This window comes from Cervus elaphus, chromosome 30, assembly GCF_910594005.1.
Source record: "Cervus elaphus chromosome 30, mCerEla1.1, whole genome shotgun sequence".
Lineage (NCBI taxonomy): Eukaryota > Metazoa > Chordata > Mammalia > Artiodactyla > Cervidae > Cervus > Cervus elaphus.
This window is the reverse complement of record NC_057844.1, coordinates 59209933-59282021: the sequence shown is the minus strand read 5'-3', so window position 1 is coordinate 59282021 and position 72089 is coordinate 59209933. Positions and strand designations below refer to the sequence as shown.

The 72089-nt window shown below is 34.8% G+C and overlaps 1 protein-coding gene and 1 pseudogene across 1 annotated transcript; both read left to right on the top strand.

Annotated features, from left to right (window-relative positions):
- Positions 1-42982: 42982 nt before the first annotated feature.
- Positions 42983-49630, top strand: SLITRK6 (SLIT and NTRK like family member 6). Its single transcript, XM_043892327.1, has 2 exons — positions 42983-43519; positions 45894-49630. Exon 2 carries the CDS (start codon positions 45917-45919, stop codon positions 48443-48445), a length of 2529 nt encoding a protein of 842 aa, XP_043748262.1. The 5' UTR covers positions 42983-43519; positions 45894-45916; the 3' UTR covers positions 48446-49630.
- Positions 49631-56282: 6652 nt separating this feature from the next.
- On the top strand, positions 56283-63327 carry LOC122686954 (annotated as a pseudogene).
- The last annotated feature ends 8762 nt before the right edge of the window (positions 63328-72089 follow it).

Genomic DNA, 72089 nt, shown 5'->3' with positions numbered 1-72089 from the left:
ACGGGTCTACTGAGTCTCATCTTACCTCTTATTTCCCATGGAAGGAAATATTCTGATATCACTGTTAAAAGTATTTGAACGTATTAGTAAACCAAATCAAAGTAAACATTCAAAAACATCCCAATCCTGTCCAATTAATGATCAGATTGATTCAGTTCCCTACTCAAGTAATCTGGCTCAAGAAAGGGTGTGCCATTTTAAAACGTTGACAATATTACCCTAGTTCCACAATACACAGGAATAAATAAGAATATATAACACATAGTCATAAGAAAAGCAGTCAGTAGAAGCAGAAACAGATTTCCTTGATACTGATGTTCTTAGAAGGTGACTTTAAAGTAATTAGAAATAAAACTACCAAAGTACATACTAAAAATTGCGAAAAAATGTATATTATGATACAGGGAAGTTATCAGAGACAAAGAAACTAATACAAAGAATAAAATGGAAAAAATGTTAAAAAAATCATGAATAAAGAATTCACTGATGAATTTTTAAAAATGTACTGAAAAGTAGAAAATTGAAATTGAACTAATAATTTTTAAAAATCTGTTACAAAAAAGTTTTTTTTTTTTAATGGCTAAAAAAGAAAATTGGAGATCTCTGATGGAATGTAATGCGGCTTAATATAAAACTGGGTTGCCAAACAGGAAAAGAGAGAGAAAATGGGACAGAAGAAATAAAGACATAACAACTGAGAGCCTTCAAAAACTGACAAAAGACATCTACACATTTGTTGAAGCTGAGGAAACTCAAACAGGATAAATAAAAACACTGCCCCTGTGATGGTTCATTTTATATGTCAACTTGACTAGGTGAAGGGATAACCAGACAAATAGTAAAACATTATTTTTGAGTGTGTCTTTGAGAGTGTTTCCAAAAGAGATTAGCATTTGAACCAACAGACTGATTAAAGGAAACTATTCTCCAAAGCGGGAGAATACACTGACAATACCTCCAATACACTGACAATCAGACAACAAAGAAACAGAGGAAGGGCGAATTTGCTCTCTGCTTGAACTGGAACACCCACCTTTTCCTGCCCATGGACATCAAGATTCTGGTGCCCTGGTTCTGGTGCCTTAGGATTCAGAAAGGTACTGAAACCATTGGCTCTTCTGGGTCTCAGTACTTTAGATTTGGACCAGAAATACACTGTTGACTTCTGGGGGTTTCCAGCTTGCAGTCAGCAAGTCATAATACTTCCCAGTTGCCATAATCTTAAATGCAAAACACTCATAATAAATCTCTTTCTATATATGTATCTTTATATCTCTCACCTATCTGTCTATATCTACCTTCTATCTCCGATTGTTTTTCTTCAACTGGAAATCCTGACTAACATACCCAGTAATAGTGGTACCTGCAGATGTATACTGTTGCCAAAAATCATTAAACTGATCAATTCAGATATTTGCACTTTATTTCATGAAAATGGTCGTTTTATTAAGCGGATGATAAACATGAAGGGTAAAATAACATATAAACTCATTAATATTATATGCTCCCATTAGTTGTTTTGTTTATTTGCCCAGTCATGCCCAAATCTTTATGACCCCATGGACTGCAGCACACCAGGCTTCCCTGTCCTTTACTATCTCCCTTGCTCAAACACATGCCCATTGAGTCGGCGATGCCATCAAACCATCTCGTCCTCTGTTGTCCCCTTCTCCTTCTGCCTTCAATCTTTCCAGCAGCAGGGTGTTTTCTAATGAGTCAGATCTTTGCACCAGGTGACCAAAGTATTGGAGCTTCAGCTTCAGCATCAGTCCTTCCAATGAATATTCATGATTAATTTCCTATAGGATGGACTGGTTTGATCTCTTCACAGGCCAAGGCACTCTCAAGAGTCTTCTTCAACACCACAGTTCAAAAGCATCAATTCTTTAACACTCAGCCTTCTTTATGGTCCAACTCTCATATCCATACATGACTACTGCAAAAACCATAGGTTTGACTACACAGGTTTTTGTCAGCAAAGTGATTCTCTGCTTTTTAATATACTGTCTAGGGTTGTCATAGCTTTTCTTCCAAGGAGCAAGCATCATTTAATTTCATGACTGCAGTTACCAGCTGCAGTGATTTGGGAGTCCAAGAAAATAAAGTCTCTCACTGTTTCCATTGTTTTCCCATCTATTTGCCATGAAGTGATGGGACTGGATGCCATGATCTTCATTTTTTGAATGCTGAGTTTTAAGCCAGCTTTTTCAATCTCCCCTTTCACTTTCATCAAAAGGCTCTTTAGTTCCTGTTTCTTTCTGTCATAAGGGTGGTATCATCTGCATACCTGAGGTTGTTGCTATTTCTCCCACTATCTTATCTTGATTCCACCTTGTGCTTCTTCCAGCCTGGCATTTTGCATGATGTACTCTGCATATAAGTTAAATAAGCAAGGTGACAACATATAGCCTTGACATACTCCCTTCTCAGTTTGGAACCAATCCATTGTTCCATGTCCGGTTCTAACTGTTATTTGTTGACCTGCACACAGATTTCTCAGGAGGCAGGTAATGTGGTCTGGTATTCACATCTCTTTCACAATTTTACAGTTTGTTGTGATCCACACAGTCAAAGGCTTTAGTATAGTCAATGAAGCAGAAGATGCTTTTCTGGAATTATCTTGCTTTTTCTATGATCCAATGGATGTTGGCAATTTGATCTCTGATTCCTCTGCCTTTTCTAAATTCAGCTCCAACGTCTGGAATTTATCTGTTCACTTATTGTTGAATCCTAGCTTGGAAATTTTTGAACATTACTTTGCTAGCCTATGACATGAGTGCAATTGTGTGTTAGTTTGAACATTCTTTGGCATTGCCTTTCTTTGGGACTGGAATGAAAACTGACCATACCCCCCTTACCATTATGTAATTTCTTAATTCTTAGAAGATAGTTAAGTTCTACAGAAAAATGACTCAGAAAATTTAAATGACACTGAAGGAAAGCAGAGACATTACTTTGCCAACAAAGGTCCGTCTACTCAAAGCTATATTTTCCAGTGGTCATGTATGTATGTGAGAGTTGAACTATAAAGAAAGCTGAGCACTGAAGAACTGATGCTTTTGAAATGTGGTGTTGGAGAAGACTCTTGAGAGTCCCTTAGACTGAAAGGAGATCCAACCAGTCCCTCCTAAAGGAGATCAGTCCTGAGTGTTCACTGGAAGGACTGATGTTGAAGCTGAAACTCCAATACTTTGGCCACCTGATGTGAAGAGCTGCCTCATTTGGAAAAGACCCTGATGCTGGGAAAGATTGAGGGTAGGAGGAGAAGGGGATGACAGAGGATGAGATGGTTGGATGGCATCACCGACTCAATGGACATGAGCTTGGGTAAACTCTGGAAGTTGGTGACGGGGTCGCAAAGAGTCAGACTCGACTGAGCGACTGAACTGAAGGAAAGGAAATTTAGAAGGAAATGTATAACAACAATAGTCAGTGAGAGGTGGAACACTGTGATGGGAGTTACTGGCACTCTGGAGTCAATGACAGGCAACACAGCGTTTATAAATAAATCCTCTAAGGGTGAAGCAGAGGGAAATGTGAATGAGACAGACACAACCAATCTATTAATATTTCTATTCTTTCACAGACATGCTCTGCCAATACACTGAGATATCTGCCCAGCTGAGTCTTTGATGAATTAATACAAAGATTTGTTTGTTTAGTTGGTTGCTTTTTCTTGAATATTAGTAGATGTCTATCTTCAGAATAAGCAAACATGCACCACTTTGGTGCATCCGGTTTTCCTGGATGTTTAGATTTGAAGGGCCTGTATGTAGAGTGGTTGCACTATTATAACCTTGATCTTATTTTCCAAACAACACTGTTGAATAAGGTATTTATGAATAGCATAATTTATGTTCTTTCAAAATTAGAAGAACTCAGGTGTTTTTGGAATGCACAACCAATGTACTATATACTTCAAAGTACACGAGTTAATTCCTTTTTTTTTTTTTTGCGAATATACAAAGTGGATATTTTTCTTGTACTTTAATGGAGGCTCAAAAAATCTACAAAGTAGTTATTTTTCTTGTATTTTCATGGAAGCTATTAACATATCATCATTGCACTATGAAATCAGATTAAAACAAGAACTTCATTGGATGATTATTTTATCCTAGCCTAATCACAAGTAACAAATAGATGCCAAATATCAGAAGGAATGGCTTGAGCAAAAACTATTGAGATATGTCTCTTTACACTGTCCTCCATCATAGCAAGTTTTAGATTATTTTGATTTTGAACAAACATAACTTAATTGATAATTTTTAATAAATGTAACTTACTTGAAAGGCATGGGAAAGAGTCTTCCCGTACCTTTTCAAACCAGATCATAATATACCAGTTTTAAGACCATTTTAGATAGCCACAGCCTGAACTGGAAAATACATATCACATCAGATCTGTGTATTGAAAAATACAATTTCATATTGTATTTTTTCCTCTTTTTTGAAAAATCTATGAGAAAATATCAGAATATTATAAAATTACTAGAGGTAAGAAGTGACTAAGTTATTATAATTATCTTAAATATACACATATATACTGTTTTACATAATACCTGGTTGTATATTATCAATTTGTTATAGATTTCTCCATACTTAGTATAAAAGAGATTTCAAATGTTTTTTTCTAGCAAATATCTAAAATAAAAGCTTTCAACAAGTTCTCTTATGTTATTTCAGCATCTCAGGTCCTGAAAATACTACTATTATTCCAATGAATATTTCAATGGAAATGAATTGCTAACCTCTAGAGTGAAAAGAGTCTGTAAAGGATATAAAATGAAAAAGGGAAATTACCAGCTTAGAAGAGAGCAGTTTCAGACAGTCTTATAGTGGTATTAGTAATTCTAGTGTCATTATAAAAGAAAATGCCAGCACAGTGATAATATTGTTTTTTTTTTTTTTAAAGACAGTGAGGACTGCAGTATTTCATCTGAAGCATGGCTCCTTGAAACTCAAGTTTAAAATGTAAGGTCACAGATACTATTAGGTACCTATTGGGTTAAAGACATTTTTGTATTCTATACTTGCTTTTAGTTCTAGATTTATAGAGAAGAAATAATCCACTTACTATTTTGCAAATAAACAGCTAAAAGAGAGCAACTATTTTGTTGCTTAGCCAATACATATAATCTTCATTGTCTATTATGCTACTTCTCATAGCCTTCTGGTTGCTTTTACTGAAAGTTCAAAAATCAAAAGAAAAATAAGAGACTGGAAAAATAAAAAAGGGTTCTGAAACTTGATCGCAATACTTTTTTTATTATTCTGCCAAAAACTAAAAAGTTTTAGCAGTCCTTTGAGGTAAGAATCTTAATGGGGAATATATCCATCACTTTTATCTGTGCAAATATACTATGCATTATGGCTATTCTAAGTTGCTGGAGGTTATAAAAAGCAATATGCAGGATAAAGTAAAACTGAGTTTTATTCTATTTCAATTTTGCTCTCTACCTTTTTAATGGTATGAATAACTTTTTCTTTTTCTTCAAGGTTTTTTTTTTTTCCTATCTAAGAGGATAAACAGCCTAGTAAGAATGCCTCAAAGGCTTTTTGTTTTAGAGATCATAAAGCAAAACATGAAGAAAAGATGTGAAGTAAAGATTAAGAACTTGTTTTACAATGTTTAACATGATGTTGGTTAAGGAATTTTGAAGATAACACTCTAATTCATCTAGAAATAACAGCAATGAGAAAATGGTTGTACATTTTTGTGATCTAGATGCAGTTAAACACATGATGGTTTATTACATACTTGAAGAGCGTGGTTTATAGAACTTGCTGGTGAGGAATTAATTTAAAAAGCACTGTAGAATAATAAAGTGACTATTGGCTTTTTATAACTAGTACAAGGAGAAAAGCAAACAAAGCAAAGCTTACAGCACTGTAACTAACTTTTCTTTCAAAAAAATAAAATCAAATTAATTGTATGTTAATGAGTAGTTCATCTCCATTTTATCTATATTAATTAAGCAATCACATAAATGTATTTTAGAAAAAGATAGTTTCTCTGACTTTTAGGAAAACAAAAATAACATAAGAGACTCTCATTTAAAATTTTTCAAAATATTCTACAGAAAGTTTTCAAGCTATTCTTATGTTACTACTTAATTTTAAGTCTGTTTTAAATAAACTGCTTCTACTGATCCTGGTTTTATTTTTCCTGGATTCAGTATAGTATTTTTCTTTCATAATGGTTCAGTTCAGTTCAGTTCAATCGCTCAACCCCACGAACCACAGCACGCCAGGCCTCCCTGTCCATCACCAACTCCTGGAGTCTACCCAAACCCATGTCCATCGAGTCGATGATGCCATCCAACCATTTCATCCTCCATCGTCCCCTTCTCCTCCTGCACCCAATCTTTACCAGCGATGGGGTCTTTTCCAATGAGACAGCTCTTTGCATCAGGTGGCCAAAGTATTGGAGTTTCAGCTTCAACATCAGTCCTTCCAATGAACACCCAAGACTGATCTCCTTTAGGATGTACTGGTTGGATCTCCATGCAGTACAAGGGACTCTTAAGAGTCTTCTCCAACATCACAGCTCAAAAGCATCAATTTTTTGGCACTCAACCCTCTTTATAGTCCAACTCTCACATCCATACATGACCACTGGAAAAACCATAGCCTTGACTAGACGGACCTTTGTTGGCAAAGTAATGTCTCTTCTTTTTAATATGCTGTTTAGGTTGGTCATAACTTTCAAGGAGTAAGCGTCTTTAAATTTCATTGCTGCAATCACCATCTGCAGTGATTTTAGAGCCCAGAAAAATAAAGTCAGCCATTGTTTCCACTGTTTTCCCATCTATCTGCCATGAAGTGATGGAACCAGATGCCATGATTTTAGTTTTCTGAATGTTGAGCTTTAAGCCAACTTTTTCACTCTCCTCTTTCACTTTCAAGAGGCTCTTTAGTTCTTCTTCACTTTCTGCCATAATGGTGGTGTCATCTGCATATCTGAGGTTATTGATATTTCTCCCGGCAATCTTGATTCCAGCTTGTGCTTCCTCCAGCCCAGCATTTCTCATGATGTACTCTGTATATAAGTTTCATATGCATAATGGTAACATAAGATAAATTATAATAAGTCAATCTATATCCTAGAGTTTGAGAAGTGTATGCATGTGAAGTGTGTGTGTGCCTGCTTGTATAATGTTTTGATAATTTCATTTGCTTTTTGAATGAGACAATTTCCCATATATTTTCTAACCAATTATTACATGTATGAGCTTACATAAGCATACACACACATCACTGTATACTTCTATATGTAATTATATAAGAATATAATAACAATATTAAAATTTTAGAAGATTTCTTATATTTTTAAAAAACTGCATTATGACTATGAAAACCTGGATTACAAAGAACTAAAAAAAATAATTCAAGAATTCTAAAACATATTGTTTGGCTTGTGCAATGCACTCATTCGTGAGTGTGTGTCTGTCTGTCTGTCTGTAGATGCATAAAGTAGCAAGAATTATAGGACCTTAAGGTCCACAAAGATTCAGTGGAATCTTCTTAGAATGGATTAAAGATTTAGATAAACTTTAAAGGCAAGTCCTTAATCTTCAGAGTATTCTAAAGAAATCTAATTGGTGCCTTATATGATTCCCCTTCTTCAGGTCTACTCTGAGAGTCTTCATACACAGTATTACGCCAACAGATGATACCAACTCAAATTTCAATTTCCCTTATAGAAGTTTAAATTTTAACTGCCACCAAAGCTATATCCTAAATGGATGCTACTGCATATAAGTTCTGTGTATGTGTGCATGATTGGTGGTGGTGGGGGGATGTCACAGGGCCTCCCTTATCCATAGCATCATTCTGAAAATAAAATTAACTTTTCCTTCTCTCATTTTTCCTAGTCATAATTAGATATACAGAATACTCTTCTGACAGACTCACTTGATTAGTTGAGATACCATCTGTTGTACCTTGCACAGACAAAATGTAATGTCTTAACCTGTGACCAAGTAATATCTCAATCTTATTCCTGATCCCCAGTATTATGTGCAGAGAGTCTTAAAAACAGTTTAAATACTATTGATATTCTTTTAGGATAAGGCATGAATAAGAGAAGATTACTTAGGAGGAAAAAGATGATAAATCTTCCCTTGGGAACATATGAGTAAAGTCATAAAACAACTATCCTATTTTATTCATCTATTTCATTCATTCAATCTTACTTTTGTTCAACAAATGAGTGTTAAGTACTGTATGCCAGGAATCTAAGTTACTGAGACTCTTACATGGTATGTCTTACTTAGAAAAGTCCTTATATATTTTAAGATTCAAAGATTATAAAATTATTAAATTTATCTTTTTAACCCATCTAAAGGTTATCAAGTACATGATATGAGGCAGAAATACAACACTAATTATTTATTAGAGTTTTAATTTTTGTCTATTTGATTTTTATTTTAGTAAAATGGATAAGAATGTTATTCCTAACCATTTGTTAAGTATCCTGTCATTTCTCCACGTATTAAGAAATGCAATATTTATGAAACACTAAAGGTGATATGTTATGGTAATGGGCTCAATTTCCAAAGCCAGATTTTCTAGGTTCAAATTTTGATAATATTTATAAGCTAATTTGCTCAGGTTATTTAATTTTTCTGTACTTTCATTATTTTAAAAATGATAAAAAATAGTTTTGCTATTTAGTTTTTTTTTATGTGGTTTACTTAGCATTTAAAATATAAGAGCAGAATCTAATATAAAAGAATCAATTAATTACTTTTATTCCTGGATTCACAAATATTCCTGGTTTATTTTATTGGGTTTATGCTTCTATATCTTTTATCTACTTGACTGTCTTGTATTCAACCCATGACAGTCTTGTATAAAAAGCACGAATATACTGTTTTTTATAGACAGGGCTTAGTTCCCCACCTCCTTCTGTTTCCCCCCTCCCAGGGGGCAAATTTATTTGCTATTTAGTCTATTTCCACCCCCAGTAAAACAATTATCAACTCAACTACCATTTTATATTTACATCAGAATTATGTACTAATTTTTAACAGAACTCACATTTCTCAACGTTAGTTTCTGAGATGTAATATGCTTCAAATTAGTCCAGACATGATCTTTTGTCTTTTAATAAAGTTTTGCTCTTTTAACAAATAATACACAATTATTTTACTAATTTTAGTTTAGGCATTTGATAATTTTATTTTCACATCAAATGAGATAATTTCCCACATATCTTCAAATTAACTATTATAAACATACTGGAAATTCCATGTTTTTGCTTATATGTATTTAAACATGTTATACCTTCTCTTTAGATTTACAGGTTTCCCCATTGATATCTTAAATCTGTGAGTACAGTGTTTCCTCTGAGCACTTTAGATAATTCAGTGTGTGGTAAAGCACTCTTGGAATTTGGGTAGGATTTTATTTATACATATCATTTCCTCCATTTCCCAATACAATACCTATTTTTTCCAGCTTTCTTTAACTTAGCTATGATTCAGTTTTCATATTTGCCTACTTAGAAAAAAAAGAATTGCACATGTGCCTCCTAAATCATTTTAAATGTGATGGACAATTCACATGTGTCTACACATGACACACAGCCTGGGTTCCACCATGATCCTCCAGGGAACTGACTACAGAGATATGGCATAGCAGTTTTCAAAGAAATGTTGTTGTTTAGGCACGAAGTTGTATCCAACTCTTCTGACCCCATGAACTATAGCCCACCAGGCCCCTTTGTCCATTGGATTTCCAAGGCAAGAAAACTAGAGTGGTTGCCATTTCCTTCTCCAGAGGATCTTACCAACCCAAGGATTGAATCTGCATCTCCGGCATCTCCTGCAGTGGCAGGCAGATTCTTTACCACTGAGCCACTAGGAAAGCCCACAAAGCAGCAATACCGGTAAAATGAATGAACTTAGACAATTTCAGAAGAAAGTTTATATTACATAAAATGAAATCTCTATGAGAGCTGTGTATTTCTATTGACATAAATTTATCTATAAAATGGAAACTCATTCATAATAATCAGGAATAAATTGTTCATAGAGACAGGATTTGCAACTTCACCTGGTTTATGAGATTTTTCCTTCCCTTTCAATACCATAAGATTTATAGTGTTAAGAAACTAAAATTAAATTCTTGTAGAATTACTGAAAGACTGAAAACATAAAAACTGCAGCTTATGAAGGTGTAAAAATGAGAAAAATAAAAACAATTAAATCATTATATGACCACTTTTGCTTTACCATAGTTTTATACCTATGGTGTGTATATATTTGGTTTCACTAGTTTTTGACAATGAGTATAACACTTAAGAGAACTGAATTCATTTGCTTCAAAATGTTAATTAGAGAGACAGATCATTTTGCTCAATAATTTTGTAACCAATCCGTATGTATTTGGAAAATATTACTTTATTTAATCCATAATTTTAAATAATAACTAATGCATTTTAAAATTTATACAGATGTAAATCATCTTACATTTAAACAAATGTTAATCATTAGAAAATCATCTGATTAATTCAGTGCTAAGCAAAGTCAAAACAGTAAAGAGTGCTTTGCTTTTTATATTAGAGTCATCCGTACATTAACTAACATGCTGATATCCTCCCAAAAATAGTATTTTAAAACCACAGCGGCTCATAAAGACAGAAGCAATTTTTATATCACATTTCTCCTGACAAATATCAGTTGTAGATGAATATCAGCCCTTTTAATATATACTCTAGATGGTGTGCTTAATAACAAAATCATGCTATAGAATTTACCATGATTAAAATCCACCAGACTAATCTCCTTAAGATCAAATCTCATAATAGAGAGTCAATGAATTGTGACTGCATTCAGGAGAGCAACTATTGCTATTTTGTGCTTCATATAAGCTAGAAATTAATACTAGACTTTCTAGGGCCCAAACATTCTCCGTTTTTAAATTATATGCATGAAGAAATTATGTGCCTTAACTATATCAAGAAGAAGGACTGAAAGTAATATACTAGATGTGTATAAGTGCTCTTTTTAAAAATTTCATTAATGAGAGAAATAAATTTCCCCCTTCACTTTACAAAATATCTGAACACAAAATCCTGAAAAATTTCCTTATTAAAGGACTTATCCAGTGAACTGAGAAGACCGACATAATTAAAAACTAAGAGAGAGAAGTGTCACAGATGTATAGGGACCACAAATACTCACACTGAACATCTTATGTAACTCATTTAATCTCCCTCATGATTCCTTTTTGGTCTCCCTAGTTGAATATGGTGCATAAAACACGGTAATATATGAATGAATTCTCAGTGTCTTTTAGCAGTTGGATAAACATTCAGGTTCTTTTGTTGTGTATTAAGATTGATGACCCCCCCCCAAAAAAAAACAGATTGATGGCCCTCCTGTGCTCACTCAGCCCCCAGTAGCTCTTACCAGAACTGTGGAAGCTTTTGCATCACTTTAACCTTCTCCTTCTGGCCCCTAGATACAGTCCTCATTATCTGTAATGCAGTCATCTTATCACTTGCCATTCAAGCGAAGATACCAAACTTTCAAGCTTTGGAAAATCACAGTTCAGAGAAAATAAAAATATCTCTAGCAAAGACCTCGATAGATGCTATTGTTACGGAAGGGTATGAAGGCATAACCAAGCCAAGAAAATATTCAGCACTGGAGCTTAGTAGTCAGTGCAGAGAAAGGTTTTGCATGTGAAATACAGTTCTGAGAGCGATAGAGGTGCTTCACAACAAGGGTCTCTCTACTGAAGACTAATATTTGCATTATTTGAATTTACAGGACTTAAAGTGGGTCAGTCAGAATTCTAATGTTTAGGAATGTTCCCTAAATCTGCTTATTTAACTTATATGTGGAGGACATCATGCAAAATACCAGGCTGGATGAATCACAAGCTGCAATCAAGATTGCTGGGAGAAATATCAATAACCTTAGATATGTAGATGATAAGACCCTAATGGCAGACAGTGAGGAAGAACTAAAGAATCTCTTGATGAAGGTGAAAGAAATAAGTGAAAAGATGGGCTTAAAACTCAACATTCAAAAAGCTGAGATCATGGCCTCTGGTCCCACCACTTCATGGCAAACAGATGGGGAAAAAATGGAAACAGTGCCACACTATTTTCTTGGCCTCCAAAATTGCTGCCGGTGGTGACTGCAGCCATGAAATTAAAACACACTTGCTCTTTGGAAGAAAAGCTATGACACACCTAGACAGCATATTAAAAAGCAGAGACATCACTTGGCTGACAAAGGTCTGTATAGTCAAAGCTATGGTTTTTCCAGTAGTCATGTATGGATGTTAGAGCTGGACCATAAAAATGGTGAGCGCCGAAGAATTGATGCTTTCTAACTGTGGCACTGGAGAAAACACTTGAGAGTACTTTGCATAGCAAGGAGATCCAACCAGTCAATACAAAAGGAAACCAACCCTGAATACTCAGTGAAAGGACTGATGCGAGAGCTGAAGCTCCAGTCCTCTGGCCACCTGATGCAAAGAGCCGACTCACTGGAAAAGACCCTGCTGCTGGGAAAGACTGAGGACAAGAGGAGAAGGGGGCAGCAGAGGATGAGATGGTTAGATGGCATCACACACTCAGTGGACATGAGGCTGAGTCAACTCCAGGAGATAGTGAAGGACAGGGAAGCCTGGCATGCTCTAGTCCCTGGGGTTGAAAGAGTTGGACAAAACTTAACAGTTGAACAACTCTTTTAAAATGTGGACAGAATTAGATATCCTAAATAAAAATATTTGAGTTTAATTTTTGTTTTTATCAATGATAATCCTGTGAATTATTTTGTTCAGTGAAATACATGTGTAATAGAGAACAAAAAATCTGAGCATACCACATACGAGATATGTCAAACTTAACATCTAAACATGGCCATGGAATTATAACTCTGATTCTAATTGTAACACATACTCTTTCATTGAGCTAGGCATTTGCTATGGCAGAAACAAATGACTGGAAACTTAAAGTATTCTTTAGTATATTTCAGGGCTGTACATACCACTGGTAAAAGAAAAGTGCTAAATTCAAATTTTTTTCTTTTTTTTTTTTCAAAATGGGAATGTAGGCAGGTAAATAATATCTAGCCCCATCATTTTTTAAAAATAACTCTATTGTGCTAAGAAGAATAATGCTCTAAAGTAGTTAAATATCTAGTAAGTATTATCAAACATCAGGCTCTATACTATGTCCTATAGTGCATCAACTTAAATTTAATCAAACATTCACAACAAATCAAAAGATAGGTATTTCATTATCCCAATTTGTAGATAAGGCAACTGAGTGAATAGTATTTCAAGGTTCCATAGTTTTGCCTGCATTCTAGTTCCTCTTTTAACCACTGCACGGTACTGCCTTGTATCTGTAGAGGACTAGTTACCTTAAAATTGATTCCAATGTCTGTAACTTACTTTTTCTCCACTTGCTGGAGACTTCCTTACTGGGAATAACTTCCTTACTGGGAATAATTTGTCTTGGGCAAATTTCAACCATAATTTATCCTCCAGGGGGCAATCTAACATGGCTGTTAAGAAAGTGCAAAAAAAAAAAAAAGAAAGTGCAGACCTGGAAATCAGACTGACTTGGATATGCCTCTTGACTCTTCAAAAATTTATTTAAACATTAGGAAAATCCTTTCCTTTAACCTTAGTATCCTCCTGAGTTGTCTCAGTGGTAACTAATCCACCTGCCAATGCAGGAGACACAGAAAACATGGGTTCAATTGCTGGGTCAGAAAGATCCCCTGGAGGAAGAAATGGCAACCCATTCCAGTATTCTTGCCTGGAGAATCCCATGACAGAGGAGCTTGGCAGGCTACAGTTCCTGGGGTCCCGAAGAGTCAGGCATGACTGAGTGACTGAGCAAACAGACATATTAAAAAAAAAAAAAAAGCTTAGGTATATGAAGTGAAATATCCACAATTACACAGATTGTAATTTTAAAAAGGAAAAGCCTATGTTAACTGGTTCTCAAGACAGTTTGATTTCAACTCAACAATGCTTTGGAAATAATCTGTAAATACTCCTAAATTTTCAAGTCCCTAAATAGTTTACTATTTTCAGCTACATATTCTTTTTGCCTAAAATGTCTTGAGGGGACAATTATCCCCCTTTTAATGAACTATATTATTAGAGTTCATATGTTTGAGGTCACTGGAGATGCTCCAAACATTGTTATTTATAAAATGCTGAAAAGTATGTTTCTGGCAATAAGAGAAGATGCAACTCTTGAGTAGTCTCATATTATTCTTGTGTGCAATTTTTTTCACGTCTTAGTGTTGCCGTAATTTTCAACTGAAACTCAGAGTAACCCTCAACATTAGCATTACAACTAGGTTCAGACCTCAATTGTCATTGCCACATTTATTCCATCAACCAAAATCCTTTCTTACTCTTTCTTCCTCTCTCACATTTCTGGGCTTCACTCAGCATCTCCTTCTATGAGCACCCTCAATCACAGATTATGAGAAAGTAAACCATACTCCTTTGCAGCTAGGATTCTGAATATAAAGTTGGTTCCAATGAGATACACTGAAAGGAGACTTGGATGATTAATTAACACAGAGGCCATATTCTCACTGCCCTTTTGGTGACTGAGTGAGGTTGAGACATTCATACTGTGAAGTGACAGAGACATCCTCCTAAATCTACTCACAGGTGCTGCAGCTCTGTGGTCACAGAACCAGAAGCACAACTGGAATATCTTCTCATTTTCTGTATTAAATTCTTTTCTGCTTTAAATATTTAATGATTTTTGTTCCATGCACTGAATTCATGCTGATACTTTCAGATAGTCTGTCCCCATAATCGCCTAAATACTTGTTCACACTTTCTAAAGAGACATGCAATTGACAGTTGACACGCAAATCCCCCTCACTCATGTCAGTGGTCATGTTTCTTCAATAGGTGGTTCTCCATCCATATATGCACTAACTCTGTGCTTACTCATGTACTTTTTCATAGTATTTACCCAGAAGAAGGCTGGAAAATGTTCATATTTTTCTCATCTCACAGTCTGTTTTCTTCTCTAATTTTTATCAAGGTAACTTTAGATATGCATAATAACAATGAATCTTCTTTACCATGTTTTATTTTTCCTCATTACAATTATCTTTTGTTAATGTCAACAAAACACAAACCTTCAAAATGAGCAAATGTAATAGATTTAAAGCTGTGATGAATTATGGATTTAATAATTTCCCTTGTCCCTCTACTTAAATTTCCCACCACTTTTTAAAGCAATGTATGTATGTATGTGTCAGTATCTCTTATCTGTTTTTGTATTCTATTACTATCAATCTAATTTAAAGTCTCGTTAACTTTACATTGAAATGTTGCCTATATCTCTAGTCTTTCTCCTTGTCTTCAACCTCTCTACTCCAAAACTGCTAGTAATGCCATATTCTGAAAAACTCTTAAGGCATTGCATTGTGAGATCCAACTCACATTGCCAATAATACTTCTAGCCATCTCCATTTACTCTAATCATATTTAATTTTATTTTTCTATATTGATTCTATACTTGTAATGTCTCACAGGAGTGTAATCATGTGCATTCCTCCATGGCAAATGTAATCTATACAATACACATATATTAAAACTATCTTAGACATTTACCATTCATATTTTATTGTCTTGTAACTCCTTTATGATATTTACCTCCTATTTTAGTATTGACTTTCTATTGATTCTCTAGGCTCATACAGACCAGGAAGTCTTCCATGGCTCTTCCACAATAATTCTAAATTTCATCTGAAATATATTAGAGGTTAATCCCTTCTCATGTTTTATATCATCTTGCCTCAATTATCACATTGTCCTATTAAATTCTAAAGTGTCTCAATAGATGAAACAAGTTATACTCATTTTGTGCTTTGCAAAATTCTCACTTCTTTCTGTAGCATTTTGTAGCATACATTCAATTCACAATTTTGCACTGGCTTTATGGTTTCAATGGCTCCATTTACTTAAAATAGTGTTTCTAAGACCCATTTATCTGTTAAATAAATTTGTCAACTGCTTATTCACAAGTTTAGCCTATGGTCCCTGTTCTATTTGAAAATTAGGTTCTGAGATAATTTATTATGAATTTGGTAAACCTTTTCTATTGTGTTACTTTGGTGTATTTTAAGAATTTTAAGAATTTTATGTCTCCTAAGTTGCTGATTAATTTCTACCTTTTATGATAGACAGCTTTACTGTAATATCATGTAAACATAAGCAAATAGATCGTTATTTAATAAACAATGAATTCAATTTTTAGCCATAAGATTCATCTGATGTATTTAATAAAGACTTCTGGTTAAATCTCTGGGAAATGAAAACCATATTTCCATCAACTAACTAAAGGAAAACATGCAGAAATTTATGTAATTTGTGCTAGTTTTTACTAATTAAAACACTACATTACTTCCTGATTTTTGTAATGACTATTTAAATACTTTTTAAGATATTCTAAGAGATTTTCAATGTTGCCATCTGCTGGAAAAGTATCATATGTGCTGTTATGATATATAGCTTTTAATTAGAATCTTTTTAAAGCATTATCTCAATTAATACTCTAAAACATTAAAATAAGAAGTTTATAAACTATTTCAGACATATTTCTATGAAATTATTATTATAGTGACTTTAAAAGTTAAGAAAAATTGTACATAGTCATAGGTCATTAGTAATCTCAATTTCTATTCTCCTAGATGTATTCGTTTCTCCAAATTTAAAAATACATACATTTCGGGACTTGTGTAACTCAGATAAATAAGATTTTTCTACCAGTAATCTAACTTCAAAATTATACTTGTAATCACCTATAGCCTGTGAAGCAAGCAAAACTGGTGATATCAGGCATAGTTAGACATCCATTTCTTGATCTGATGATGTAGAAAAACTGATCGCTCTATTTCCTCAGAAGGCACAGTACAATATATTGAAAGTTGTTAGGAAGTGACAGACTGTTTTTATAGTCAAAAGCTATTGGTGAATTGATATATTTTACAAATTAAATATGGAAGCTTTTAAAAAATATTCTATCTCAATGATTTATTTTCTAAATTTATATAAGGTTTGGGGTAACTTGGAATTCCTATACAGTATTCTCTTCAATTAAGTATAGAGCCATTACCACAGTTATCTCATGTCTATGATAGCTCTTTTACAGCAGATGGCAGTACTTGCAATATTATATTTTATTTTAAAAACTATTAGTATTCAAATAATTGAATTCAATAGATTTAAATATTTTAGCATTTGTTACCTGATATATTTATGAATTTAACATTATTAATACAATAATAATAACAGATAATACATCTTACTGAAATATTTAAGAAATATTTAAAGAAAAAAAAATGCTTATGTATTTAGTGCCTCAACAGACCTACCACTTGTTATGCAAAATGTCATGCTAAAACTAGCATTATGAATGGCATTATAAAATTATAGCTCTATAAGTATTTTAAATAAGATAATAATAATCAATAAATAATAATTAACATAATAGAACAAAACCTTGAAAATTTAATTTGGAATAATTCCACACAAATAAATTTCCATATGAATTAAATTTATCATGTTAAGAAACCACATTTTTTTCATATTTTGTTCACTTTAAAATAAGACGGTCTGTATACGTATACATCACCTCTAACTAGAATGCCCTATAGGACACTCATTCCAATTAGATAAAATGCAATACCAATAATTAGATGGTTGCAGTTAATAATTTAACTTGGGGCTTTTTAGTAATATATCAAATATCCAAACAAGAGCCATGATTAAACACACCTAAACTCCAAAGATACATCCTACTATTTAAATATTCCTAAATTTTACTAACCTGTAGATTAAAACAAGTCAGTTAGTTTTCCTTTTCAATCTAAGACCACTGTAATATCCCCCAGTGTTTCTACTGGTTTCTACAGCATCTCTCAGCATCAACATCTGACGCCCACAAGCCAATCTGATCATGGCAGTGTTACATGTACTTCTCCTTTTTGTAGCTTCTCATTTTTATCGCCTTCTCTGTTACTTTGAGGTAACCTCGTCATAATCAGGGGGGTGTTCTTCTCATGTTGAGTGTGCCTGTGCTATCTGAGCTCTAGAGGAGCTCTGTATTGTTTTTAGAAATGAGTACCTTTCTCTTCTGGCCCACACTTTGTCATATTTTAACAAACAAGCAAAAACAACAGTAAGACTTGTAAACTTTCCACCCAAAACTTTATCTGATGGAAATTTCCTTAAAGACAGCATCTTCTGATTTTGCCCATAATTCCTCCATGTGCATAAGCACAAATTTAGCACCCCCCAAAGTAAACTTAAAGGACTCATCAGGTTGAAAGTATTCAGTGCATCATAAGGAGTTTTCATTTTTATCACATCTTCTTTCCAGTCTTGGTATATATATTTATTTCATTCTGACATAGGCATATATTTTTGTCTACCAAAGACAAAACCTAAAGAGATCTTCAAGAGACATACTTCAATATACATAATTAGAAAACTTGAAATTCCCTTTATGTAAAACTGTAACTACAAGGGATTGAAGTAGTGGAATAAACTTCACCAAGTACGCATGCTCTTCATTCTCCATACTAACTTCTGATCTACACGTATTACAATGGCTATGATGGGAATGTTCCAATTAGACAAGACCAATCATTGAAGAAGTGCACTCGCAAGCAAGGCTCCTCAAATCAAACTGAATGGGATATTTATTTCCATTGACATTCAGAAAAGGCTTCCAAAAGACTTCAAATTTCCAAAACAGCTTAACTGAAAGATTCATCGTAAAAGATTAGTGCAAAATTAAAGACACAAGAGATACCAAAAATAAGAGACTATAACACTAACATGATTCCCACTACTCCCCTCTATCCTTCCATATTCTGTCTACAAATCTTCTACCTGAACGGCCTTTCCTCACTGAAGAAATCATACGCTGGAGACAGAAGTCTTACAACAGCAGCAGCTGCAAACCTGGACACCAAACCCTGTGCCTCCCCTACTTCACCCTCGCAGGGCTCCACCACCAAAACATTGGCAGAAAAATAGTGTCTTATTTTCAGTCAACTAGGACATTGGGAGAAAAAAAAAGACTGTCCTTGAAACTTTTGTCAAATACCAACTCGAACGTTCCCAATGTATCCTTGTACCCCATATGAACCATCTCCCAGGGTTAACAGAACTCAAAGGGATTCTCTGCTACCAGTATTTCCTTTAAATAATTAAGGAGAAGCTAAAATTAACACTGATGAAAAACCATGCCAAATTCTCTTAGTTAATGAGGCTACCTTCCTTACTTTAAACCCATCTTATTTTGGAGACCTTAAGATGGGATCTTAAGAAAACCAGAAGATGTCAGCAAAGAGTGAGAATTTTTACCAAAGTCAGCTCTCTTGAATCTCTGTAGTGTCCAGTTGAGGGACGAAGATAAAATTTCACATTGCCTGGTATTGGTTATTGATTCTTCTCTCTTCCAGGGATAAATATTCCATTCTAGGGAAGGCTAAAAAGATTTCTTGTTTGTTTCATTTTGTGTCCTGAGAAGGTGGCTTGGCTTTCTGCTAACCTGGGACACTCAGACTGTCAGTTCTTACAAATGCAGGCACCTCAACCTTCCGGCTGGGGATCCAAAGACATGCCAAGGAAAGAAATGTGGGTTTGGCACTAACTGTAATCAGGTATGGCCTGACAGGAATGTGAATTTGCTTTATTTGCAGTGTGGGTCCCATGGACTCCTGTCAGTTCTCAGGTTTAAGTCTTTTTGGCTCTTTGGAAGTGGCTGTACATCTTGGAAGGGTAGTATCTGTTGCATCCTCTCTAAGGACATCTCTCTCACTTATTGGGTCATTCAATACTTCCAGGAATATTTGTTGGCTGTTCCAGCTAAAGCTGGCCAAATTAGGAGCTGATACAAAAAGCTGATTTTTTTTTTAGGCCTCTTCTCTAAGAAAAAAATGAAACTATTAACCCAGAGGGAAACATTCCAATGGCAAGCAACTCTTAATCTAGAATGTAGGTATTATCTGATTTCTATCTTAGTTGAAGGACTTCTCTCTGATGTAAAGAAGCAAATTGAAGAAAATGCAATTCAGGTTGTAACCCAATTCTTTGAGGAGTTAAAAACATCTGTCCTACAAATTGCAGACAACTTAACTTGTATAACTTGTCTGAAAAACTGAGACTGGAAGAACAGAAAAAAACCTGCCTATTTTTTTCTCAATCCTAAAACCTCCCCTTGAATGTACTGTAAAAATTCTGTGCTCCAGAAACAAAGATCCTTCTTAGAGGAACTTTCATTCTTTCTTTGTGTCTCTGAGATGCAAGTCTTCTCTAGGAACTAAGAGATATTTCTTCAAAGAACAAACTTCAGAAGAAAAAAATCCAGACAGAAATCTATTCAGAAACTAAGCAAATGAAAAATCTTTGAAGTCTTCTCCATAAATATTAGAAAAAAAGTTTATATCATCTGAACAGGTAACCATTATTTATTCTACCTGACAGAAACTCAATTTAAATACAACTGTTCTTTTGTAACCTGGTGACTTTTGCATTATTGGTTTTTTTCCATGGCTAAAATATTAAAAGGAAAGCTGTAAGACCTCTGTTCGTGTCTGTGTGTTTACATATGTCTACATTCCTGTGTTATAGATGCATATTTCTCTACCTTCAGTTAGTATTACCAAAATGAATTTATAAAGAGCACCACTTCATTGGCTTAAAGAATATTAAGCATTGATTTAAATATATAATCAAAGTGTCCCTCTAAATGCTCTGCTTGATCAGAAGTATAGTATATCCAGGGTGCCAATCCCCAAACACCAAGCCAAATCTAGGCTTTCTCACTGCAAACAAGACTGACTGTGTACCCTCAGCCAATCAGGTATTTTCTATTTTCCCTTTCTTTGTCTTTATTCTTTGTTCTACAAAAATTTCCTGCCTTATGCCGAATTTTGCAGTTTCCCAAAAGAAGACTGTTCACATCAGGAAGTGTTAAATAAAATTGTATCACCTAAGTTTCTTTCTTTATTTATAACAGAGATAAAAGCTCAATCTTACAGATTTTCTCTACCTCTTCCTTTCCAAGAGGGCATCTATCTGTATAGGAAAAGGGTTATGCAATCTGTGCCAATGGGGAGAGTACGACTTAAATATATGATTAATCCACCAGATTCCCTTTGATTCTTGTCATGGATTATCTCACCTATTCCATTTCTACATTGACTTTTAATGACATAGTTGGTTCTATTTAGCTTTTTAGAAGGCATCATGCAGGAATTTACTGTCGCAGTCATGTGATTTTAATAGAAATATAAACTTTTCCTATAGCCCCCAACAGAGATGGAAGTAAAAGACCCTGGCCTTTGAATTTCCATTTAAATTTTCTAATACATCCCTCCATGCTCAGAAGAAGGTCATGACAGATTTGACTAGGACATGTCCTTCCCTATATTCTCTCTTTTTTTTTTTTTGGTTTTGTTTTGTTTTTTTCATTTATTTTTATTAGTTGGAGGCTAATTACTTTACAATATTGTAGTGGTTTTTGCCATACATTGACGTGAATCAGCCATGGATTTACACGTATTCCCCATCCTGATTCCCCTTCCCGCCTCCCTCCCCACCCGATCCCTCTGCGTCTTCCCAGTGCACCAGCCCTATATTCTCTTTTTTACTTGTCAGATATTATTTTTGTTTTAAGTCTTCTTTTTCCCCACTCTGTATCTCCTATACATTCTGTCATACTTATTTCTGCTGTAGAATTTCTTATATACCTTCTGGAGCTAAAATGACATAATAAATAACACAGACAAGTATTTACTTGACAACAGAGTGCACATCAAATCAAACTGATATTTAATTGGAGCTCAGGTGTAAAAATTGAGTTAAAGTTCTTAGCTGATATCACATTATCATTTAATTTTAATATTGTAACACACTGTTAAAATGTGACTTGCTCCAAATCACTTTTGACTGAGGTATCAGAACACCATGATAAGTAAATATGGCAAGGATCCCATTCCCAAAACAAGGTGGTACTTATCATACATAAGACAAACAATAAAGGTGCAGAAATCTGTTTTCAGACCACAGTCATCATAAGCCTTCAGGTATAAGCGTACATTCTGAAGGGAGAGATAACTTCTTTGGAAAATGTTGTAATTCTGTGACATTTTCTTAATTTCCATGGAAAACAATTTCTTAATTCCACAGAAAACAATTTACTTTTTTCTAATTTGTGCTGAGAAGGGGCTCAAGGAGACCACTCATAACACGTGCCCCCTGATTTTGAAGTGATGGACATGGACATGGGCCAAGCACAAACCTAGATGCAAGTTGAAGACTATAAAAAACAGATCTCTAATGACAGAGTAAGAGAAGATAACTACATGAACAATGATTAGAATGTCCACAGTCTTTCAAGGACATCTCTCCAAGAGTTGCCATGAACCAAATGTTTTGCTAAGAGGGAACAAGGAGGTCTGTAGCCATTTTAAAAGTTCTTTGCCCTTAAAAACTTCTTGGAAGCATAAGACCAGAAGAGACCTCAGAAAGAAACTGCAAGAGGAAGAAACAAAAGTATGAAGCTGGAGAAACACAATTTTCCATATCACAGAGAGTGTAGTAGAGCAGGAACATAAAATATGTCACAATTTGCACCTCAAGTTACAGGGTCAGCTTTAAGCATCTGAAAATGCCAGAGGAATAACAGATCACTTAACATCAATGAAGTTCTGCCTTTCCTACCAGTGAAAGTGAAAATGAAAATGCTAGTTGCTCAATTGTGTCCAACTCTTTGCGACCCTATGGACTGTAGCCCACCAGGCTCTTCTGTCCATGGGATTCTCCAGGCAAGAATCCTGGAGTGGGTTCCTCTTTCCTTCTCCAGGAGATCTTCGCAACCCAGGGATTGAACCCAGGTTTCCTGCATCATAGGCAGATTCTTTACCATCTGAGCCACCAGGGAAGTGACCTGTCTCTACTAGGCCGATCCCAACTGGCATGCATCCAAAAACAACATGGTCTCCGTGTGTGAATGGGGTGGTGCACAGACACACACAGAGACGCTGTTGTTTCTGGATGCATGCCAATGGTGGCCGAGTAAGTGGGGTTCTATAGAGGTATAAAGAAGCTCAACATCCTTTTTTCCAATTTGGGTTCCTAAACGTGAAGCAGTCCCAACTAAATAAGAATAAATAACTTTAAATAAAATTTAAGCTATTTAGTGACTCATCTAGAGAGAGAAGAGGTTTTATACACAGACAGAAGAGTGCCAGGAACCATAAAACCACCACCAGTAATCTTGTGTGGCCATTGCACAGGTCAACTTTTCTGGTATTGGAGGTACTGTCTACTCCCTGGGAGAAACAAGACGGGGAGTGCAGAGGGATGGATGACAGCTGGCCAGTCAATCTGTACTTTCAACAGCTTACCTGTTATCTGATGTCCACCCAGACCTAACACCCTCAGCTAAGGCTGCCAATTTCTGCATCTTGGGGAAATGAGCAGGCAAAACTCTTAAGTGAAAATGGAAATAAAGCAAGAACAAAATTTCAAAGCTTTCACTCAAATTAGTCTGCTATGCCCAAAATTTTCCATCCTAAGATGTCTTCTCCTGGACACAAATTGGGGAAACCCATGTTACCTTAGGCATTACTCAGGGTTTTGGGGGTTACAAGATCCACACTTACACACCATGTGCATAGTTTCTCCAGAGTCAACTTGGGAGTAGACAGCCTTCTCTATGTATTTCTATTGCTAAAATTCCTTTCATGTACCTCTAATTTTAAAACTTTACCATAAAGGAAAACACTAACCTGAGGGGTGGAAGGTCCTCAGGATCTTAAATCTCTTCTTGGATTGTGCAACACAGGCTAACCTTAAAAAAATTAGAAAAAGAAAAAGCCTACCATGCAGGTTTTGTAGCCTGATTCATTATGTGTTTTCAAGTACTTCAGCTCTAGAAGAAAACTGAAAAGAGATCTTCAGTTACATACACACCTGGCCATGGTGTTGTGAGGATATGGAATATACAAAAGCAGCTAATCTTCACTGGGTATAGATCACAAGCTTAGTTTCCTTCCAAATGTTTAGCAATGACAACTGCAATTATAAGACTCTCATATTTCATTTTTTTTTCACAAAAAGCACCCCATTATCACAAATACATACACACAATCAAGCCATATTATGACTCATTTTCTCATAAATGCCAGCACAAAAATCAATTCTATGTGGAGTATTAAATTCTCAAACAAAACTATGTCCCCAAATTACAAACCAACCATTTTTTAAATTTCTATTTTCTATAAATCATCTCCTAAAAGTACATGAGAACTTCATTATATCTTAAAAATCACAAGAAAGAGTGCAGACATGACTATTTACTTTAGGCTTACATCACCCTTCCACAGTTATAAATATAGTTACATAGATGGATGTGAGTCTTAAGGACTATGACTCCCTCCACATCATATCCAGAGAAAAGTATCACTAGTTGATTGATTTCATGTTCTATGTTATTTGGTATTTATTTAGATTATTGTATACGCCCTTCTTCAAAGGTTAAGCAATGAGTTGAGAAAAGAGGGGTAAAGCAGCAAAGATTTATGGTCCTAACGTTTTACCTTTTATATTTCTCATCATCCTTCATGGCAGACACAGTTTTCCATAGTTTATTTTTTTTTTCCTGGTCTCAAAGGGAATTTAATCATACAGTCTCCCAACTTGAGGTAAAATAGGAGCATGGCATGTTTCATCAGAAAAAAAAAAGTAACAACTGTTCTGTGACTATTAATCAAAGAGAATACAAGATAGTACCACTGTTATTTAAAAACTAAAGCTCCAATACTTTGGCCACCTGAAGCAAGGAGCCACCTCACTGGCAAAGAACCAGTTGTTGGGAAAGATTGAACACAAAAGAAGAGGGCAGCAGAGGATGAGATGGTTAGATAGCATCTTTAAGTCAATGGCCATGAATTTGAGCAAACTCTGGGAGATAGTGAAGGACAGGGAAGCCTGGTGTGCTGCAGTCCATGGGGTTGCAACAAGTCGGACATGACTTAGCGACTGAAGAACAACAACTTTCAAAAATCAATCAGTCAGGTGCAATAAGCAAAATGTACTAGTGACTGCTGTCGTTGTAAGCCACTCAGTGGTGGCCGACTCTGCGACCCCCATGGCCTGTAGCCCACCAGGCTCCTGTATGCATGGGATTCTCCAGGCAAGGATACTGGAGTGGGTTGTCGTTTTCTTCTCTAACTAGTGACATATAGTTTCTACCAAATATCTAGTTCATCCAGACCTCCAATGTAATGTAGTGAAAATGATATATACCACTTCTGGGTCTGCCTTATAGTGCTCTGGCAAATTTTCCCATTCTCTCTCTTTTTCCCTATTTCCATAACTAGAAGTGAGGGACTTGAAGGCTTTAAAATTTGTAACCACCACAGTGTACAGAGGTAGGACCTTTTAATCACTGTGAAGAGGACAGATTCCTGGCTAGAAATAACTGCACTGGAGTGCATGCAAGCAAGACATTTATTTTTATTATAGGAAATTAAGATAAACTGGACTATAAAAATTAACTAGAAATTCATATGGGGTTTAAAATAAGCTGTAATGGGAATATTTAAACAAACAGGGAGACTGGAATGCAGACTGTAGTCAGAGAGATTAGTTGTGTGCTGGAATTGGCTTGACTGTGTGATTCTGTGCTTCTTTTCATAACTCTACACCCAATAATTTCAAAATATTATCTTTTAATTAGATGGTCTGGGAATATTTATGCCAGACAATTTGGCAAACAGCATGTACCAAGTTTTTTCTCATTATTTTTGTTGTTGTTGGTTTTTTGTTTTCGTTTTTGTTTTGTTTTTTTTTTTTTTGGATTTGTATGGTTATTTCCCAGGATGCTGAATGTTAAACTATCAAATCACTAAAGAGTGTTTCATACTTAATTAAATTCATGTATTAAAGATGAGGCATTTGATGACTGTGACAAGGAACAGTATGTGACTGAGGAAGTGAATAGCTGAAGAAGAAATTAGAAAAATTTATTAGAGGTCTGCATGGTAGAATGATAGCTATACCATCACAATGAAGATTTAAGTGGAAAAGAAAATGGGGAGGCAGTTATTTCTTTCAAAGGAAGACATGATGAATCCCTGGCAGATAGTTAGATTGCTGGAAGGAGCTAAGGAAGAGTGGGTAAAGATTTTGACCCTTGGGCTCAAAGGAACAAAAACTGTTACAAAGAGGTCAAGGATTACATGACCAGATGTAAAATGGGAGCAAACAGGTATAGTTTAGCTTTCACTATGTTAAACCATTATATATTTCTCTACATATATTTCTATAAATAACATATTAATTTCATTATGAAATACATTTCATCAGATTACAAATACTTTTATGTATTTTTCCCCTACCTAGATTAATCTGGATTAATTTAATTGCTATATATCTCTGTCCTTTGATAAAAGTACTTAGATTTTCTACTTATTTAATCTTCAAATTTCTGGGTTTTTTGATTTGTCATAAACATAGAGAGTATTAAATGTTATCCATTCAAATACCTACCACAAACATAATTTTAGGAAATAGCTTATAAAACACTTAACAGAAAATAAAAAAAACATTATATTCCTTTTAATATCTATGTTATATTTTCAGAAAGAAAAATGCTTGTAATCATGTAATATATTTATATGATCTATGGTTTTTTGTTTGTGATTTTTATTCTTTATTATTAGGAAATTTTATTTAAATTGTATTTAGAGTCTGTCAATTTATTTATGTAGCTACTTAAAAATTATATGTTTAGTTACAGCAATTTCTTATCCTGTAAATCTTTGAAATTGGAAATTTTCCCCTAAATTTTAATTTTATAATGGAAGAAAATCAGTATTCCAATTCAAATTAGTATGGATGCAAACATTTATCATTTGGGATAACAGAAAAAGTTTGCATTCTTCTTTTTTTTGTAATACTTGCTAGATAGAATGAATACCTAAAACAATTTTATGATAGACATATAAACTTTCAGGAGAGCAAATTAATGATATAAATTATTAGTATTATCAGTTTAATGTCTAAGAGTTAGGAGTGGAATTTTTAATATAACAATCACAATTTCAACACAGAATAAAAGAAAGCTTATGAAAATTTTAATGTATTCTGATGTTTTAAGTGTATGCTGCTGCTGCTGCTAAGTCACTTCAGTCGTGTCCGATTCTGTGCAACCCATAGATGGCAGCCCACCGGGCTCCACCATCCCTGGGGTTCTCCAGGCAAGAACACTGGAGTGGGTTGCCATTTCCTTCTCCAATACATGAAAGTGAAAAGTGAAAGTGAAGTCGCTCGGTCGTGTCCGACTCTTTGAGACCCCATGGACTGCAGCCTACCAGGCTCCTCTGTCCATGGGGTTTTCCAGGCAAGAGTACTGGAGTGGGTTGCCATTGCCTTCTCCGTTTAAGTGTATAAAGACAGTCATACATCTAAGTAAACATATGCTTAAACAATTTTCATTAGTGTTTTCTAACAGCAGAGGGAGATATTGAACTACAAATTTAATGTTTTTCAATACACATCTTTTGCAGAATGATTTGTAGGCAATTAGACTCCTATTTTGAACTTAATTTTCCTGAGAAAATACAGTCTTTATTTTATTAATACGTCTTTTCCCCAGAATCTGTTTCAAAACCAACAAAGTCCTTTAGAAAACCTGAATATCCATTATGCCAATAGGAATATCACTGATGTTTTACTTAAGTAACTCACAGTAAAACATTAAATAATACCCATCTTAAGCATGTTATATGTTATCAGAACTGCTTGGTGCAGTAGAGAATGGCTTTTTTACCCTGAGCCAGACTGGAATGGCTGTCTCTGTTATTTACTAGCTGTGAGACCCTCAGCAAGTTATTTTTCTTTCTTAATATCATTTTCATTATCTTTAGAATGAGAATAAAAACATTTTCATTTATAGTGCTGCTGTGACAATTTTTTAAAATTTAAATACAGTAAGTGCCCAGTAGTAATCTCCCATTAAAAACTGTCAATATATATTTATTAAATTATTATCATTACTATTTTTAGAATTTGAGAAATATTTATTGAAGTAATGAATACATGAAAAACATGCAATTATGCAATCATCATATGAAACTAGATTACCTAAAACATTTCTGAAACTCTGCATTTATACTGTATAATAATTTGTATATGATAAACACAAATGTGTCTGATATGACTTGAATACTAAGCATGCAATTTACATGTTTGTGTCCTGTACAGTATAGTCATTCTAGTATAACATTTCTCTGTGTTTGGGGTTTTATTATAATAGCTAATTATTCATTTAAAGATTTCAGTAAGTGTGATCAAAATGAAACTATAATTTTAACTAATATATTGGCAAGTTATGTTGTATTAGCCTGGTCACTGTTAGGAAACAAAAGTCATGCTGCTGCTGCTGCTGCTGCTAAGTCACTTCAGTCGTGCCTGACTCTGTGCGACCCCGTAGACGGCAGCCCACCAGGCTCCGCTGTCCCTGGGATTCTCCAGGCAAGAACACTGGAGTGGGTTACCATTTCCTTCTCCAATGCATGAAAGTGAAAAGTGAAAGTTAAGAAGCTCAGTTGTGTCCAACTCTTAGCAACCCCATGGACTGTAGCCTACCAGGCTCCTCCATCCATGGGATTTTCCAGGCAAGAGTACTGGAGTGGGGTGCCATTGCCTTCTCCGACAAAAATCATAATAGACCTAAAACACACACACACATATTAACTAGCAAAATGCTCTTTTTTCCAAAATTCATGTTCCTTTATGCCAATAAGTAGGTATATAATAGCAGACTTCAAGAACTACCAGGTGTGTGACCTGATCGTCTACGGAAATATCCAGTGCATAAGAAGAAAATAAAATATTTTGGGAGGACTTCTAAAGTATGAGAGAATTATTTTTATAATAGGCTTTTTGGGCTTAGGAGTCTAAAGTATAATCCAATACGTTAAAATTCATATAATAAGGCATTACTCTGATATAAAGTCTTTTATTTTGTCTTCATGAAAGTTAACTGGAAATAGTTAACTGTTCAGTTCAGTCGCAAAGTTGTGTCCGACTCTTTGCAACGCCAAGAACTGCAGCACACCAGGCTTCCTTATCCATCACCAACTCTTGAAGCTTGCTCAAACTCATGTCCATCAAGTTGGTGATGATATACAACCATCTCTTTTCAACCCATGGACTGCAGCATGCCAGGCTTCCTTGTCCCTCACCATCTCCCCACGCTTGCTCAGACTCATGTCCATTGAGTCAGTGATGCCATCCAACCATCCCATCCTCTGTCGTTCCGTTCTCCTCCTACCTTCAATTTTTCCCAGCATCAAGGTCTTTTCAAATGCGTCAGTTCTTCACATAAGGTGGCCCAAGTATTGGAGCTTCAGCTTTAGCATCAGTCCTTCCAATGAATATTTAGGACTAATTTCCTTTAGGATTGACTGGTTTGAGCTACTTACTGTCCAAGGGACTCTCAAGAGTCTTCTCCAACACTGCCATTCGAAAGCATCAATTCTTTGGCACTCAGTTTCTTTATGGTCCACCTCTTGCATCCATACATGACTGTTGTTATAGTGGTATTTTAAGCGTATTTTCAACTCTTCATTAAAGCATATATTAGAGGAAAAAAATACCATCCCAATCACATACATTTCCTAAAAAGGATATTAAGAAATGAATGGTGGAGAATGAGATAATACTGGTACCACAAAGCTGTATCTTGGAGCAAAGTTACTTGAATGACCTCAAATGGAAGTATAAGATCGAATTTAATTATAATAAAATTAGTGGCTGCAGTTTTCCTTTGGGTTTATATCATTCTCAGGACGTCCCTGTAGCTCAGATGGTTAAGAATCTGCCTGCAATACAGGAGACTAGGGTTGGATCCCTGGGCTGGGAAGATCCTCTGGAGAAAGGAATGATAATCCACCCCAGTATTCTTGCTTGGAGAATCCCATGGACAGAGAAGCCTGGTGGGCTACAGTCCGTGGGGTTGCAAAGAGTTGGAGATGACTGAACGACTAATATGCACACACTATATCATTCTCATTGGAAAGATTGCTGTAGTTCTCATTTAGATGCAACATTATATAGAATGATTAAAACTTGACTCTTGTTAAGTACTTCATTTTCTGAACTGTTTTATTATGTTATTATACTTTACAAAGGATTTTTCTAATAAGCTCCCATTACAGAAGAATGTTTTCTCTACTAGCAGAACCAACAACTGTAATTTCTATTCATTAAATTCAAATGACAGAGTAAACAAGAATCAAATATTCCTCTAAATCCTGGATTCAAAATCAGTCTTAAGGGAGAAAAAGGACTTTGACAGGCAAGATGAGCAAAAGGAAGCAATACATATTTCAGTCAGAAGGAACAGCTTAAGTAAATAGTAAAGAGAAGAAATGAGGGAATCAACTCGCTAAGTATGATCTACTGCTAGATATACATGGAGGCATGTAAGAAGTGTGTAAGAATTTAGAAGTCAAATTATGTAGAATTTCTAATGTCAGGTTGAGTCCTTAGATTAATAAAATGGTAGAAATTACCTGGTGGCACAGACGGTAAACAATCTACCTGCAATGCAGGAGACCTGGGTTCAATCCCTGGGTCAAGAAGATCTCCTGGAGAAGGAAATGGCCACAAACTCCAGTATTCTTGCATGGAAAATTCCACGGAGAGAGAAGCCTGGTGGGCTACAGTCCATGGGGTCACAAAGAGTTGGACATGACTGAGCAACTAACACACAGAAAATCTTAATGACCTACTCGTGAATTTATTTGCCAGCCATTGCTCGTGAGTCTGAAGATGATAAGGGCAGGTCATTCCCTCTAGCCACTGACACTGTTCAAGGGTACTCTAGTCAGTTTATAACCCATATGCTTCTACTGCATGGTTTCAAGGAAGAAAAAGTAAAAAATGTAACTTTTACCAGTGATAGATCAATGTGATATATTTTAATAAAATAAGAATTAAAATTATGCTTTGAATGTTATTGAACATATATTAAAATTCATAAAACATTTTAATTATTTTTTGCCAGAAGCCTATTGGAAAATATAAATCTATTTTTATTTCTATGTGGGTACAAGTTTCCAACTGACACTCTAATTTTCCAACTAATAATCAATTATGTTAGATTAAAGTCACAAGGACATGTTGTGAATTCACTTGTACTGAAAGCATTTACTTAAAATAGTGTATACTCTTTTTAAGTCTTACTTTTTGTAGTGGTCTAACAGATTTCTTTTATATTTTTATATCTGAGGGAACTATAAAATATTTCAAATTCTGTTAGTACACAAGCAGGAAATGTTAAAAGAAAAATTTCTAAACAGCTTAGAAGTTAGTCACTGACTGACAGAAACAAATAAAAGACTCAAATAGTAAGCGTAAGTGTTTGGTAAAAGCTATAGGACAGAGGAGAAGGAGAAATTAATAGTTTTTGAGGTGCTAAAGAGGTATTCCCTAACTAAGGTCTTCACGTATGTAACTCTTAGGTATTGGAGGAGTATTTTTAATAGGTGAGAAAAGAGAAGATTGAAGGAAACAGAGTTAAGTGCCAAAAAGTCTATTTCTAAGCTATCAGAAAAGTCAAAGCTAACAACAACAACAACAAAAATCAATTATTTCATTGAAAATTTGTGAGCTGCAGGGAAACAGGCTTAGTAAATAAAAATTGTAGTGATGTGTAGCATCTATTAGTGGAAAGAAAAATTAGAACTAGAAAAATTATCCTAAGTGTATGCAAGAAGAAATATTAAGACTGCTGAATAAACAGTGTGGATAAAATACAAAACCAATGTGAGAAAGAATAAACATTTAGGGAGAAACAGCAGAATTTCAAAATAAATTGAATGCTGCAGTGGTAAAAATAGAGAGCTAGTAAAGTAATGCTCAAAATTCTCCAAGCCAGGCTTCAGCAACACATGAACCATGAACTTCCAGATGTTCAAGCTGGTTTCAGAAAAAGCAGAGGAACCAGAGATCAAATTGCCAACATCCACTGGATCATCGAAAAAGCAAGAGAGCTCCAGAAAAACATCAATTTCTGCTTTATTGACTATGCCAAAGTCTTTGACTGTGTGGATCACAATAAACTGAAAAATTCTGAAAGAGATGGGAATACCAGACCACCTGACCTGCCTCTTGAGAAACGTATATGCAGGTCAGGAAGCAACAGTTAGAACTGGACATGGAACAACAGACTGGTTCCAAACAGGAAAAGGAGTACGTCAAGGCTGTATATTGTCACCCTGCTTATTTAACTTATATGCAGAGTACATCATGTGAAACGCTGGGCTGGAGGAAGCACAAGCTGGAATTAAGATTTCTGGGAGAAATATCAATAACCTCAGATATGCAGATAACACCACCCCTGTGGCAGAAAATGAAGAGGAACTAAAAAGCCTCTTGATGAAAGCGAAGGAAGAGAGTGAAAAAGTTGGCTTAAAGCTCAACATTCAGAAAAATAAGTTCATGGCATCTGGTCCCATCACTTCATGGGAAATAGATGGGGAAACAGTGTCAGACTTTATTTTTCTGGGCTCGAAAATCACTGCAGATGGTGATTGCAGCCATGAAATTAAAAGATGCTTACCCCTTGGACGGAAAGTTATGACCAACCTGGATAGCATATTAAAAAGCAGAGATGTTACTTTGCCAACAAAGGTCTGTCTAGTCAAGGCTATGGTTTTTCCAGTAGTCATGTATGAATGTGAGAGTTGGATGGTGAGGAAAGCTGAGTGCCGAAGAATTGATGCTTTTGAACTGTGGTGTTGGAGAAGACTCTTGAGAGTCCCTTGGACTGCCAAGAAGATCCAACCAGTCAATCCTAAATGAGATCAGTCCTGGGTGCTCATTGGAAGGACTGATGTTGAAGCTGAAACTCCAATACTTTGGCCACCTCATGCGAAGAGTTGACTCACTGGAAAAGACCCTAATGCTGGGAAGGATTGGGGGCAGGAGGAGAAGGGGATGACAGAGGATGAGCTGGCTGGATGGCATCACTGACTCAGTGAACATGGTTTGGGTAGACTCTGGGATTTGGTGATGGACAGGGAGGGAGGGAGGGCTGGCGTGCTGCGATTCATGTGGTCGCAAAGAGTCGGACATGACTGAGTTACTGAATTGAACTGAAGGATTGACACTGAGGTCACTGGGAATATAAACTGATGTCAGTGATAACATCAGAACACAAGATAATGAGCAGCCCTTGGAAGATGGTGAATTACTTCCTGAAAATATGCTTCACTATATATTAGGGTGCATATTTTAATTACAAAGGAAAAGGCAATATTTCAGTTTTACACTTTTTTCATATCTCCTATATATTAAAACTTATAGCAAAAGGAAGATGTGTTTTCAAATATATTTACTAGAAATGTATTAGGTATCTGTAATCTTTCTAGTTAAGAGAATTCAGATCAATTTAAAACACTAAGCATTTGCATTCAGTGTATTGTTAAAATTACTATCACCTTATAATGCTATCTTTATATATATAAAGATAAGAAAGTCTATATGTATTTAAATAAATACAAATAAACTCTGTTCTACTTTGCTCATACAATATTAAGTTTAAACAAACAACTAGAATCTTTGCTTAATATTTATATAATAACTATCTGGATATAATATTTAAAGATTTTTAAAATAGGCATGATAATATAAGGGCTTCCCAGGTGGCGCTAGTGTTAAAGAACTTGTCTGCAGTGCACAAAACGTGCATTTGATCCCTGGGTTAGGAAGATCCCCTGGAGGAGAGCATGGCAACCCACTGTAAGATTCTTGCCTGGAGAATCCCATGGACAGAGGAGCCAGGGGTGCAGGAGGGGGGTGGGGTTACAGTCCATGGGGCTGCAAAGAGTTACACACAACTGAAGTGATTTAGCACAGCACATGACAATATACATTAATATATAATCCCTAATAATAATATATAACGCAATATACATCATACGTAAGTAATATACCTCTCTATATATTCCAGTCTACATGATCCTGCCTACTAAGTGATATAAACTACCATGTACAATGGTAATTGTTTAATTTTACATGGCTTAATATGTAAACTAATACATAAGTAAATTAAATATATCCCTCTCTCTCTAATTCATTAAAAAAAAACTAAAATCTACAAGTTATCCGAAGTTTTATTAAGTGTATTGGTCAAGATTCAACCAGAAACTCTAGTTAGCAGTATAGAGATCAATGAATTTGTCAAAAGGAGTGATCTTACACAATCGTGGGAGCTAGTCAAGTAGTCACCGTTATCACTGATGCTGTCTCTGCATCCAATGCTGCAGCTTAAAGTCCACAAAGCAGGCAGTCAGAAATGGAAGATCACAGGCTGGAAATCCAGACAACTGCAGCTGGAACCCCACCATAACAAATTAAGAGTTTAATATTTTAGGACTTAAACAAAGAACAGAATAGCCCAATTAATCCTCAGGACAATGAAAAGCAGTATTCAATAATAGCACTTCCCTGGTGGCCCAGTGGTTAAGAATCTGACTTGCAATACAGGAGACACTGGTTCAATCCCTGGTCTGAAAGATCCCACAGCCTACAGGGCACCTAAGCCCAGGTGCCACTACTACTGAGGCTCACGCATCCTACAGCCTGTGCTCTGTGACGAGAAGCCACTGCAATGAGAAGCCCACACACCGTAACGAGAGAAAGCCCACACAGAAACGAAGACCTAGAACACTCAAAACTTGTAAAAAAAAAAAAAGAAAGAAACTGATAGCACCTCAGCGCTCTCTCATGCCTGATGGGCTTGTTCCCGCAAATCTCAATCCTACCCGTGTTTGTTATTTCGAGAATCCAGGGGTCTTGTGGATGTCCACTGACATCATTAGCAGAAGCTCACCCTTTCAATTACTAAGATACACCTGTATCTATTATAGGTTGGGGTGGGTGGGATGGAGGGAGACATGAATATTATAAAGGAAATACTATGTATCTACCTGGGGAACTTTAAGAAATATATGAGGTCCACTCTAAGTCAGGAAGAGTACAGAGGTCCTGCGATGTAGGACATGAAACATGAGTCTGATCCAAAGACCTTCTAATTGTGTACTTCACAAGAGGCTCTTCCCTCAGGCATAGCTAGAGTAAGAAGAGAATACTTGATATAAACCAATTTCCTTTTAATACCAGTCTCTATACCTAATCTTAGTTCTCTTTGACATAGAGCTAGAAGTACAGTTAGCATAATGTAATATGCTGTAGAATCTGCTATTTATACACACATCTCATCACTCTTACAGTTTTTCAGATACATCTAAATATGTATGAGCCATATACATGTATGAATGTGTTAGTCGCTCAGTTGTTTTCAACTCTTGGCAACTCCATGGACTGAAGCCTTCCAGGCTTCCCTGTCCGTGGGATTTTCCAGTCAAGAATACTGGAGTGGGTACTCATGCCTTTCTCCAGGGTATCTTCCTACCCAGGGATCGAACCCAGGTCTCCAAAATTGCAGACAGATTATTTACTATCTGAGCCACCAGGGAAACCTCCATATACATGTATACACATGAATAAATATAAATAACTCATCTTTGTGTTTCCCATTTATGCAATGATTTGCCCACAACTGTTAATAAAGTTTACACATTGAATGACATGCTTTAGAAAACAATTTTTTATTCAAAAGGACAAACAAAAGTGTTCTTTTCAAATTTGTTTCTCTTATGTAGATGACTAACACTTGATCTCATTATAAGTTACGTCCACTTATTAAAATATTTGTGTTAAGTTGCAATGTTATCTGTTGAAAAAATGAATTCTGAAGACATAAATGAACTTGGTATATTAAAAATCTAGATTTTGCCCTTACCAGTTCCGTAACATTGTACAAATAATATTCCTGCTCCAATTTTCTACTGTAATAGTAATTGTGGAATTGGTTTGTTCAAAGAGTAAAGGTGTTACTATAATTAGAGTGATAACATTAGTTACAGACATGGGGAGTGCTCAAAATGGTATAAAATGTTACTTGTTATTAATATTAAATAACTAAGGTTAAAAAAAACTGCATGTTTAGAGAGTAAAATTTGAACAAGTTAGCATACTTGCCCATTTTTCAGTTGTTAAAATTTTTTTAAGGTACCCACTAGAGGGTGCTGAAAGAGAGAAAAAGCTTTAAACCAAGGGACGTGTTAGAAATGAGTCTCCTAATTCTTATCAATATTATACCAATATTCAAGATTACTTTTAGATTGAAAATCCTTATTTTCATCCCTCCCCTCATATCGAGGATTTCTACTAATTTCAATGATTTTAATGTTTTGCTGAAAGCATGTGTTTCTGTGTATAGGAAGAAAGAGCAGGTAAGTGCTATTTTGAATTTCTTCTGTTATTAAGCTAGATAAACTGTGTTTTTAACACTGCTTTAAGGCTTAAAAAATGTTTAAAGCTGTGAAATTTCTAAAATTTAATGCTCTTAAGTTTGAATATGTTACAGGTACAAATAAAACTACTTTTTAGAAATGCCTCTCTGACTATAATTAGCAAAAAAAAAAACTATAAAATATTTCAAGGAGTATTTGCTTTTCTATAGTCATGTGACTTCAAATTTAATACTATTTGATGCTAAAGGAACTGAAAGTCCTTCTCAGTTCAAATGAGTGTTTTGTGAAGATTAGATTTTATTTCCCCTAGAAATCTGGTATGATATATCTAAAATTAACTTGATTCTTCCCTCTGTCCTTCCCTTCTAAAAAAAAAAAAAAAAGGTTGTCTGTCAATTTAGACAAGTTATAACTTATTATGGGTTGTCTGATTCTTAGGTCTTCATTTTTATTAGAATCTCTTAAGTGCTAATATTTTTTGGTATTTGTTACTTACTATGTATCAAATTATCCATGTCCTGTTTCAATACAGGAATACATAAAAATTTTAAGTAATACTTCACTTATTTTCCTGAACATAAAGTAAACATAGAAATGTTATATGGGATAAGTATACTTTCAAAATATGTCATAAGAAAGCTGCACTTATTCCAGAAGATATACCAGATATATAAGAAAAAGTATATGGTAAAAGCATTGAAAGGATAATTTATAAAAAATTTATGTTTATTTTCATGTAGGTGTGTAGGTAAATGATCAATGCATTTTTTACATGTATATAGATTGATTCTGAAGGAATAGCTTTCCCTGGGTATTTGAGCAAATTATTTACAACTCAAAAGTTAATTCTCTTAAGTTCTGTAACACTTTGAAAAATATTACATAGCAAAATGCAAAATTTCATATTTTGTTTTGGAGTTATTCAGCATGATTTCCATTAACAAAATAAGCCAACGATATTCAGTGGAATCTGTCACTAATAATTCATTCACTTTCTTGGTTAATATTAATATTTCAGTCATGACATTAATAGTTCAGGGTCTTTTTATATTAACAGTACTGTTACTGAGTTAAAATGCAAAATAAAAAATGAATCATCTCTTGAACTATATACTTAGAGTTTTCAACAAACATGTATACCTTGTCAATTATTTTTTCTTTATAGAACATAGATCCAATTGCAACACAAAATTATTTCTCTCTCTCTCTCTCTCTCTATATATATATATACATTATATTCAAGGTTATGATAGTCATAGCTTTATCTTACTGAAGTAAAATGAACTAAATGAGACTGACATATTTTATAAAAATGCTTGAATATCACAATTACAAGATTAAAAGTATTAAATTAAGTTTGCATCCTTCAGTGACATAGCAATATGTGTTAGTAAGAGACAGTGAGGTCCAAATGGTGACTGGCAATAGGAAGACACCCAGGAATTTAAAATTCCCTGTAGATACTCCACTAACCCTATCATGCATATTCAATTCAGCGATATTTACCTACCATTACTGTTAATCATTGAATCCAAAGTAGTCATACAGGTTGTGTTAAAATACCTGTAAGACAACCTTTGGGAGGATCCATGGGGATCAATCTTTATTTATTTATTTTTTTTCAATTTTTATTTTTAGCATTAGATTTCGTTATATGGACAAAAATTTTAAAATAAATCTGTATATGTTCCTGAGAACAAGGAGGTAAATGTCCTAAGACTCCAGGATAGTGAGAACATACAAAGAAATTATTTGACTTGAGTAACTGCTCATTTGACTGTTTTCTAAGTGCAACTCTGATACTTGGGGAAAACTATGAAGCAGATACTAGTGTTCCCTCAATGAGTCTTTACCATCAATCTAATAACACAGTGTCTACCATTATCCCACTGGACCTCTTCAATATTCATCATGGAAACATCCATCAACAATTTTTAGCTGTTTTTTGTAAACTTTTTTTTTTTTTAAAGTCTTCTTAGTCATCCATTTGAAGTAGGGAATTTTTTTGTTGTTGTTGTTATGAAGAGAAGACAACTTTTCAGCCCAAGCTTCCAGGAGAAAGTGTTTACTTTGTTTTTAGTTTTGCCAGGTTAAGCAATGGTATCAAAGAGTTCCTTTGTGCCAACAGATTTCAAATCAAAACAGGAAGTTTTATTGTAAAGCCTGTCTTAGAATAAGGCAATTTCATTATTAGTTTATACCTTTTCTCTCAGATCAAATTGAGCATGAAGGAAACAAGATTTAAATAGCAAATGAACCTTTTAATTAAAGGTTCAATGCAAAAGGCAAGTTTCTTAAACACTCCTTCATGTGTCAATTTATAAAGTATATCTATCATACTAATTTTTCTAAGATGTATAGACTTTTCACTGAAAAGACATCATTCTGCATGAATGTGTGCAAATGTCCTCAAATACCAAGATGTTACTGCTAAAACGTGAGAAAATCTATTCTCCCTCATACAAAGGTCATATTCCTTTTGCTAAATTGCATGTTATTGTCAGAAGTGAAAGTATCCATAATCATTATGTTCTGACTCTAACAGAACCAAAAAAGTAAGTAATTACAGTAAAGAGTTTGGGGCCTCTCTTCCAGTGAAATGTGAAAGAGAATCTTTTTTTTTTTTTTTGTGAAAGAGAATCTTAAGTTCAATAATTGGGAATCAAATTCAGAGTTTACTGTATAACATGGCATTGCATAAGATAGACAACATTCTTTTATCATTATTTTCTATGAATGAGATTTGTATATATAAGTAAAATTTTTTCAAGTAGACTTTACCTCATTATTATTTTAAATAAATCTTAATTTGAAATAAGAAAAATGTGTGTTTATAAAATTTATATAATTAGTGCACAAGATCTCTATATATCTATACATTTAGATATCATTTGCAAATATTTGTAATATCCAATCTCAACAGTATTATCATGAATTTGATTGTAATTCCCTGAGAATACAGAGCAGATAGAGCCCACAATAATATGTTTCTCAAGGATGTGTATTGCGTTTTTCTTTTACGATAATGATATAGGTACTTTAAAAATGTTTGCTTAGAATAATTTCTTTAAATTCTTTCCTCAAAGTTTACATTTTTTCTTAAAAGTATGAAATCACCAATACATATTCAAAGTCGATCTGTAGTATTATCATCCCGAAAGATTCGCCAAATTTTATACATTCTAACTTCAGAGTACAGAAATATGCCTCAGTCTACATCAGTGGCTTCCTAGGTAGCTCAGTGGTAAATAATCTGCCTGTCAATGGAGAAGCCTCAAGAGACGTGGGTTCCATCCCTGGGATGGGAAGATCCCCCGGAGGAGGAAATGGCAACCCACTCGAGTATTCTTGAAAGGATAAACCTGTAGACAGAGGAGCCTGGGGAAGGTTACAGTCCATGGGATCACAAAAAGTCAGACACCAATGAGCACACAGGTGCAGACTATACCACACCTGGTACAAAAGGCTTCTCTCTTCAAACCTTCCATTCTCTTAAGTTAAAATTTGACATACATCTTCACTTTACCACTTAAATGTGGCACTGAAAAAGGTGGGGAGATGTTTGGAGGTAGAACCAGACCTAAACAGAATTAAAAAATCTCTCACTGTTATTTTTATTTTTCCTTTTTCCAGTGAGCAATTTTCATTCTCTTTGTTCCATATACATTATCAGTCTGATAAAATATTCTTTCATCTGGTCTTTGTCCCGTTGCATTTGTAGGACGATCCCCTCCACTACCTATTAAGCAGGGAAGGAGAAGCCTTCTCCAAAGTCCTGACAGCGAATGGACTGTGCTGCCTCACACATGCTGTCACTCCAAAGGAACTAACACAAACTGGTGTATTTCTTCTGACTGCTTGGTACTCTTCACTGTGACTAGAATACTTTCTTGTCTACTATTTAAGATGCACATTCTAAAGAAGCATAACTTAGAAGATATCATTAAAAATGATTATACCTTAAAATTCTCCAATATGGAGTCACTAGGGGTGAACTACATGGAAAAATTACTAACACTGAGTGTTTATTATGATCCCTTAAATTTATCATTAATACTTGGAGCAAGCTACGCTGGGAAAGTACTTTTCCATGTAATCATTGGAAATTAAAAATGTTGCTAAAATAAATCCCATGGAGGAGAGCATGGCAACCTACTCAGGGTTCTTGCCTGGAGAATCCCATGGACAGAGGAACTTAGTGGGCTATGGGCTGGTCCTCAGGGTCACAAAGAGTCGGACATGACTGAAGCCACTTAGCATGCATGCATGCAACAATAATTAACACACTGGCCATGAGCATTTTGGAGAGGATGGCTGCATTATTGACTGAGTGCAACAACTGAGGAATTACAGTTAACAAAAGACAGAGATCCATGGATTTAGCTATTAGGCTTTGGTAAAGAATCTGCCTGCAATGCAGGAGACCCGGGTTTGTTCCCTGGGTTGGGAAGATCCTCGGGAGAAGGGAGAGGCTACCCATTCCAGTATTCGGACCTAGAAATTTCATGGACCATATATTCCATAGGGTCACAAAGAGTCAGACACAGCTGAGCTACTTTCACTTCACTTCACTTCACTGTGAATGTGCTAAGTTGTATATTATTAAGTTTGAGGTAATACCAAGTAATGCATTATCAATATTACTCCTTTGAATTAAGTTAAAAGTTACAGAATGCTTTTCAAACAGAATGCTTACCTAATCTTTATGTTCCCAACAAAGAGTTATTTCAAAGGCTTTTATTCACTTCTTTCCCCCCTGACTATTGTGTAGTTAACCAGTAACTTACACATGAAAAAAAAATAACATGTTACATATAGGTAAAAGGCTCAAGATAAATAACATCAAATATATGCTAGGTATACATTATGAATAAAATCAACACATCCTCCAGCTGGAGAAGATATTCAGTTTACAAAAAATTTCATTCCAGTTGTTCTCATATGGCTATTTGAACAGCTTTTCCACCACAGAATGTACTTCAGAGCATTTCTCCTGTGATTTTGCCTCTAAAACCTAAGTGAATGCATTTGGAGAATTATGTCTACAGTGTTGGGAGGGAAATTATTCTAGTTCCCTCTCTCTCACTGATTCTATTTTTCGTCACCACCTATCTAAAGCATTAGACTGATTTAAGTTAACTTGACCCTCAGCTAGCAGTAGACTGTGCCAAAAAGTAATTCGCTTCTTTTATTCCCTTTATTATCTCATTCCTTATCTTTACTCTTTTACCACACTCTCATCCATATTATAATCTCTATCTTAAAGCACATAATGCTATTAAAATAAAAGATGAACTTAATGCTTGAGAAACTGTATAATATAGGAAACAGAATATTAGAAATTGCCTTAAAATCCTTAGCTTTTAAAACAATTTCACAGATGTGAGAACTTTGTGAATCTAAGTGCATAACTGCAGACAATCATTAAATAACAACTTAATCTTGTATTTTCCTGTTTCGATAATATAAACTGCGTAAAACCTCTTTTTTAAAAAGAATAGCTGTTGCTGAAATTGAACCTAATAAAATACAGGTTACCTCTAGAACCTATAGGCAAGAGAGTTTCTAAACATACACTGTTTCAAAATGAATCAATGACAGCATTTAGTATATTCATTTTGGCTGTGGAAAAAGTTCAGGTCCTTGGAATGTAGGTAAAAAGGAGTGATTTTTAAAACACAGGCCTTTGGGGAAATAAAGAATCTGACATTTGAGAGTTTCATTGGTGATAATTCAGAAACTTTTAAGAGCTGAAGAAACAAGTAACTTATTAAATATTATATTTTAGGAAAAAAATGCTCCCAGAGTTAGTATCATAAAAATCACCAGATTTATTATAAATAAATAAATAATAAATCACCCAATTGATTATAATTGCTATATACTGAAATCACTACATGATGAAAATGCTTGTTTCATTTTATCTGGAAAGACAATTTCATATTTTTGAGACTGATAAGTTGTTTTCAACTAAAGAAAAACCATGTGTAATGAAGATTCTTGCATGCATTTTTAAATGATCATATTTTCATTCCAAATAAATACTATCTACCTGAAAAGGAAAAAAAAAAGGACTTCATTTCTAGTCTCATAATTGAACACTAGCTGTAGGGAAAGAAATAATGAAGTATAAAAGTTAAGAGTCTCAGACATGAGGCTTTAAATTGCTTTTCAAAAGGTAAATACAAAACTACAAGTATTTCAGTAGAGCAGTTCATGTTAACATTTTAAGATTTAATTAGCACACAATTTCAACCTTAAGTACCAGTTAAAAAAATAAAACTGGAGCTATAGGTAGCATGCTTGCAGTTTTTCTGAACATGTGTGCAAACAGTACAATACTGTGCTAGATGAGACTTCAGTATAGTGCATGATTTAGTCTGCTGTAATAACAAAATATTATTAAACATATGTCATTATCTGCACCAAAATCCACTTGCACTGTATTTGGCATTTAAAGCGAGAGGAAGACCGCTTGCAGGAGGAGGAGTTGAGTCCCAAGGTGGAGCTGTCTCTAGTGTTAAACGACACTGGCAGATTAAAGCGCTCTGATGGGGAAGGGCTTAAAGGCTGAGTCAAAAGCCAAGAAGTCTCTTTATTTACGCCTACCTCCCAGCCCTTGGCAATCTGACTAATAACAAACTGAGCTAACAAGAAAGACTAGAAAGGGAGGAAGGAGAACAGTGCTGCAGCTTGGATCTACAGCCTAAGAAAGCAAGAGTGATCAATCCCAGCTCTGTTAAACATCTTGTTTATTTACTGCATGCAGCAGCTTGCAAATGGTTAACTATATGCAAAAAAAGTCAGCATAGCTGTGAAGTATGCCGTGAATTTTAATTGGGGAATAAAAGGACAACTGCTTCAGGATGATCTAGTATGCAGTCTGCTTGAAATGTTTTCAATGAAATGCTCAGCATTTTGTCTTGGACCAGAGGTTTTAACTTTATAAAGCGATGGAACTTGCCAAAAAGTGATATTTGAGAAGAAAGAACACAGTGGTTGGTGTTTTCTTTTTTAATAAAGAAACTGAATTTACTTTGAACATCTCTTCCAGCTGTGCATTACAGATAACGTCAGGAAGTCTCTGCTTTACAGGTAAGACAAATGTTTCCAGGATTTCCTTATACCTATTTTTGCATTATTCTAAAGTGATTGAATTTATGTTTGCCTCTCTAAAAAAAATAACTTTGCATTAAAGGATATCCAGTTTCTTTCCTGTTCACTGGCACAACTAATGCAGTAGCAGATGCCTGTTTTTCTGTGAGCAGCAGACATCTAGACTAACAGCTGGCTGTAGAGAAGAAGTAAAATAATCTGCCACGATTTCTTTTACAGCATGCAGTTTGTTATTGGAAACTAACCTATGTGTGCTCTGTGAGGGAAAGATTACTTCCAAATACCATTGTTGAATCTCAAATACAAGCAGAATATCAAAAGATTCTTTGTATATTGTATACCACTTTTACTTTTTCCCGACTTGAAAATATGTGCATGGAGATTTTTTTACCTCTTTAACACTATCTCTATACTATCAATATAGAACCACTTTTAATATTTATGTGCATTTCTGAAAACATTAGAAACTGTTCCCTACTACACTTTGAAGAGCATAAAATGCATCTGAGACAAAAATAACAAGAGATTCTCATCTAGAAGTTATTCACTGTTTTCTTAAGATGGGTTGCCTGGTGAAATAAAGAGTATTCTTTCCTGGTCATCTATGGAGAAATATGGAGATTAGCTGTGAATCTAATCCACAAGTTGAAGACTCCAGCTCCAAGCTGCTTGATTCTAAGCATAGCCCTGAGAGCTGTTTAAAATCAAACCATTTCCCTTTGGAAACACTCAGTCAGCTAACTTTCCCTTTATATAGAGAGGCACTACTTGGCTGTTTCATGTCTTTGGTTGTCTCCTACCTTCCAGAAACTTCATACTATACATGTTTTCAATAAGACTGTGTATTTTCATGGAATGGAAGTTTACTTTTGAGATTATTGATTGGGTTTTGGAATGTATTACCTGATTGTGAATTTTAATTAGATTCAAAATTACTGTTTACATCCTATCCAGACAAATGAAAGCACCTATCATTTCCAAAATTTGAATAGCTACAAGATGTGGTGTTTGTTTACCTTCGAATTTAGTCTAAATTTAAAATGCACTATGTGAAGGAGGGTAATAAAATTAAATACATTAGAGTTCAAAGTATTTACCACACCACTGCTGTTATTTAGAGTTAGAATTTCTTAAATTGCTGTTTCAGATCCATATATTAAATTTTTAAGGAGTTGGAATATGTGAGTGTTATCCTGAACTGTCACTTTTTATTTACCTAATTAGCGAGATCTTCAAATATTTTTATAGAGTGAAGTTTGTTTCAGAGTTCATTGTTTGCATCATTAAGCCTTACAATAAAGAAGATCAACTGCTTCATTATGAGATATTCAGTGCCCTAAAGTCTGGTTCAAGATCTCATTAGGAAATCATTTGTTAGAAGTTTATATGAGGTATTGTTCCTTCTTTTGTAAGAGCCAGAAATGTGTGTCACAGGTCAGTTTTTCTTCTTTAGTTTTTATGATGTTAACCTTATCCACAGAATAATTTAAAAGTAATGGTGAATATTTCACCTCTAGAAATTAAAGTGTGAAATTTGAATGGACACCTTTAAGCGTATATCTCTGATACTTAGGCTTATACAAACTACCCTAGAGAGCATAGTTAAAATTCTTTTATAAAGGTTTACTTTACTACATAGACATATTTTTCCCAAATTTTTTATAAATAACAGAATTAATATATTAAACCAAAATCAAATCAGGTTAAACACAGAGTTATTAGATGTTATATTGTGATATCCAGTTCATAAACAGAACTAAAGGAAATGCATACATACAGTCTTTATATCATTTTTGAATTTCCTACAGGTCTCTCTGCTTCTGGCTATCTCTAGAGGGGTGGGAGGTGGGAGGGAGGTTCAAGAGAGAGGGAACTGATTCATGTTGATGTATGGCAGAAACCAATGCAATATACTGTAAAGCAGCTGTCTTCCAATTAAAAATAAATATAAAAAAAGATTCATCTAGTTTAAGCTAAAAAAATTAAAAAGCTAAGGTCTTCTCAAATATACACCTTTGCATCATAGCAAGTTATCAATGGTCCATTTAGCCAACACCCCTCATATCTGTTAAAATGCATTAGTTGATGATATGAACACAAATTGAAATACTGAAGTTATCCTTGACCTAAATTTTAAATTGTTATCATAATGCAAGTTAAAAGTAAAACAAATCTCCTGGTCATAATATTTGTAAAAAATAAAAGAAAATGTGGACTCAGCAATGCACTTATATATTTAAAATACTCAGTATTTTGCCTATTAGGGGAAAACCTATCATTTTGAAAATGTCACATCCATCTCCTCCCTGCTGCTGGCCACTAAAGCCCATTGCTATTGCATTTTATTTTACAGAATCAAATCCATCGCATGACAACATGAAGCTCTGGATTCATCTCTTGTATTCATCTCTCCTTGCTTGTATATCTTCACAGTCCCAATCTCCAATGTCCTCTGCCTCAGCCAGAGGTTCTTGTGACTCTCTTTGCAATTGTGAGGAAAAAGACGGCACGATGCTAATAAATTGTGAAGAGAAAGGTATTAAGAAGTTATCCCAAATAAGTGTGCCACCATCACGACCTTTCCACCTAAGTTTATTAAATAATGGCTTGACAGTACTTCACACAGATGACTTTTCTGGGCTTACCAATGCTATCTCAATACACCTTGGATTTAACAATATTGCAGATATTGAGACTGGTGCATTTAATGGCCTTGGCCTTCTTAAGCAACTTCATATCAATCACAATTCTCTAGAAATTCTTAAAGAGGATACTTTCCATGGACTGGAAAACCTGGAATTCCTACAAGCAGATAACAATTTCATTACAGTGATTGAACCAAGTGCCTTTAGCAAGCTCAACAGACTTAAGGTGTTAATTTTAAATGACAATGCTATTGAGAGTCTTCCTCCAAACATATTTCGATTTGTTCCTCTAACGCATCTAGATCTTCGTGGAAATCAGTTGCAAACATTGCCTTATGTTGGTTTTTTAGAACATATTGGCCGAATATTGGATCTCCAGTTGGAGGACAATAAATGGGCCTGCAATTGTGACTTATTACAGCTAAAACTTTGGTTGGAAAACATGCCCCCACAGTCTGTAATTGGTGATGTTGTATGCAACAGCCCTCCATTTTTCAAAGGAAGCATACTAAGCCGGCTGAAAAAGGAATCAATTTGCCCCACTCCACCAGTATACGAAGAACACGAGGATCCTTCTGGATCATTACATCTGGCAGTAACCTCTTCAATAAGCGATAGTCGCATGTCAGCCAAGACCACGTCTCTTTTAAAACCACCCACCAAAGCACCAGGTTTAATACCTTATATTACAAAGCCATTCACTCAACTTCCGGGACTCTACTGTCCTATTCCTTGTAATTGCAAAGTACTCTCCCCATCAGGACTTCTAATACACTGTCAAGAGCGCAATATTGAAAGTTTATCAGATCTAAAACCTCCTCCACAAAATCCTAGAAAGCTTATTCTTGCAGGGAATATCATTCATACATTACTGAAGTCTGATTTAGTGGAATACTTCACTTTGGAAATGCTTCACTTGGGAAACAATCGTATTGAGGTCCTTGAAGAAGGATCATTTATGAATTTAACAAGATTACAAAAGCTTTATCTGAATGGTAACCACCTGACCAAATTGAGTGGAGGTATGTTTCTTGGTCTCCACAATCTTGAGTACTTATATCTTGAATACAATGGTGTTAAGGAAATATTACCTGGAACTTTCAACCCAATGCCTAAACTGAAAGTGCTCTATTTAAACAACAACCTCCTACAAGTTTTACCACCACATATTTTTTCAGGGGTTCCTCTTACGAAGATAAACCTTAAAACAAACCAATTTACTCATCTACCTGTAAGTAATATCTTGGATGACCTTGATTTACTGACCCAGATTGACCTTGAGGACAACCCCTGGGACTGTTCCTGTGACCTGGTTGGATTGCAGCAATGGATACAAAAGTTAAGTAAGAACACAGTGACAGATGAAATACTCTGCACCTCTCCAGAGCACTTACACAAAAAGGAATTGAAAGCACTCAATAGTGAACTTCTTTGCCCAGGTTTGGTCAATAACCCCTACCTGCCAACTCAGACTAGTTACATCCTTGTCAACACTCCTACAACCGCAACTACAGCTGATACTATTTTTAAATCACTTACTGATGCTGTACCACTGTCTGTTTTAATACTAGGTCTGCTGATTGTATTCATAACTATTGTGTTCTGTGCTGCAGGGATAGTGGTTCTTGTTCTCCACCGCAGGAGAAGATACAAAAAGAAACACGCAGATGAGCAGATGAGAGACACCAGCCCTGTGCATCTCCAGTATAGCATGTACGGCCATAAGACAACTCACCACACTGCTGAAAGGCCCACAGCATCACTCTATGAGCAGCGCGTGGTGAGCCCCACGGTTCACGTCTATAGGAGCCCATCCTTTGGCCCAAAGCACCTGGAAGAAGAAGAAGAAAGGAATGAGAAAGAGGGAAGTGACGCAAAACATCTCCAAAGAAGTCTTCTAGAACGAGAAAACCACTCCCCACTCACAGGTTCAAATATGAAGTACAAAACCACAGACCAATCCACTGAATTTTTAACCTTCCAGGATGCCAGCTCATTATATAGGAACATATTAGAGAAAGAAAGGGAACTTCAGCAACTGGGAATCACAGAATACCTAAGGAAAAACATTGCTCAACTGCAGCCTGATATGGAGGTACATTATCCAGGAGCCCAAGAAGAGTTAAAGCTGATGGAGACATTAATGTACTCAAGGTCAAGGAAGGTATTAGTGGAACAGACTAAAAATGAGTATTTTGAGCTGAAAGCGAATTTACATGCTGAACCTGATTACTTAGAAGTTCTAGAGCAGCAAACATAGAGTTCGAGGGCTTCTGCAGAAATGCTGTGATTCTGTCTTAAGTCCAGACCTTGTATATAAGTGCCTTATATGAATATGTCATCAATCAGAGAACTTAAGCACAGCAGCAATCCTATGGGAAAAGAAAAAGAAACTCAGGGATCACTGGGAGAAGCCATTGCATTGTCTTCAGGCAATTTTGTCTATCCCCAATAAAATAAATCCTTGCATGCAATCATTCAAGGATTACATTAGTATATTCCCATATAAGTAAAGTGTTTCATAGATGTCCTCTTGCACATCTAAAAGGGTTCAATATTCAACCCTTAATTTCTTGAGTTATATTACCCATGGATTAAATAGAATTGGATTTTTGTCATTTAAAAACTATAACAGTAAATGTAGTTATAATATGTAAAAAATGTTTGTTTATAAAACCATTAAATGTACTTACAAAAGTGTAAATTGTTAGATACACCAACTTTTCTTGCAATAAAGGCAAAACGAACTGGAACTTTAAAATTAACAAATAGTCATAGAAAAGAAAAAATGTAAAGTTGAATTACATAGAGTATGAGTGGCTCAAAACTTTGAAACTTCGAGAATTAAAAAATGCCACTGATTGCTTTCTGAATTTAAAAACAAGAATGATTAACAGTTCAGGTGGAATGAGGAAGAAAACATTTTGGTTTTTCTGCACATTTTGTGTGGACAATCTTCTTGTTAATGCTGCTGTGAGCTAAGGTATGTCATTTGTGCTCAAAGTTTAATTCTTACTCTTGGGATATTTTGAAAATGCTACTGATATTCAACTGTAAATATGATTAGTGCATCTATTAAGTTTGGATTCTTTCATAGCATTAATCCTTTGTAAATTTGAATACCAAGATAGAAATATGTTTCTTGTGGCAAGTAATAATTCACTGGTGTAAAAAAAATAGGAAAATTATTTTATTTTTATTGATGTACACTGATAGATGCCATAAATGAGTAGCAAAAGGCACGTCTAAGGGTAAGTGGTTTAAGTTGCCTCAAGAGTGGGACAATGTAGCTTTATTTTACAAGAAAGTATAGCTAGATTTTTATGAACTATTTATTCTGTACAGTTTTGTATATTTTTGGTTCACAAAGGTAATTATTCTTGGGTGCCTTTCAAGAAAATTAAAAGTACTGCTCACTACAATAAAACTAAAATGAAAACCCTTTTTTAATATGTGCTTTCTTCAATTAGTCTGATCTGTAATTCAGTCCAGTCAGGATTAACACATGCACATTCATGCAGGCACTCAGGCACAAACACACAAAACAAGATTTCTATTTATTGTCACCCACACAGAGCATTTTCTTTCCCATGTGTGAAAAGGCCTTTCAGTGTCACGATGTGATTGTCATGGAGCCCAACTAAATGGCCCATAATTTTCCCTTTCTGGCAAATCATTTTTCTACTTAATACAAGTAGAAACGATTTAATTTTCTTCTTTCTGGTTACAGAATCAATTATACAGAAAATTTTCACAAGGCAAACTGTAATTAATCAAGGTACTTTAGTTCTGTGGTGCTCACCATTCAGATGCATGCACAGGGTTAGGAAGAAATATATTTTCTATTAGGAAGGAATTTAATTTACTTTATACTATTTTAGTGATTCATGAATGTTCTATTAAATGAGTTGGTTTTCAACACTCAACTGTCTGCATGACTAGCTAAATATACTTTCTGACTATGAATGAGAAGACTTCCCTTTTAATAAAAGCAGTAGGAGCCTGTGTGGCATAGTATGAAGAACAGTTATGGGTCTATTATGACATCATATCACTAGGTTTCTAAAAAAATCATTGCATATACTAATATAAAGCAATAGCAAATTGTGCATTAATAATTAAGAGATTAATTGGAAATCTACATTTCTTCATTAACCTTTAAGGTTGGAAATCAAAAAAATGAGAAATCTTTTTTACTTATTTATTTTTTAGGGGGGAAATCTTTTCTAAATTAACACTTACTAAAGGGAAATCTAGGTTCGTATATAATACTTTCTATGTTTATCCGCTGAAAGTACTCAGCACAGTAATGAACAGTAAACCCTCCAAGGCATTAATTTAAATGTTACATTCTAAAAAAAGAGAACAAAGCAAGAGCAGCATTCATGTTACTGCACTTCTGCTCAGTAGAGTATCTGCAAGTATTTCCTGATTTCAATCAAGTGCAGAGAAGTATCCAACCTCACTTGCCTGCAGGATCTCTGGAACGGATCCAGGAATGCAGACAGGGACATGTCCTGAGGGACATTCTTCTCAGTGAGGTAAACATTTTTTTTTAAATCTTTATTGTTAATTGCCAAAAGTAATAATATTCACTCAACTTAAAAATCAAAGAACAAAACTGTCTATGGTGTTATGTAAATATATCTTTCAAATTAGGTACAACCCCTAATTATGTAACATCAACCTTGTATGCTGTTACAAAAAATCTTAACGAACTTATCTGTCAACCAAATAAAACCCTATGGAGTCTGGATATTATTTACAATGATGCAGAAATAACTACAGTTTCCAAAGAGTATCAGATTTTTAAAGCTTAGCTGTTTCATTCATGATAGAACCTTTCTTATGTAATTTGTTTCCCTACTACAAGTAGTTGAGAGGTGGAAACTCCAGTGATGATCTTTAATTCTTAACAGGTCTTGTGACTCATGATAATCACTCAGAACTTTGGTTATTTTACCTGTATTTCCTATTCTTCTCCCTGCCCCCTCACCTACAGAATAATTTTTATTATATTGCCTAGTTTATTACCTATAAGGCTAAAGTGGTCTCTTTCTGCAATTAATTGTTAGATTCAAAATCCCAAATCATAATTCAGTATGCTCAGACATTTACAAATACCTGGGCTTTCTTAAAATAGACTTTTCATCACTCGAGTTGTTTTTTTTTTTTTTTTAAGTTAAACAAACATTACTCTCTGTTCACAATACATGAGGGCAACTTTTCACTCATGTCTGAATCTTGGATGTTTGTAGTATCATGGTAGTAATATATAATCATACTGGATCAAATCTTTTTGATTCTGTCAATCTGTTATACACAAATTGTATGAATCTGTATTTAATGAATTATTTTCACTCAATTACCATTAAAATATTTACTGGGAATTGAAGAGTATTCTTCAAATATCTTCCATTGATCTCCATACTAGAATGATAATCTTATAACTTATATAAAAAAGGAATATATCAATAACTCTTATTCTCCCTCTTGAATCAATCTTAAACCACAGAGGAACATTTTTCCTTCCTAATCAAATAATAACTAAATGGAAGGATCATCTTAGTGGCCTTTAAGCTGCCTGATCCAATTACTTTAAAAAGCTTAAATTTTAAACCAGGATTGAAAAAAGTGATATGGCTATCCCTTGGTCATTAAAATGCATATTTTAATATACTGGTGTATATATTTATGTATATGTAAATAATTATACATTTATATATGCATGCTATGAATGTTTAAGTCCCTTCAGTCATGTTCAACTCTTTGCGACCCTATGGACTGTAGTCCACCAAGCTCCTCTGTCCATGGCATTTCCCAGGCAACAACACTGGAGTGGGTTGCCAGGGACAGAACCTGTGTCTCCTGCACTGCAGGCAGATTCTTTATCTCTGAGCCACAGGGGGAGCACGTTTTATAAATGACTACATACATATATTTTTGGAGAACTAATAAAGATAAATAGGTAGATGATGGATGGATAGTCTCAACATGCATGTAATTTATTCATAATATTATTCTATGATACCTAGTAGATGTGTAATTGAAGGTATTTGTAAAAGAATAGTAGTAAATACATTGCAAAGTTCTTGGACAATAAACTGTTTTCTTTAACATAAGCAAACAAAGGGAAGGTCACACTATTTCTCATTTATAAGACTTTCCACATAATTATTTTTGGCAGAAGCTGTTCTCTACATAAAAAGAGTTATGCATGTGCAGAAAATGTTGACCATTTAGAAACAGAAGTTTGGATCTCCTGGTAATAGGGAAATGGTTTTTAAATTAATTTAAGGATTCTTCTCTATTTCTGTTCCCTGAACACTTTTATGATTCAAATATAAGTGGCCACAATTTTCTTCTTGAGAAGGTGGGGTATCATAAATGGATACTATTTTATAATATGAAAGGAGACAATTACAAGAAGTGAAAGTGTTAGTCAGCCTATTGTGTCCAACTCTTTGCAACCATGGACTGTAGCCCACCAGGCTTCTCTGTTCATGCCCTTCTCCAGGGGATCTTCCTGACCCAAAGATCGAACCCAGGTCTCCCGCATTGCAGGGAGATTGTTTACTGTTTGAGCTACCCTGGAAGCCCAATTACAAGAAATCACCCTATATCTGGGCAGCCAAGCCAAGAATGATCTCTTTGATGAAGAGAAGACAAGTGATCAAAAATATAGTTATCTCTTTGTGCCTTTTCAATTCCATACAAACTGAAATACAGATATTTGTCCAAATAGTCCCTGAGATTTATAACAACAATAAATATAGAACTGTTGTTTATTATCAACTTATAAAATATATCATTAAAATTACATTCTTTAACAAATTTCTGTCTTATGTGGAAATAAATCCCATTATTTCTTTTATAGAACACACCTATCTTTTTTAAAACTGAACTTATTTATTGCACACACATCTATTCTTATGTATATGGAAAAGAGGAGATGGTCAGATGTAGCTGCACTGAAAGTATAGCCAGACAAATACTGCCCTGTTAGTGTGAATGTTCTTCAGTAGATTAGTGAATAAAAATGGAAACAATTCAAAACAAACTGCACACACATACACACATGATGCATTTCCAAGTAAAATGATTTAAAATCACAAACTTGAAGTAGAGAACTTTTATTTCAGAAATTTGAAACATGGAAAGCAGAAAACCTGATGTTCCACAAGTAAGTATTGCCTCTTACATCATGAAGGCACAACCAGTAAGAAAATTACCAGTAAATGAGTATGGTATATTGAGTTAATTTTTTCATATAAAATCTCCAGGTATTTAATTGTCATGTCATCATATTTGATGGTATAAAGTTCTTGAACAAGTATTATATACAAAATGAATCATTCTGTTGCCAAGAGGAACATGCTCAATTTTAAATTTGTGGTGTTATCAGTGATAATTTTATAATTAGTGAGTGGATGTTAAATGTATTTCTATCCTTTTACTTGGTATTATGACTACTCTAAAGATATATAAGTCTCCATTACTATGTTTTCATGACTCATACTGTTAAAAGTTAATATAGTGACATATGGTAGTATCTGAAAAGGAACAATGAAGTTCAGAGGAATAATGACTGTAGAAGCATAAGATCAGTTTAAATGCTTTACACGATTTCCTCAATGAAGGCTTTCATGGACATGTCATGGGCCTATTCCTAGAATTCTAAAGTACTTTGGTTTAGGAAATATATATTTGAAGACATTTTATTATGATGCAGGAAACACAACTCCATGTATCAGCACATCATAAATATCTATAGTTTATCTAATGTTTTCATTTTACAAATAGAGGATTTAAAATTTTGCCTTACATTATTTACAGGCTTTACAGAATCACAGAAATGTATGTCTTCCCTAAGCACATTTTTTTGTTCCTGGGTTTAGGTAGGGTACACTTAACATTTCATGGAAGAAATGATGTAAGTTTGAGTAATTTTAGACATGGGTTACATAATTCTAAATTATTCAAAATGTTATAAAAGCACATTGAAGATATAGCTAGAAAATTACTGAATACTCATTGGAGTACTGGACAACACTACTAACTGGACAACACAAACATATGGCAGGCAGAAACTCATTACATAGATTACTTTTAAATTCAGAATTACTACTAATGTTCATCATCTTTTCAAATATAATTTATTAAGCATTTAATTTCTGTCATATTTCTGAGAATCAAGCATTTGACAGAACAATACAAAATATATAGTTCTCATGATATTTCATTGATTTAAAACTTTAAGTCCTGTACAAACAGTATGTAATTTAAGTGTTGTTAGAGATTATGGTATCAGAAATTTTCACTATTTCATTTTTTAAGACCTCTACCTGAATTAACCACATCTACCTGCATGCATGTTAAGTCTCTTCAGTTGTATTCGACTACTTGCAACCCTATGGACTATAGACCCCCAGGCTCTTCTATCCATAGGATTCTCCAGGCAAGAATACTGGAGTGGGGTTGCCATGCCTTCCTCCAGGGGAATCTTCCCCACACAGGGATCGAACCCGTGTCTCTAATGTCGCCTGCATTGGCAAGCGGGTTCTTTACCACTAGCACTTTATGATAAAGATCATTATTTCAAAGAATTCATCATCTGAATCCTACAAAAATAGCTTTATATTACTAAGGATTATACTTTTCAAGTAAATTTTCCTTAAAGCAGTTTTAAGTTCAGATCCAAAAATGCAGAGTTCCCATATACCCACTGATCCCACAAAAGCCAGCCACCACCACTGTAAACATTTTCTATCAGAGTGGTACAGTTATTATAATTGATTAATCTACATTAAACATTTTTATCACCCAAACACCACAGTTTACATTAGGATTCCCTGTAGATGGTGTACATCCTATGAGTTCTGAGAAATGTACAGTGATATATAGTCACTATTATGGTATCCTACAGCATGTTTTCATTCCCATATAAATCCTCTGGGCTCTGTCTGTTCATCCCTCTCTGGCAACAACTGATCTTTTAACTACTTTCAGAATTTTGCCTTTTCCAGAGTTTCATATAGTTGAAATCATACAGTATGTATCCTTTCTAGATGGATTTCTTTCATGTAGTAATATGTATTTAAAACTCTTTCATACTTTTTCATGGCTTGATTCCTCATTTCTTTTTTTTTTCTAATTTATGTTTTTATTGAAGGAGAATGCTTTACAGAATTTTGATGTTTCTCATTTCTTTATAGCACTTAATAACACTCAATTGTCTGGATGTATTGCAGTTTATTTACCCATTCACCTACTGAAGGACATTATGGTTGCTTCCAAGTTTGGGAAATTATGAATAAAAAAGTTATAAACATCTGTGCACAAGGTTTCATATACACAGAGGTTTCTGACTCACTTGTTAGTTGCTCAGTTATGTCCAACTCTTTGCAAATCCACAGACTGTAGCCTCTGTCCGTGACATTCTTCAGGCAAGAAAACTGGAATGGATTGCCATTCCCTTCTCTAGATCTTCCCGACCCAGGGATCAAACTTGAATCTCTTAGATCTCCTGCACTGGAATGTAGGTCCTTTAACCACTAGTGCCACCTTTGACTCATTTGGGTAATAGTAAAGAGGATAAATCTCAGACCATAGGAGTGTGTGTAGCTTTGTAATACCGAACTGTCTTCCAAATGGCTGTACCACTTCGGAGTCCTTCCAGCAAGGAATAGGAATTTCTGTCACTCCCCATCCTCACCAGCATAAATTGTTAGTGTTCCAGATTTTAGGAATTCTAATAGATGTGTAGTGGTATCTCACTGTTGTTTTAATTTACATTCCGAGTGACATATGATTTCCACCACCTTTTCATGTGCTATTTTACCATCTGTATATCTTCCTTAATGAGGTGTTTGTTAAGATTTCAGCCCCCTTTTTTTAATCATGTGGTCTGTTTCGTTATTGAATGTTAAAGAGTTCTTTTGTGTTTTGGATAACAGATGCTTATCAAATGTATCTTTTGCAAATAGTTTTCCTAGTCAATGGCTTGTTTTCTCACTCTTTTGACAGTGTAGTTTACAGAGCATACATTTTTAATTTCAATGAAATCCAGTTTCTTATTTCTTTTACAGATTATGCCTTTCATGGTATCTATGAAATCATTACCATATTCAAGGTCACCTAGATTTTCTCCCACATTACCTAAGAGTTTTTGTTTTACATATTATATTAAGGCCCATGACCCATTTCCATTTTGAGTAAATTTCTGTGAAAGATATAAGGCTTGAATTCAGATTTTTTTTTTTTTTTTTGGCACACAAATGCTCACCTGTTGAAATAACAATATCTGGGTTTTTAATACCACACAAAATTTAAAATGGATTGTTGCATTATTTATAATTTATTTTAGTCTTTATATTTAACCCTTGAGTGCTATTAACATGACATGTTACCTCATGTTTAAGAGAAAAGAATATATGAGAGAAAAATATCAAATTCTAAAGGTTAGTATCACTGGGTCTGAACTTCCTATAGCTACAAGAGTATTCAATATGAATGTAAAAGAGTGAGTTTAGCAAGACTCTTCTTAGCACTGTCCTTTATAAGGGCTGTATTACACCTGGGAGTTTACATAAATGATAAAGATAACTATGGTTTAGTGTTTGCCAACCAAACATCTATACCAAGTAGCAGGTGCTACTCAGGTGAATCCTCATATTTAACCTGCAAGTAACAGTATTATCCTTATTTTACCTATAAAGCCAATGAACCTCAGAATGTTAAATTGCTCAGAACCACACACACAGTAGTGGTCAAGTTCAGATTTCTCTTACTTGAAAAATTCCTGCTTCTACCATCTTATCATGCTTCATCTCATAAATTTATAAAAACATTTTAAAATGTGATTACCAGTTCAGTTGGCTGAGGCAAATACTACATTGTTCACAGCTGCAAACATTGTACTCGTTCATCACACTTATTATTTTAGTGTTGAATGTTTATTTAGCTTCTAATCATACCATAAGCCTATCATCAATATAAATATAACCTTTGGTCTTCTGAGGTCTGAAGTCTCCATATGTTTGTTTACATTTCAACTTCAAAATAAATGTATTGGGAAGTATGTGTATTTCAAACACTAGTGAAGTGTTTCAACAATGAATCTACATTATCCGAATACAAACTTTCAACATCATGTTAATGACACAGATGAGAACACAGAAAAAAAATTTGCCTAATTATTAACTTGACCATATAGGTAATTAATAACAAAAAAACTAGCTTCAGAATGCAAAGCTTGGTTTTCATTTGTAATATGTATTTCCTAATGCCTTTTGGATTTCTTTTTGATTTCATAATTTGATCTACATAATAATGTTGTGAATTAGGAAGTGTTACTATTCCCATTTGCAGACTAGGAATGGAAACAAAAACTCACACATTTGGAAACTGGTAGATCCTAGATTCGCCTGAGATTTTCTGAGCCCCAGAATCTACGCTCTTAAATGAAAATGGTTTACTAACTCCTAATAACAATAAGAAATTGGTAAAAGTAATACAGCTCTTAGAAAGAAATATAATTTAGATCAGTTGGGTAACTTCCCCCAACAAATCATATAAAACAATAGAATTCAAATGGAACAAATTAAATGTATTTTTAATAACAGTCATTTGGCTTCCATATCCTTATCGTAAAAAGTAAAGCAAAATATTTTGATTTATATTTTAATATAGATAATATTTAAACATATATTTTAACATTAATATTATATGTTAACATACATATTTAACATGAAATATTTTATATAACATACAAACTATATTTTAACATACATGTAAATAACAATATATTCTACTTATTTAATAATTTCCATATAATTTAAACTAAAACTATATCTACCATTGTGAAGAAATACTGTCATGAATATTGTGAAAGACTGAATAGTGTCCTCCAAAATTCATGTCCACCTAGAACATCAGATTATGACTGTATTTGGGAACAGAATTTTTGCTGGGGTAATTGGTTGAGTTCATACTGAATTTTAGGGTAAATTCTAAATCCGGGAACTAGTTTTCTTACAATAAGGCTGTGCACAGATATACAGAGCACACACACAAAAAAACACTATGTGACTGCAGAAGCAAGAAAGTGCAGTGATGCATGCGTCTACTATCCATGAAACCCGATTGCTGGCCACCACCAGAAGCTGCAACAGTCTAGGAAAGACTATGTTGACCACATGAGTAAAGCATTGTACATATGGATCATTAAAAGTACAACATAGTTGCTTTCAAATTTCAGTTTTTAATAATATATTGCAAGAAATTAGTTTTGAGTCTTGCCTAATATTGTCTCTCTATGGTTCACTGACTTTGAGATACATAGGAAGTATATAAGTAGAAAACACAAATTTCTGAGTTGCAAATACAGAAAAAGAAATATTTTAGAAGTTTAAATTTTCCTCCCAATTCCACTGAAATAAAATACTGAAGAATAAGGAACTAGAGCTGACTTTTCAGATGACTTTCTAAAAGCTATGCATTTTCTGAATTAATTATCTGATATAGAGTCACTGTAAACAATTTTAAAATAACACACATTTAAATAAAATTCTGTACCATCATCAACCATGCATCAACAGGGTTCAGTATTAAATATATCTCTAAGAAATGTACTGTTACTTACAATATTCTGACAGACACATAAAAATACACAAAGTTTGGAAGAAAAATTGAAAAAAAAATATAATTAGTCTTTCCTTTTTTATTCAGAAGGAAAAGACAACATAATTTTTCAACTTTTGAATTTAAATTAGTGAATGCCTTTTAAATGATGTGTTAAGTACAATTTTGTATCTTTTAGTTTCAACTGGAATCATACAGTAAATATGTTTATGATTCATCTCTTTTGTCTATATTCAGATAGAAACCAGGCAATATATTCACAATTTGGAAGGAATATGAGAAATATATGAGAGTAGTATGAGAAAAAATGTCACATCTCAGGAGTGCTAAATGTAGTTAATTAGGAAGGTACGTGCTCTCCAACAGAAAAAGTACCTGCACTAGTGCTGTGTGCCATTGATGCACATAATATCAAAATGCCTGGACATAACCAATTTCTAAATCACAGAAAATTATTTTCTTCCAAGCTTTCATAATGGGTTATATAATCATGGAAACAAGAATTCAACAAAATAAGGAATGTAGTATCACAGTGCCAGTGTTGGGTAAAATGTTAAGTTTCAGCACTTCTAGGAAAGAATTATTACAAAATGAAGCAACTAGCAATAAAGCACATGCATGTATGTGTTAACGTATGGTGGTGGTGGTTTAGTCGTTAAGTCATGTCCGATTCTTGCAACCCCAAGGACTGTAGCCCGCCAGGCTACTCTGTCCATGAGATTATCCAAGCAAGAATACTGGAGTGGGTTGCCATTTCCTTCTCCAGGGAATCTTCCCGACCCAGGAATCGAACCTGGGTCTCCTGCATAGCATGCAGATTCTTTCCCAACTGAGCTACAAGGGAGGTCTACAAGTGTTAAAAGACAAGTAAAATAATAAAATAATAAATTTTCAAAATTTTATTTATGCAGTTCACAGGTCCAAAAACAGATTACCATGGGTGCCTAAAGGATTCAGGATGAGGTAATGTTCAAATCCATATCTCATAACATATCTGGATGTGATTAGACTTCAGTTTTACTACAGGGTCATAGTTCACCAAACCATTTCCTGTTGCCTTTGTCAAAATTAATACTGCCTTTTCTCTACTGCTACTACTCTTCTCTGCAAAATTCCAGATTTAAAGGGGTACATTATATCTGAGTTTCTTTAGCTGATTTTTTTCCTCTGTAATACATTTTTTTTTTTAACCCTAGAGGAACAGAATTCTAAAGGAAAATAATTACAAATGACCTCGACCTTTTCACTTGAAAATTAACTTCTCTGATTATCAGTCTTTTTGCTTTGGCCTTTAGTAAAATAATGATGCAATGACACATAATTGTGTAATTAGTATTAAAGTCAAAGGAAAGATGAATTGATATAGGACCAGTGTTTCACTATGGGGTATTTAGTCCTTTCAAAAGCATGTTACCCTTTCCTCTAGTGCATGAGTCACACATAGTTACAGCAATAAAACATCAAACAGAATAAAAATAAAAGCATTTAATTGTTGGAGCTCTCAAAAATTGTAAAAGACTCAACTTTTTGTGACTCAATTACAAGAAGAAAGGTTATTAACTGATATGTGAAGATATGTGTGGCTCTTGTTTGAAGAACAATTATTGTTTAGAAAGATTAGATGGATACAGTGCGAGTTTTAGCTGGGAAGAAACTTATGTATGTAATTCAAAGAGGCTGCAGATTCTGAAGGATACTTCATTTGTCTGTTGTGACAATACTAATTAAAGATGAGAAAATTAAAAATATAAAATAAAAAGACAACAATTTATTGTTTATATTATACAGAAAGCCTCAGGAAAAATGATGAGTGGATTATTTGCAGTCAATTTTATGGAATTCTAGAGATTTTTAAATTATCTTTTCAAAAAATCATTATTTGGAACAAAACTGTAATTCACTGGATGTTTAAATTGTATAATATAAGGAGGCTAACAATTGATACTAAGTGATCAGTAGAATAAAAGGAATTATCAATCTTTCATTATTTTGACAAGAAATAACATTTTTGCACTAGTGAATTTATTCCCTCAGACTTAATTTTAGTGCACAGCATCAGTTTTCTAAACAAAGACAAAAACTTAGCTGCTAATAAAACTGTAATTGACTGTTATGTTTGATCTTCTCTTATCCAGAGTGGAATATGCTATAAAGATAAAAGAAGGTTGGCAAGAAAGAAAGTATAAACATAGAGATAATTAGCCAGTGAAGATTTTCAAATGAATCGTACTTTTTCTAAATAGTTTTGTCAAGATATCTGGTTAGTTTAAGAAAACTGTATCTAGAAATACTGAGTGGTAACAGGCAAATTGTATATTTATCCAAGGACAATTAATATTTACAAAACAAAGAAACACATTTCTTGTACAAGAAAACACTGTATCCCTACAAAATTTATACTGAAAATAGTATTATAAATTTTCATAAAATAGCAAAGAACATTCTAATCTAATATTAAAAAATATTAAAATTATACCTCATAATTATACCTTATAAAGAAACTGCCATTTTGACTATAACCACTGCTGTGATTAAAAAAATAAGATTTAGCCTTTGCGTTCTCTCTCCCTCTCCCAACATGGCGTCCTCAGCAAAAAAGAAGAATAAGAAGGGGAAGACTATCTCCCTAACAGACTTTCTGGCTGAGGATGGAGGGACTGGTGGAGGCAGCACCTAAGGCCCCAAACCAGTCAGCTGGGCTTATGAAACAGACAATCTGGAAGAGGATGTTTCAACCACTTGGCATAGTAATGATGACGATGTGTATCGAGCACCTCCAATTGACCATTCCATCCTGCCCACTGCTCCACGGGCTGCTCCGGAACCCAATATCGACTGGAGCCGTCTTCCCAAATCTCCACTCTACACTGCTTTTCTAGGGAACCTACCCTATGATGTGACAGAAGACTCCATTAAGGAATTCTTTAGAGGATTAAATATCAGTGCCGTGCATTTACCGTGTGAACCCAGCAATCCTGAGAGGTTAAAAGGTTTTGGTTATGCTGAGTTTGAGGACCTGGATTCCCTGCTCAGCGCCCTGAGCCTCAACGAAGAGTCTCTAGATAACAGGAGAATTTGAGTGGATGTTGCTGATCAAGCACAGGCTAAAGACAGGGATGATCGTTCATCTGGCAGAGATGGAAATCATGATTCTGACAAAACAGATACAGACTGGAGGGCCCGTCCTGCTGCAGACAGCTTTGATGACTACCCGCCTAGAAGGGGTGATGATAGCTTTGGAGACAAGTATCGAGATCGTTACGATTCAGACCGGTATTGTGATGGGTATCGGGACAATTACCGTGATGGCCCACGCTGGGACATGGATCGATACGCTATGATGACCCAGGTGACAGAGACTATGACAGAGGCTACGATTCCAGGATAGGCAGTGGCAGAAGAGCGTTCGGTAGCGGGTACCGTAGGGATGACGACTAAAGAAAAGGCGGGGACCGCTACGACGACAGATACGACAGATGAGATGACCCGTCCTGGAGCTCCAGAGATGATTACTCTCGGGATGATTATAGGCGGGATGATAGAGGTCCCCCCCAAAGACCCAAACTGAACCTAAAGCCTCGGAGTACTCCTAAGGAAGATGATTCTTTCGCTAGCACCTCCCAGTCCAGTCCTGCAGCCTCTATCTTGGGAGGGGCAAAGCTGCTAGAGAAGGAGAAATAGAAGAGAGGCTACAGAAGGAACAAGCGAAACTGCAGCGTCAGCTGGATGAGCCAAAACTAGAACGACGGCCTCGGGAGAGACACCCAAGCTGGCGAAGTGAAGAAACTCAGGAAAGGGAACGATCGAGGATAGGAAGTGAGTGATCACAGACAGGGACCTCAGCCACGTCTGGCAGAAATAAGTCTGACCAGGATGCACGAAGAAGAGAGAGTGAGAAGTCTCTAGAAAATGAAACACCCAATAAAGAGGAAGACTGTCAGCCCCCCAACTTCTAAGCCCCCCAAACCTGAACAGCCTCTAAAGGTAATGCCAGCCCCTCCACCAAAGGAGCATGCCTGGGTGAAGCCAAGTTCTAACCCTCCTGCTCGATCTCAGAGCTAAGACACAGAGCAGGAGTCCCTACAAGTGGTGGAGGGAAAGCAGTTCCAGCTCAACCATCTGAGGAGGGATCAGCAAGGAAAGATGAAAATAAAGCAGATGGAGTGAGTGCCCCAAAAGGCCAAAGTGGGAACTCCAGCCGTGGTCTGGGAGATGGAGGAAACAAAGACCACTGGAAGGCGTCAGACAGAAAAGATGGCAAAAGGGATCACGACTCCAGATCTGCACCTGAGCCAAAGAAAGCTGAAGAAAATCCAGCCTCAAAGTTCAGTTCTGCAAGCAAGCATGCTGCTCTCCCCACTGATGGTGAAAATGAAAATGAGGGAGATTACACCGAATAGACCTCTGCATTCTGTGCTTTCTCCTAGTCTCTCTCCACCCTGGAACATTCGAGAGCAAATCAAACCTCTATCCAGACAAGACAAAATAAAACTCACCATCTCTTGAAAAAAAAAAAAAAGATTTAAAACATCTTTATTCTATTAATTTTGAAATCAAAGCAAAACTCTTAAGTAACATATACATTTAGTGCAAACTAATTTATCTCACATTTCACTTAAGTGGCACTTTCCTCACTCACTATTAGATTGCTATTATACTTGTCTAGGCAAGATTTTTCATTTCTGTTTCACTATTAAAGATGCTGTTTGATCAACAGTGACTGAGATATTGAGCACTTAAGAATGTGTACTTGGTTATGATGTCAAATGGTTATAGCACCACTACTGGTAATAACATTTAAGTGGATGACTGTGCATTTACTCACTTCTTGAGATATTCCTCACATGTAATATTGAAGCTATTCTCTCCTGGGTACCTGGAACTCTATGCCTCCAATGTGAGTGAAAAGAAAGCCTGGGCGAGGCTGCTAGGAAGACTTAATGATGGCCATGTCATCATCCCAGCAAGAGTTGGGCTTCCTGACCTGGATTTCAACATCAACTTACATTCAAGTAATTCCTTTTAACCTAGAATGATCTGGGTTCTATTAAAAACCTAGGATCCTTCTAATATATCTTCAGATCATGACTAAACTGAGATAATAAATGCAATGCAACAATGTTTCAAATGGAACATGTCTTTACACAGCAGTAAGGCCAGTTGATCATAGAATATACTTAGTTAAAAAATTTCTGGAAATCAGAAGAGTATTTAATGAAACAGAATTTATTTTTATATAGGCATTTACCGACATTGAAGTATATCCAAGAGTATGGCAGTCTGCTTTAAAAGCATAATTTAAGTATACTAGTTCAACAAGTCCTATTCACTTTACTGAGTGCAAATTATAGGTTGAGGCATTAGCAGGTATAAAATGTTTACAAGATAACAAGGTTTATTCTTCCAATAGCATTTCATTTTATAAGAGAGACTTAGTACACCATCCGAAATATATAACTAGCTATGATCAATTTTACATGAGCAATTAGTCTTTATTGTCTTTCAAAACTTCAGGATTCCAAAATTTCCTAATCACTTTTTGATCATTAATAGAAGATTGAAAATTAGAATACATATGTTTAAGCAGTCATTCAATCTTTTCCACATTTCTCAAAATTTAAATTAATAATTTAAACAGATTAATGAATAACATTAAATTATAAGAAACTCAGAAGGTAATTCCTCTCAAATTTCAATATTCTGGTTACTCCCTCTCTGCCATTTTTTGTTTAGCCAAAATGAACTATAGAAATTTTACTGAACATTGGTGCAGATTCTAATATTATATCTTTGGTTTATACGATTCCTTCTGTTTCTAAAACTCTCAGCCCATGACCTCACTTCCCAATACCCTCAATAATCTTCATTAGACACCATTAAAATACATTACCTTATATAGTTGTTTATCTTTCTTGTCATTTTCCAACCTCTGTGTGTCTAGATTGCAAAGTCTTTGATGTCGAGAGGTGTATTTTACACTTCTCAATGTTTCCACATTTAATAGAGGAGTATATACATGGTAGGAACTCAAATATATATTCATAATTAGGTAACTTTTGTTCTTTGTCAAACTTCATCAACTGTTTAAGAAAACTTTTTTCTTTGGAACATCATCACTGTTGAAAATCTATAATCTAAATATTCTTTATTCACTGAGTCCACGTTTCCTAATTTACTAGGAAATATTAATTTGATACTACCACTGACACTTTGCAAAAAGTGATAGGAATAGAAATTTGCTCCTGTTACCATGCATATTCTATATTTCAAAACCTAATTATTGGACACTTGTAAATATTCTCTGGGAATGTTTAATTAGTTCATTAAAAATTATTATAGAGAGAACACAACATGAAATTTACCCTCTTCACAGATTATTTTAACTATTATACAATACTGTTAACTATAAGCAAAATATTGTATGACAGATCTCTAGGACTTATCCATCTTCTTTAACTAAAACACTATACCTCTTGATTAGCATCTCCCAATTTCCCCCTCCCTCCACCCCCTAGCAACCACCATTCCGCTCTCTGCTTTGTTTCTATTAGTTTGACTGTTTGAGAAACTTGTATATTAGTGGTAGGAATACTATATATTCAGATTCAAAAAAAAATATATATATATACACATATATATATATGTAAATTGAACACTTTATCTTACATCATACAAGGAAATCAATGTGTAACAAATTAAAAACATTAAGGTAAGTCCTGGAATTGTAGGACTCCTAGAAGAATATATAGTATAAAAGCTATATGCATTGGTATTTGCAATGATTTCATAGTATTAATGCCAAAAACACAGGGAACAAAAGCAAAAATAGACAAGTTCCTTTTTAATCAAACTAGAAAGCTTCTGCAAGCAAAGGAAACAAATGCAAAGACAACCCATGGAATGCGAGAAAATAGTTGCAAATCATACATCTGATAAGGGGTTAATTTCAAAACTATGTAAGGAAAGAACTTGATTTAAAAATGGGCTAAGGACTTGGATACACATTTCTCCAAAGAAGATGTACAAATGGCCAACCCATACAGGAAAGTGTGCTCAAAATCACAAATCAGCAAGGAAAGGCAAATTACAAACCACTATGAGCTGTCAGCTCAAACTTGTCTGAATGGCAATCATCAAAAAGAAAAAAATAGCAAAGATTAGAAGAGTTGATGAAGACACTGAGAAATTCAAACATATCACTACTGATGGACATTTACAATGATAAAGCCATTTACAGAAAACTAAGCTACCTTACCTAAACATTATACTACCTTGATTATGGCGATTTAAGACCACCTGATGAGAAGAACTGACTCACTGAAAAAGACCTTGATGCTGGGAAAGATTGAGGGCAGGAAGAGAAGGGGACAACAGAGGATGAGATGGTTGGATGGCATCACCGAATCAATGGACATGAGTTTGAGCAAGCTCTGGGAGTTGGTGATACAAACACATACACCAATTTGTATCTGTTAAATTTGTGCAGTCCATGGGGTCACAAAGAGTCAGGCACGACTGAGTGACTGACTTGAAGACAATAGGTGGTACTAATGGTAAAGAACCCACCTGCCAATATAGGAGATGTAAGAGACATGGATTTGATTCCTAGGTTGGGAAGATCCCCAAGAGGAGGGCATGGCAACTTACTCCAGTATTCTTGCCCGGAGAATCCCATGGACAGAGGAGCCTGGTGGGCTACAGTCCATAAGTTTGCAAAGACTCGGACATGACTGAAGTGACTTAGCATGCACATACACACAAGACACCAGAAAACAAAATTACCTGTAATTTTACTCCTTTCCATAAAATTCTTATGTTGTGTGAGGATGGTGACTTACTGTCTAGATTTTAGAATAGAATTGTCTATTTGGTCAATTGATTAAAAATAGTGATACATTTGTTATTAAAAAGTTGAGAAATCAAATTTATTCTATTATATTCTGGTCATATTATAGCATTTATCCTCCCATGTTAAAAACATTAAGGGCTTTGATTTATTAGCATACTAACTTCAAATTATTATGAGAGCTTGCTAAAGATCATAGAAAGTGTTTCTGAAGATAGCAATCACATCCAGGATTGTTTTATTTATAAACTAGTTTTGTAGAAACTACAAAATAATCTAAAGATACAAAGTAAGAAAATTTTGGGAAAGTGGTTTAATTGAAGTTCTTGTTAAATGTTTGATTCGGATTTGCCAAATTGAACAAAGATGTCAATGGAAAAATGCAGTTTAAGCAGATCAACTCCAATACTTTGGCCACCTCATGCGAAGAGCTGACTTGGAAAAGACCCTGATGCTGGGACGGATTGGGGGCAGGAGGAGAAGGGGACGACAGAGGATGAGATGGCTGGATGGCACCACCGACTCAATGGGCATGAGTCTGAGTAAATTCCGGGAGTTTGTGATGGACAGGGAGGCCTGGCGTGCTGCGATTCATGGGGTCGCAAAGAGTCGGACACAACTGAGCGACTGAACTGAACTGATGCTTTAATTCAGCATTCTATATTTCTGATGGCACACCTGCCCTCCATGGAAAGATGTAAAACATTTAAAATAAAGAAAAATATCCCAGAAATTATTAAAGTTACTATTAAGTTAAAGTTACTATTCACTAGTGTGCTAAGATCAGAGTTAGTGAGAGGTCATACAATTACTGACAAAATTTATGGAGACAAAACTGAGAAAAAAAACAAGTTGGAAGAGACTGGAGAAAATGTAGGAAAGGTATTTTTTCAAGTGATCTACAAGCAGTAAACAGAAAATCTGATAATTTTCAGTCACAAATAGTTAAGCCATACACGTAAAGCAAAAGTAATTCACTGTATCTTAGATATTGATATTATAAAAATATTAATATATTAAATTCGCTTGCTATTAAATTAAAAAATCATTGCAATATAAATGTCTTTGTTTCTTTTTTTTATTTAGTTATTCTGCACTTGACATTAAAGTTCTAAAAATTATGACTGAAGGATATTTTCATTTATCTCTTAAATTAGTTATAGTTTGTCTTCTTAATGTGTAATGTCTTCAAGGTTATTTTGGATTGATTTGCTTTAGAATACATTGACTATTTTAATTTTCTAACTGGGTCCAAATATTCTGCATATTTCTAAGTGACAAATTATAATAGGCACTTAAGACATATCTTCATTCAATTTTTTGCAGAACACAATGCAGTTGATTTTGTTTGATTGTTCTTAAGTTTTTTAGTAATCATTTAATTTTTTATTTATGGAAGCATCATAAATAATGTGATATGTTTTCAGAAAGAAAATACAAAAGCATGATAAAGTCACCTGGATTAAAATACATAATTGAAAGACTGTACCTTTCAAACGTGCCAGTCAGTGAATCTAGAAAGATGCTAAAAATGATTGTACTGAATAAATATTATGATCATTATTTTGGATTCATTGAGCATGATGCCTCTCTTTCTGCAATTGATTTGTTTCCTATTAAAGCTGTTTCAATTTCCTTCTTTATGCAAATATCCCATAATAAAAGTACCATATCTGCTGAACACTCTTGATATTATAGGTTGAAATGGTCCTTGTATTCATCATATCATCATAAGTTATGCTTATGATCCATGCTGACACATGGATCTCAGGATATCATTAACACTCCTGATGGGTGATAATGGCTCTAAAGAGAAGCAGAGCTATCTTCTGGTTTTTAAATTAAATTTTCATAGCAGCAGTTCCTTGTCTGTAAACTGTTTTCTTCTTGTAGGAGATCTATTTTCAAGATTTATTTGACTTAATTTTAGTTTGATTTATATTTCATTTGCTTGGCTTTTTATAATTTCCAGTTTTCTTGCTAACTGACAATTCACATCTAGCCCTACTAGTACCTGCTAGTGGCACCATTCATGAGTGATCACTTATGATTTAAATAGGTCAAATATACCTGAGATGCTGGCAGCAGTTAACAAAACTATTAAACGCAATATGTGACATTTCCAAGTTATTTTGGCTCTAACTGGATGTTTAGAGCTAGTAAAAATTTTAATTTCTCAGTTAAAACTCTAAAATCTATACCTTTTCATGTCTTTTAAAATATATTTGCCTAAAAAGTGTTTTTATATGTTAAGTATAAAAATATAACATGTTCTTCATTAAATGCATTTCCCTTTTATTTTTGAACACAATAATTCTTTAAAAATAAGACATCTTTAGTAGTTGGCCACAATCTGTTAAACATTATCCAGGAGAAATTTCTGGAGTTAGATTTTTTTTTAAAAGGTATAATTTCTGGTGTGCTCTATTCTCAGCTTTTTTTTTTTTTTCCCTGTACTATGAAACTGGCCTCCCCACTACTCTATGTACATCACTATTGTTATGCACGATATTTATAATGAACTTCAGAAAAATTTCCTTGGAGGACTGTGGTTCCAAGGGTGTGTTGTGGTTTTTTTTTTTTTTTTTTGGCAAGATTTAATAAATCAAAATAATCAAAGCTCCCTCCTTCTTCCCCAGTCTGATCAGATCTGATCTTCAGACTTTTTACACTCAATGTTCTCTCTGCCAGAAAATACTTCCATCTTCCCTTTGAATGGACAACACTAACTCATTTATTAGTTCTAAGTTCATCCTTGTCTGATGCTCCATCTTGGACAAAACTCCTGGGTATATACACTCACTTAAGACTACACATTCCTTTTTAAGCACTAAAATACTTAATTACACTTCTAGACTTGTGTATTTTCTTGATTAAAATCTCTTCTTTAAAAAAAAAAAAAAGTTCTCCTCTCTAATAAACTATGAGCTCAACAAAGTCAGATCATTTCTTTCCTTGCTATTTCCAGAAGCCAATGCAAAATATGCCATATGATAGGCACTGGATGAATATGTAAAGAATGAAGGAACAAATGAAAAGTTTTCAGAAAGCAGATTCCAATAGGCATAGAAACCTGGCAAAAAAAAATGTCTGAATTTTAAAATAAAGAATTTTTAATATCCCCAGTTTTCGCATTTCTGAAAAGAGAGCTTTGGAACATAATTTATGGCTAAGAGGAACTCCTGTCTCCTCTATACTGGTCAAGAAATTCTGGTCAATGTGTTACTAGGTAGAAACTCAAGCTTTCTTATTTCTAAAAGTGGAATGAAAAAACACACCCAGTGCTGAACAGGAGGCTACTATGAGTGTGACATGAGCAATGAATGTAAACATCATGTCTCCTGTAGAGATAATGTTAACCTATTAACATTATCACAATGCTTATCAAATGTCAATACAGGCTGGCTACTATGTTACATGGATAATAATGATTGCCTGCTTTTGACTTTAATAAGGAAGTTACAACTTAATGAATAGTTAAATAGGAATGGGACTCTAAAATACACATAACTTCATTTCTAGGGAAAGAAAAATGTATCTATTAATCATGGAAAGTCAGCAAAGAATACAATGAATAAATAACACATATGGCTTCCTCTAAAAGAGTAAAACAGTACTGTTCAGGTACTGAAACGTACCAAACAAAATGCTTCACACAGTAAGAAAACAAGGGTATCTCAGTAAACTATGAGCAACAGAAAAAGCAATATTGTTAAGTGGATTGAGCCCCAGTGTCTTTAGGCCATTTTTAGGCTTAGTACACCTATGACAAAGCACTAAGCATGGACCAAATGCTCCTCGCATTATCATAGAACGTGGTCAGCATACACATTTTAGAAATATGTCAACAAAATTTAACAAATCAATAATTAGCTAGTTCACGTGAAATATAGAGTGAAGTCCCAGTTTACTATCATCCTTATGGAACTATTTACTAACAGACTGCTATTAGTTTCTATTACTGCTCAACAAGTTTTTCCCTAAAATAGAAGCTTAAAGCAATAAATACTTATTATTCACTATTTCTGTGGGTGAGGAAATCAGAAGCAGTTTTGGCTCCGTGTGTCTCATTGTGACATCAAGATATTGACTGGGGTGCTGTCCTTTAAGGGTCTGTGACTGGAGGGTCTGCTTCCTACAAAGTTTGTTCCTGTGGATGTTGGCAGAATACATTAGTTTTTTGCAATGTGGCCTTCTCCATGGTGCTACTGAGGGCTCCTCCTGCCATGGCAGCTGGCTTCCTCCAAATAAGTGATACAAGAGGGAAAAGTGTACACCGCAATGTCTACTATAACCTCACCTTGGAAACTGCACACTGCTATTTCCTCAATATCCTTGCAGTTTCATAAGTCAGCCCTAGGTACTACGGGAGGAAAACCCAGAAAACTGTGTCAATAATCTGAAGTAATCAACGGGAGTGGCCACCATCTTGGATCACTTAGCAATTACAGTTACAGCCAAATGCAAATAGTGACATAATTTTGGAGGTTTTGAATTGCATTCTATCAAAATTGATTTATAAGATTCTATGGGTTATTTTAACATAAATAGTAGGATAAATGATGTGTTTGTGTTCATATCTGATAGTCTTATCAATATCCCATTCCACAATCCACTGAGAATTATCTTCAAAATGGTAAAGTAACAATTTTCACTTCGTTTTTGTAAAAAAGAAAATGCACTCAAGAGCTTGCCACTCTCAAATGGATTAACCATGTATTATCAACTGTCATCTCTATAACTGAATTTGATACTGTAAGGTAGTTAAGGGGATCTATTCTCTGTATTACATAAAACTCAGTATGTTCACAAGATGCCTGTGGAGAGTTACAGCATGTGACCCTTCCTAACTTACTCAGGCTAATTACCAGCTGAATCTAAAGGTAGATTAATATCTTCCATTAAGAACACATTTTACCCTAATTAATTTATAAATAACTATCCTGCAAGTTGTTATAGCATTATTGACTCAATGGACATGACTTTGAGCAAAATCTGGGAGATAGTGGAGGACAGAGGAGCCTGGCAGGCTACAGTCCATGGGGTCTCAAAGAGTCAGATAGGACTTAGCGACTGAAGAACAGCAACATCCTAAAAGTGCAGGAGAAGGATAACAGTGAATGAGACTGCCAGCTCCCAAGCAGTCTAGCTAGCTAGATTCTTGCTAATTTTTTCCCTCAATATTTCAGAAAACCAAAATTCAAATTCATTTAATTTCTTCCTATGAAACAGCCTGAATATGACAACAGTGAACAATTCAAATTTTGGTTGGTCATGGAGCCTTGAAAAAAATCTCACCTAAACGATCATCCTGTGTACCAGGGTGTTCATCCTCCTGTAGATCCGAAGTAATGTGCAGCTTTCAATACAACCGTCTCCCATTTTTGGAAAAAATGTGGCCTTCATGTATTCTTAT

Coding starts and splice junctions, on each gene's coding strand:
- SLITRK6 (XM_043892327.1), top strand. CDS start 45,917: ATGAAGCTCTGGATTCATCTCTTGTATTCATCTCTCCTTGCTTGTATA.